General features: G+C 39.3%; 1 protein-coding gene and 2 pseudogenes across 1 annotated transcript; 2 read left to right on the top strand and 1 right to left on the bottom strand.

Moving 5' to 3' along the window:
* Positions 1 to 18,561: 18,561 nt before the first annotated feature.
* Positions 18,562 to 19,503, bottom strand: LOC107519899 (olfactory receptor 24). Its single transcript, XM_016163042.2, has one exon. It carries the CDS (start codon positions 19,501 to 19,503, stop codon positions 18,562 to 18,564), a length of 942 nt encoding a protein of 313 aa, XP_016018528.2.
* Positions 19,504 to 26,949: 7,446 nt separating this feature from the next.
* Positions 26,950 to 27,068, top strand: LOC118612667 (annotated as a pseudogene).
* A 25,886-nt stretch (positions 27,069 to 52,954) lies between these two features.
* LOC107519895 lies at positions 52,955 to 53,854 on the top strand (annotated as a pseudogene).
* Positions 53,855 to 72,089: the final 18,235 nt, after the last annotated feature.

Here is a 72,089-nt window from a genome sequence, read left to right as displayed (position 1 = left end):
GGTTAAACATAGAGTTTCCATGTGAATCCTAGGTAGATATCAAAAAGAATTGAAAACAGGTATTAAAACACATCCGTACAGGAATGTTCATAGTTGCACAATTCACAACAGCCAAAGGTGGAGACAGCCCAATGCTCATACATGGATTCATACAATGGAATATTATTCAACCATAAAATAATAAGAAAAATCTATTTATATTTATTACAAGTGGATATTGAAACATTATGCTAAGTGAAAGAAGCCAGTCACAAAAGACTGTACATTATACGATTCCATTTGTGTGAAATATCCAGAATAAGCAGAGCTGTGGAGGCAGAGAGCAGAGGTCTAGGGAGGGAGGAACAGGGACCGATTACTAATGGTCCCTGAAGAACCATTTTCAGAAAGATAAAATGTTTTAAAATTAGATAGTGGTGATGGTTGTGCAACTCTGTGAATTGTACACTTCAAATGGATAAATCGCATGGTATGTGAGCAATAACCCCAAAGTTGTCAAAGGAGGGGGTGGGGGACAGAGAGCGAGAGAGAGAGTGTTTGTGCGAGGACTTCTCGGTATGAATTCAAGAGAAATAAAAACTTACCTTCATACAAAAACCTGCGCAGAAATGTTTATAGCAGCTTTACCCACAACTGCCAAAATTGGAAAGAACTCAAACGTCCCTCGACAGATGAAAGGGTAGAAGGTGACACATTCGTACCATGGAATACTCCTCAGCAATAACAAAGGATGGAACCCCGACACACCAACGACATCACGGGGGTGGGGGTCGCCGGTGCATTCTGCTGAGTGAAAGAAGCCACACGCGAAAGGTGCATATCGTATGGCTCCCATTACACGATATTCCGGAAGAGGCAGTATAGTGACGGATGGATCGATGGTCACCAGAGGCTGGGGATGGGGCACTGAGGTGGTGGTTGTACGGCTATATGCATTTGTCAAATATCAAAGAATTGTGCATTAAAATGAATGAATGTTACTGTATGTAAATTACACCTTAATTTTTTTAAATATAAGAAAAAAGGGGAGAAAAAGACACACTATGGACTAAAAATCATAGCTGAATAGGAAAGAAAGTTCTGTCTATATACTTCAACCACTTCTTTGCCTCTGTCCTCTTGTCCAGCTGTGAAGTCTGTCCTTGCTGGGACTTCCTCCCTTGCCTGACCGAGTACCAACCAGGCAAACGGTTAGGGCTCCTATGGCCCCATTCTGTCTTCTTGTGTTCTTTGTCACTAAGTCCCATGAGCAGTGGACCCTGGTGAACCCTCGCTCTTGCTTAAGACTCACAGCTCTCTGTCGGGTTCTTACGCCACATCCCCAGCTTGCCTCTTCTATATTCAATGGTTCCTGATCTGTGTCCTCCCCGAATTCTCCACCCTGTACCTGAGCTATCCTGTCTGTGGCTTCATGGGCTCTACCCACCCACCCCGGTCTCTCTCTAGAGGGCAATTTGTGCTGATATCACCTCTTCGGAGCTCCACAAGCCATTTCTACTAACACAACCAGGGATCCAGCTCCAACTCACACTGTACCTGTGGGTGGCTGACAGATGCTACAATATAGATAAACCTCGGAAACATGTAAAATTAAAGAAGCCAGACATAGAAGGACCAATGCTGTATGATTCTACTTATGTGAGGTCCTTAGAGATCACAGATTCATAGAAACAGAAAGTCGATGATGGTGCCAGGAGCTGGGGAAGGAACATGAAGACTTAGCGTTTAATGGGGATAGGATTCAATTTGGGAAGATGAGAAGGTTCTGGAAATGGGTGGTTGCACAATACTGTGAATGCACTTGATGCCACCTAACTTTATATGTAAAAATGGTTTAAATGGTCAATTTTGTTATGTAATTTTGGCACAATTAGAAAAGAACAAGACCCTGCCATGGCTCCCTCCTACCTGCCTCACTGACTCCAAGCTCCTCCGCCCTCTGCTCAGGCCAGTCTGGGCTCCCACCTCCTTCCACACCCCTCCACACTTTCATCCACGCCTGGCCCTCCACAGACTGCACTGTCTCCACTCTCTCTCTCTTCCCAAACCCGCCACTCCTGCCTTGGGAACTGGTAAAGCTGCTCCTCTGCAGAGAATCAGGGCCAGGCAGGGAGCTGGGGACTTGTCAGGGGACAAGATAAGAGGTGGGAGTAGCTAATGGTCTTGGGGCAGGAAGCTGAGTCCTCAGTGTAGTTCAAGGAGCTCTGCCCCATGGTGGCCACAGGTGCAGCTCCAGGAGCAGGGGTGGGAGAGGCAGAGAGAGTGGCAGGGGGCTGACCCTTGGAGCCCTGTCAAAGGCCCAGGGACAAGGTGGCCCAGAGGCATGCATTTCCTCTGCATTATCAGCTTTGGCTCAGCGCCCTGGTCTTTCTGGCAATAACGACGACAACAAAAATCATCACAACCACGCTGCCGCATCTGCCCCCACTTCCCTGGGCCTTTCTAAACTGTGTTCATCAAGGACACACAGGGGCAAGGGCTGGAATGACCAAGTCTCTGGGGTCCCCACATTCAGAGATACTGGGAGAGGTGGGGGATGTGGGTACAGAGAACAGAAGGAGACGGAGGACAAAAGGCCGGGGAGGGGGGTGAGCTGACACGCTGGGGCTGCCACAAAAGGGGGCTGGGCAAAGCCCTGGCAGCGGGACAAGGGGAAGCTGGGCCAGCACTGCATGTTTACTTTTGGAAGAGCAGGGCCAGTCTGCGGACTCCCACTGTGACCCTGGACTTGGCCCTGGGGATCAGATGTTTCTCTCCTGAGCTAATCTCTGGGCTTCTTCCCAGGGAACTCCAGAACACTCACTCCTTCCCAGAAGACACACACTTTTCCCCCTCTGAGAAGCCTCAGAGATCAAGGGACGTTATGGATTCAGGAATCCTGCCTCCCATCCCCCTTGGCCCCTTCATCCCACAAGCCCAGTCCCCACTCCTGCCCTGGCTGACCCCGTCCAACCTCATTCTGAGCTCCTAATGTGCCAATCAGAGTTTGCAACACCACTGGGACACCCCAGAGAGCTGTGGGACTTGTTGCCAGCCTTGTCGGGTGCCCAGGTCCTGGGAAGAGGGGAAGAGGGAGGAAAGCTTTGAAGTCGTGTTGCTTTGGCTCTTGTACTATAAGCCTTTATCCTCATTTACAGTCTACAGTGCAATGTCACATTTTCGGGCTTTTTGTTGGTGATTTGGCTGTTTAAAATGGTCCCCCAGAGTCATGCTGAAGTTCTGTCCAGTGTTCCTGAGTGCAAGAAGGCTGGGTGTGCCTCGCACAGAAAATATATGTAACAGATGAGTTTGTTCAGGCCTCAGTCCTTGTGCTGTCGACGTGCGATCCCTTGATAAGTAATGTAAACCAGTCTCAGTTGTTTGTAATATCTGAATGAGTATACCACTCACATTATATGCAAGACATTTTTTGTTCAATTATAGAACATAACGTAATCTTGACGGGAGCGCAGGCATGGTGAGGAGGGCAGATGAGCATGCTTGGTGTGGCTGGCGTGCCCCTCCCCCATCCAAGGCCTGTAGCCCTCACCTGGCTCCACTTCCCCTAATGTGAGACACACAATGCAGATGAGTGACAGCATTACCCTGGGAAAACACCTTCACCTATGCCTGTAGATTCAGGGCAGGAGCCTCCAAAGAGCAGCAGAAACTGCCAAGGAAATCACCAGGGTTCTGGCCAAACTTGGGAGGTTGACCACCCATCGGCCACTCTGGGGAGGAAGGCAAGGAAGTGGGGAGTTCTGTCCTCATCAAGTGCTACCCAGTGCTTCAAGATGAGGAGCAAGACATGTGGACACTGAGGTTCATATGAAAAATTACAAACAAAGACAAATTCCAGGAATACTCATAACTGATATAACATCTGCGTGTGTTATTGTTCAAATGTCTAAAAATGTGAGAAATTTATGAGATAAACCTGAATGCCTATTTCTCCTAGAACCTATTTTATTATTTAAACCTTTTGAAGAGTTTTTATGGGGTCTCATCAGAATAATATAGCACTTTGGGGCAAAGATGTAGCCTAGTAATCTAGCACTGGAGTCAAGATGTCTCCATGGCCATCATGACCTTGCCCTTGGTGCTGTGGTAGATGGGGAGGAAGGTGACCCAGACACTGCAGAATATTAACATGCCAAATGTCAGGAACTTGGTTTTATTGAAGATATCAGGCAGGTTCCGGGCCAGGAAAGCCAAGAAGAAGCTCCACAGGGCCAAGCAGCCCAGGTGTCCCAGGACTCAGTAGAGGGTGGTGACTGAGCCCTTGCTGCACACGATGATGAGGTTTCTAGGCTCAGAATGTGTATCTATATCCATAAAAGAGGGAGAGGTTGCCAGCCAGATCCCACAGATAATCAGTTGGATCAGGGAGCAGATGGGAATGACATAGTTAGAAGCCCCTGACACCAGCAAGTGTCTCATTGTTCTTCCTGGTTTCGTGGCCTTGAATGCCAGAATCATAGTAATGTTTCTGGCCAGAAAGGTGGAAACAGTCACAGTGAACACAACCCTAAAGGTGATCTGTCGGAGACTGCAGGTGGCTGTGTTGGGATGGCCGATGAAGAGCAAGGAGCAGAGGAAGCACAGGAGGAGGGTAATGAACATGACATAGCTGAGAGCCTGGTTATTGGCCTTGACTATGAGGATGTGTCAGTGCTTCACAAACAGCCACAAAACCACAGATGTGATGACGACAGAGAAGCAGAGACGCACAGGCTAGGGCCATCCCCAAAGAATCCTCGAAGGCCGGGAAGGTGACGACCTTGGAGAAACAGCAATTTCTCTCACTGTTTGGATACTCTTGGGCTGGGCGCTGGGCTCACTGCTCTGCACCTGAGGAAAAGGCAAAGACTCAGCATTTCAGACTCACAAATTCTTCATTTTTACCATTTGAAAAATTGTCACTGCTGTCTTTGTGCCTATAGACTGCCTCTGATGTAATATTCGGACACGCTAGATTAAGATTCATCAATTATGACCCAGGGAAGATACTTTCAGCTATAGGCCAGACCAAACCCATTCAGACTAGATCTTCAACATATGGTGGGTCTAGTTTGGCTTATCTTGAGTTTCAGTGATGTCCACAAGAACAAAGATTTTTCCCAACTTTACTCTCTACTGTGCCCCTCATGCTAGGTATTATCTTCCTCATGCTAGGTATTGTACTGCCATGGTTTATGATGTGTGCCTGGGGTGGTCAAGTTTAAAGATTTTCTTATTCTCAGTCAGGGTGAGAAAGAAACTTCACGTAGCTTTCCTAGGACATCCTCTTTTATCACTATCCTAACTTATGTTGGCATCTTTTTTGTATATAACTTGATACTTGGGAGAATGTCTTTCCTTAGTATTCTTGTACTCTTTTCCTTTTTTTTTTTTCTGTGACTATTCTTATACATTTTTTCCATATAAATTTTCAAAATTGTTCATCAGAAAAGTTTGATTCTGAATGGAATTGTACCTCTGTTATGTATTTTCTTGGAGGATTTGATGTGTTAATCATCAAACCAATGATTCAATTTAATGACTGAAGAATGATCAAAGAATTTGGATTCTGAATGAAATTATAATCTTGCTGTATTTATTTTTGGTGAAAGTTATATTTTAGTCATTGAAGGACAAGTTGTATTTTTTCAAATTTTCATTTGTTTACACTTTTAAGCATGGTTGGTTTAACTTTTTTGGTAAGGTGACAGGTCATAAAATTTTTCAGCTTTGTAGGCTGTATGGTCTCTGTTGCAGCTACTCAGTAGAAAAACACTCAGACACTATGTAAATTAATGGGTAAGGCTGTTTTTCAATTCCATTTTACTTACAACAATAGGCAGTAATTGTCCAATTCCTGCCTTATAGATCTTACTTATTTTTCACAGGTAATACTCATGTAACAGTACAAAGTTATAAAATAGTTGGGAAAGTTCTCCACACTTTTCCCCCCATTTCCCCAGACACCCATTTCCTCTTCTAAGAGTCAACAGATAGTCCTGGCTTCCATCTCCACTCTTTCAGAGACATGCTTAGAACACACAAACGTGTATGTTGTATGGTGGGTCACTAGTCCTGCGTTCTTCTATTGCCTTTTCTTGTTTTATAAGGTAATTTGGTGTTGCAAATCCTTCAATAAATTCATGAAAAAGGGAATTTTTTGTTAGCTCATTATTGCCTTAAAACACCGATTTACTCTGCCTAGTGATTAGAACCAAATGGTTCCTACCATTAAGATGACTGGAATTACAGTTTTCATGAAAGGATTCAAATCATTGAGCTAGTCTATAATTTATATTTTGGAAAATAGAAGCATTATTTAATTAATCCTTCTACATTTTGAATTTATAACAACACATTTTGTTTTGATATGTAATTTCTTTAATTTATATCTTGTGTGGTGGCAGCTTTTGGGATGCTAGATTGTGACTCTTATTGGAATGTTGTGTCTTCACTTTTTTCACGTGTTCTTCTACCCTGCTATATTATGATATTCCAAAGGACAAGGTCCTGCTCTTAGTTATGTGCACCTTGTACATTAAACAATATTCAGGACATGGTACAGAATGCTAAACGATATTTCCGTCGCAATTTACTTGTACTCGCTCTGTGTTTATCACCTGAGTGTGAAAACTAAAGATGTCAAGCACACCCAGTTTTCCTTGATGATTATGTTACATTTCATGGTAGACTTTTGTAATGTCCATTGTGTGATCTGAGAAAATATCTGAGACTGATATTTTCTCATGTAGTACTGGGCGGTAAAGCAGAACCAGTGCGCAGTGGACGGTAAAGCAGAACCGGCACCACCGTGGAGCCCACAGGATGAGCACAGCCAGACAGGACTTTAAACATCGCAGGGTAGAAATAGTGAATTGAGAACAGATATACTGGAAAAATGCATAAATGCATGAGTTGAGAAAAATGGTATGGTATGACCCTATTGCCAATCCCCCCGGTTTCCTTTTATGGAGAAGTGATTATGGGGTAGTGTTATCATAGGGTAATTGTGTATTTTCTACATGTCTGGTTGGAAATTTCTCTTTCTGGGCACAAGACACAAATAAGATAGCAGGTGGGCTTCCTTCCTCTGGAATTTTCCTGAATCCTGGACCACAGTTCTAGCTATAAACAAATTGAAGTGTATGTGGGGGAAAGAGAGTCATTGGTCATGACAGTTCTCATTACTAGCAGTTTTGAAAGGATGTCATACATCTCACCTCATAAGAGAGAACTTTGACCTTAACTAGAAGGTCATTACTACATTCTCCTCTTACTCCCACTGTGGTGATATTACCTAGACACTTAATTATGGGTTACTATGGTTATATTCCTCTTTTAAAGTGTTTACCAGATATTACCAAGGTATCTGCTCACTTTTTTTTTTTTTTTGTAAATCCTTGACAATACTGCCTGCGTTTTTCCCTCCTCTTATTTAACCACTTTATCCAAAATCTTTTAAAAAATATTGTTACGTGGTAATGAGTCTAAGAATTCGTATGGCTGAGAGTGTTTTTACCATGCCTTCTTACTTGGTTGGATAAAATATTTTAGTTTCTAGATGAAAGAACCTAATGACATGATGATTGAAGGAGAATAAATTGTGATAATTAAATGCAATGCATGATCTTTGATTGGATCTTGAAATTAAAAAAAAAAAGTTAATAATGAATGTTATTTTAAAGAACAGAAGGGTGACAGTATAGCTTAAATGAGCCAGGAAGAGAGCCAGGGAGATGAAGTGAGAGGGCTCAGGGGCAGATTGCACAAGGCCTGGTAGGCCAAGGAAAGACTTTGGCCCTAAACTCTGCTACCATGTCCCTGCTGAGCTCCAGCCTCCTGTACCAAACTGCATACTTGACATCTCTGTTTGGATGTCACTGGGTATCTCAATCCCTGCATCTCTAGAACATAGCTTCAGTGTTATGAGCTGAATGAATGCTTGTGTCTCACCCCTCAAAATTCACATTACAACACTCATCTTCAATGTGGTGATATTTGGAATGAGATGCTTGAGATGTAATTAAGGTTAGGTCAGGTCATGAGAGTGAGGCCCTCCTAATGAGATTAGTGGCCTTGGGTTCAATTAATTTGCTAGAATGGCTCACCGAACTCAGAGAAACTCTTTACTTACTAGACTGCTGGTTAGTACAAAAGGATGCAACTCAAGGATAGCCAAAAGGAAGAGAAGCATAGGGCAAGGCATGTGGGAAGGACATCGAACGCCTATGCTCTCTCCAGGCATGCCGCTCTCCCCGAATTACCAGCTGTTCACCAACCTGGAAGCTCTCCAAACCTGCTCCTTTGAGTTTGTATGGAGGCTTCATTACCCAGGCGTATTGATGAAATCATTGGCCATTGTCCACTTATTTAGCCTTCAGCTTCTCTCCAGTCCCTGGAGGTGGTGGGGATGGACCGAAAACCCTCTCATCACAGGTTTGACTCGACTGGCAACCAGCCTATCCTTAGGTGACCTCTGGGTTTCCAAAAAAGTCACCTCATTAACATAACAAAAGACATCTTCATAACTCTCATCACTTAGGACATTCCCAGGGTGTTAGGAGCTCTGCGCCAGAAGTGGGACCAAGACGAAATATATATTTCTTATTATAAATCGCAGCATCACACAAAGCTAGCTGAGTGGCTGCCTGGTGATAGACTTTTTTGCTTTAGTCAAGTTCCAGAACCCTCTCCTAGCCCTATCTGTGCATTTCCTTCTGAAATTCAATTTTAGGAAGAATCCTGCTGTCAGTTTAGCAAGAACCCTCTGCCCTCATTGCTCTCCAAATCTGATTTCTAATAATAATAATTATTATGTCTAATATCTAGTTCATTTAGCCAGAACCCTCTATACCCCTGATGTTTCCTTTTAGTAATTTGCATCTATTGACCCCCATCCTGCTACTTGGCTATAAGTCCCCACTTGCCCGTGCTGTGTTTGAACTTGAGTCCAGTCTCTCTCGCCCAATGGAAAATTCCACTGCAGTAGTCCCTGTACCTATCTCAGTAGCTGCTGCCTCTTGAATGAAGTCTTCCTAAGCATGCTTTAGTAGGTGTTATTAAATATTTTTTCTTTAGCACTGGCAGAAAGAATGAATTAATGAATGAGCACTTCTGTGATACTGTGGTACTTTCAAAAATTGGTGGATCAGTCATTAACTTTAGCTAGTAGTGACTCTGTGTATGGCCCAATAAAGCATTCAATGAAAGGCTGCATTAGTTGTCTTTATTAGTCCCCGCTCCCCAACCTCACAAATCCTAAAGGATCCAGAATCCCCCAATTCTTCCTTCACTCACCACACTCACTGGCCCCAGAGCTTTCTCTTCCATCTGACCCAGATGCAAGACATGTCCCATCACTCCAGAGCAAAGCCACCTTTCTCCTGCTTCCGTGAAAATAACAAAGAACATCTGTTTGTTCCTTTCTTCTACCCTTCTGAAAATACCAATGTGGGGTACCGCCAATTTCCCTTCTCAACCACCTGACTCCCCTATGTCATGATGTACCTACTCCCTTTCCCAATAGCCCATAAATCAGAAAATCCTTCCAGGTCTTTAAAATTTTCCACGAATTGACCATTACTCACTATTTCCCTGGTCCAGCTGCTTGCAGAGAAGCCAAAAGTCTGAGGCGGCAGGTTTTCACAGAGAAAGAGAGATTTATTCATTAAACTAGCTGAACGAGGAGACCAAAGAGGAAGCTCGAATTAGTCTCCCTGAACAAAGGTTTGGGTTCAGTTTTAAGAGGCCTGTTATTATTGCCTGAAATACACTTAACACTAGAAAAAAAAACTATTAGGATCTGGTTTCAGTGTTAGGACCCAATTTCAGTCTCCTGAAATTCAGGTTGGTCTTGTTACTCTGTGAGGATAGTGGCGATAATGATCACAATGCCATACTGCCATCAGCAGCAGCTTTCATGAGCACATACTATGTGACAGCCCCTGTTCTGAGCACTTCTACACATAGTAACACATTTAATCTTACAACAAGCCCCTCAGGATTTCTCTAAGTGAATGTTCAGGAGGAGAAGCAGAAAGAGGAGGAGGAGGAGGGAGACAAAAGGAAGCAGTACGAGACCTCCCTGGGCAGAGTTCATCTATGGCCAGGGTCTGACTTTGTCACACACCTTTGGGAGCTCTCAGAGGCCAAAGACTTCTCAACATCCTCGATATGAAAATTATTCTAGAGAATGTTCTGCACTGTCAGCACCGGAGTTTGCCACCCGCCATGTGGCTGTCTTTTCAAGATAGCAGAATAAGCAGCCAGGCCAGGAAGGAGGCATTGAGGGGCAACCCTGATTCCACCACGGGTCAGCTGTGTGGGCTTCTCTGAGCCTCAGTGTTCTTATCTGTAAAGTGGGAATGGCAACAATAACACCTTCCTCTAAAGCCTCTAGTAAAAACTTCCTGAGAAAGACCTTGACGATGGTCCCAGCAAATCGTTTGTACTCAGTGCACATGGGCTGCTATTTTCACTGGCATGAGCTTAGGGGTATCCTGCCTCAGATCACATGCTTTTTAGAGGTCTTCCCTAAACAAGGCCCCAAATCCTCAGGCTGTTGCTCAATGTCCCACTGGCCTCCACCCACCCTTCTAGCTTTATTCTTACCCTTCCTTTCTGCACCCTTCCCTTCCATATACTCTGCATTCCAGCAAAACCGGCCAATGCATCACAGACCAGACACACCTGGTGATGTCTACCCCAGGACCTTCCACCTCAAGAGTGCTTATGGTGGAGTAAACAGGCATGGGCATTGGAATCTAAAACTTGAACCCTATCCCAGTTCACCTCCCGAATGCTGTTGATCTTTTTAGCAAATGACAAAACCTCTCTGAGCTTCAGTTTCTCCACGTCTAATATGAAGTGGATAACGTGTACCTTATAGATAGATGAGCCCTAAAAGGGGATGGGAGACTCTTCCAGACCAGGGAGGTATGGTAATAATAACAATTACTATAATAGAAAGTTATTAATATCATTTTAATAATAGCTGTCAATTAACATTATTGTATTATAGTGAAATAAATAATATTAGTGTTAATAATTGATGTTAATTAATGTAATTGTGTTACAATGTATCATTATATCATTATAATAATTGTAAGTATAACAGTTATATAATACAATTATATTAAATGATGTGTAATTATATTAATATTTATAATATAAAAATAAATATAATAATTATATATGTTATATATTTCCTATGTATGTATTATGTATTTAATTATATAGTATATATAATTTATCTTAGAATTATAAAATATACAATATATTATTATTTAGTTATGCATAATATAATGCAATATAATTATACTTATAACCATGTCAGGCATGGTTCCCAAAGTTCTATGTCTATTAAGCCATGAAATCTTCACCACCCTTTGATGTTAATATTACTGTCAAATTAACCATTTTACAGATGAAGAAACTGAGGTAAGGAGAGGTAGAGTAACTTACCCGAGTAGCGAGTGGCAAAGCAGGGTTGGAAACCTGGAAGTCTCACTCTAGAGCATCACTGTCCAATGAGCCATTGGACATTTCTGCAGCAACAGAGATATTTTGTACCATCCAATATGCTACCCACTAGCTCTGCACAGCTATTGAGCTCTCAAAATGTGGCTAATATGCTAAGAAACTTAATTCTTACCTAAATTTTATTAATTTAAATTTAAATATCCACATGTAACTAGAGGCCAGTGTAGTGAGAAGCACAGTTTTTGGGGCTCTTTCTCTTAACCACCACACTTCACTTGCTGACGTGTAATGTCTGTGATCGAATGGTAGGAAAAGCATTCTTGGTATAACAGATGCGGAGGAATAACCTTGACTTCCATAAAAAACACGTCTTCCTGTGTTCCTAGGGGTATGAGGCTCCCATTCCCCACTGACTTGGAGGTGCTAACTCTAGGTGAATATTTCACCTTCCTCTAAACTTTGTTCCAAGAAGAAACAGCAGCACAGTTGCAAAGAGGAAAGGAATGGGGTGCTCTGACTCAGCATCTGGGAGGCAATAGGGACTGGTGGGGATGGTGGCAAACCAAAGAGCTCCTCCAGCTCCCTCGAAAGGGACATCTGCTGGTCCGTGTCTGCCAGGAAGTGCACTTACGGTAGGTAGCTAAAATTTGGAACTTTTAAAAGGAAATTGGAAACCCGGAAACTGTATGAACTATAAGTTTTAAAATATTCAGAGGAATGCAAATATTATGACACTGTGGCAGAACAAATATATCCTTGGGCCTGAATTGAGCCCTAGGCCATTATTTGAAATCTTGATTTCAATCAATGGTTCTTAACCCTGTCTGTGTATTAAAATTTCCTGCAGAAGTTTTTTAAAAATACCAATTTGGGGTGGAGCACTGGCATAGGATGCTGCTGGTCCAAAGACTACACTTGGAGTAGCAGAGGTATCCCCATTTTTCAGAGGAGGCAAACTGAGGCCCAGGGAGGTGAAGTTGCTTGCCCCAGCTCACTCAGCTAATGAGAGTCAGGGCCGGAATGGGCCCAGGATCTGACTGCAGAGTCTCTTGACTGCTGGGCTCTGCAGAATTTCCACCTCTGCCTGTGCAGCAGGCACAATAGCATCTTGTTCCAAAGGCCCTGGACAGGTGCTGAGGTGTTTCAAATGGAGCCATAGCAGGGTGAGGTTAGAATTCTGGCCTTGAGAAGAAAGATTTGGAAGCAAAGATCCTGGAGGCAGTGAGTGGAGGTAAATCAAGGAGGGCCATCCAGTGCGTGGGGGTAAATCAAAGAGGGCGCTTGATTCTTCTGGGTTACAAATTACCCGCTAGGCTCTTCTTTTCAAATGCGGCAGCCCAGAGCAGGAGTGACAGGTGTCCCTTAACAAAGGTGAGTTTTTTAGCCATACCAGACCCAGAACCCAGAGGATCTGAGCAGAGGTTTTGGACCCTGGGTCTTCCAGCTTTCTTGAACCCACTGGGAAACTGTAGCTCCCTCTCCCCCTTGGGGAATGCAGGAACTCTGCCCAGAAGTGGCATTAGTAACTGAGCTGTCCCATTGTCTTTAAACTGCATCTCCATGGTCTCCTCCCGCATGAACAAGGGAAATGTCTAGGGATGGGGGAGGGGGCCTTACTCTGCTCAGCTCCTTGTGAAGTAAATGCCAGTCTGGGTGCAGCAGAGCCAGAACCCCAGGGTCAGGCTAAGGAAGAAGGTGTTCCCAGGGTTTAGGTCTGTCTCCCCCAAATCTGATGTATTTGCTACACATATCAGCCCCCAAGTAAGTGCAGTGGTTCAGAGCACATGTTCTGGAGCCTGATACCAAAGTTCCAATCCTGACCTTGCACTATGCTGTGTGAGCTTAGTCAAGTTACTCAACCTCTCTGAGCCTCAGTCTCCTCATCTGCCACTGAGGATAAGAAAAAAACTGCTTCATAGGGGAGCTGTATAAAGCAGTTTGGACACAGTAGGCCTGCTCTGTGTGTTTTAACAAATACAGGAATAATGAGAAACGCTGAACCCCACCTTTCCTGCCCTTATTCCTGGGAATACAATTAGATTCTCATCATACCCAGGGCAAGGCAGGGACTGGTGCAAGCTCATTCTGCACATAAGGAAATTGAGCCTTGAGACTCAGGGAAACATGGCCAGTGACTGCTGGAGCCTCAGAGGGCCGGGCCCGGTGCCCAGAGAACTTGGTGTATGATGTTCACCCTGAAGAGCTGCTTTAGCCAAAGCCCAGGGGCAAACAGTACCCAGGGCAGTGGACCAGGAGCAGCTGCGTGACCTTGGGCAAGTCACTTAACCTGTCTGGGACTCAATTTCTTGTCTGCGAGGTAGAGATAATTCCTACCGCAGAAGTCAAGAGTTCAATGAGACAAGGCACCCTGTTTCTGGTTGTCACAACCGGAGGAGAGAGTATCACTGGCATTCATCTAGAGGACGGAGGCCGGGGATGCCGCTCGGCATCCTGCAATGCACAGGATTCAATGCACAATTCCCACAATGGAGAACTGTCCGGCCCTGGGTTAGAATGTGGTAACTACCTACTCAATGCACTCATTACTATTATTAGTAAATAAAAGTATTTATCTTGCTGTGTGATACATTTTATATGCTCATGACAAATTAACATCTGTCCTTCCAGAACACACTCCTCTTCACAAAGCAGACAGACACATCTAACCCAGTGCTGTCCACTAGAAATAGAACGTGAGCCCCATGTGCAACTTCAAATTTCCTAAGAGCCACACTCTGCAAAGTAAAAAGAAATAGGTAAACTTAATATAAATAATGCATGTTTTTGAACTCATCATATTGAAAATATATTATTGTTTCAACCTATAACCAACAAAACAAATTAATAAAGTATTTCCAGGATCATTTACCCCTAGAAAGCTGACAGAGCAGTCATCAGTAATAATAATGATAACTGAGTGCTCACTGTTTGCCACTCACTGCCCTAAGCCTGCCACACGCCTTATCATGCTTAATCATCTAATAATCCAATGAGGAGGATATGATTATTATTACTCTTGTCCAAATTTTACAGAGAGAAATCTGAGGCTCAGAAGAGGTAAGGACTTTGTCCAAGGTGACCCAGACAGGATTTTAGTCCAGGCATCCTAACCCAAGTCTGGGCTCTGAGCCACTGTAACCACTGGTTATGGGGGATTTGTGAATTTCTGCAGGTTGGAGGCTCCCAGGGCCTGTTTGAGTCTCAGGAGGGTCTGGGAACTGCCTGGAGGGTATGGGCAGCTGCTTTAAGGTGTCTTCTTTCTCCAGAGGACTTTCCACCATCCTCTTTTCTCTGAGACTGAGGAGGGGACCACATATCATACTGCTCAACAACTGGCTAGAGCCTTCCACACTGTGCCCTAGGGAACCCCCACTCTGTTCTAAAGGAAGCTGCTTCCCTTTCCTCTCCCCGTTTTGGGGATTCCTTGGAGCATCTTCCTTAGATTTGCTGAAACCTGACTCTTTCATGATTGTTCATACTTTTTGATGGACCCTCTGGGGAAACTGGCCTCTTCCCTGGCTCCAAGGCCCTGACAGAGAAGACATGTCCAAAGTAAACACTGAGCTTTCTCTAGGTTTTATGGACATTGGAAGCAGAGAAATGAGCAGGACAGACCGTGAGATCCCTCTCTCTTAGAGGGCCAGCCTAGCAGGGAAAGCTGATATCATTCAACAAACTCTTTCCTGGTTCCTTAACAACACCTGAGAACAGCATTCTGCCAGGGAGGTGGTTGTGGCTCTCAGGGGAGCTGGCCTTTGCAGCTCAGGCCTAAGATGCTACAGAAAGACTTTAGAGGAGGGTAAAGGGGATTTCAACTCCCAACAAGGAGTCTCAGGCCATTGCAACACCAATTCCACTTTCTAAAGCCTAGGACTGTCCCTGTCACTGGTGACACCATCCCCACCTGGCTGGATCTGACCTCAAAAACACACCTCACCCTGCCACTCACGCTCCCATTGCTGATGACTCCGCCTCCGCAGCTTTCATTGTTCTTCACCCCTCTGCACCCCCTCCCTCCCAAGGCTTCACAGTTCTCTGTGTAGGCCTTTTTAGGCTGATACTCAGAAGATGGATTGCTGGATCATACGGTAGTTCTATTGTTAATGTATTAGTTTTAGGAAACTGCATATTGTTTTCTATACTGGTTGCACCAATTTACATTGCCACATTCTCTCTAATACTTGTTATTTCTTGTCTTATTGATAATAGCAATTCTAACAGATACGAGGCAGTATATCATGGCAGTTTTGCTTTGCATCAAAATCTAGCTTCTTTTCATATACCCGTTGGCCATTTGTATGCTTCTTGGGAAAAGTGTTCAGGTCCTCTGCCCATTTTTACCTGGATTGTTTGTTTTTTGGTTGTTGAGTTGTATGAGTTCTTTATAATTTGGATATTAGCTTCTTATTGAAGGTATTGTTTGCAAATATTTTTTCCCATTCAGTTGGTTGCCTTTTTGTTTTGTTGATTATTTCTTTTGCTGTATTGCTGGTTGCTTTAACCCGAGTTATATGTTGGGTTTATAATGTTCGTGAGATTTTGTTCCAAGATTGAGAAAGAAACACACACACACACACACACACACACACACACACAAATTCTTTAAAACTTATTTAAATACTAACTTGTTCCTGACTTTGTTTGTGTAGTTCCCTTCTTCTGGCACACTGTTTCCATCTCCTTCATGAATACTTCCTTTTTGGAGTGATCCAGGTCTCAGCTCAGAAATCACCTTAATAGAGACAGATTGCCCTAAGAAATCACCAGATTAAAATATGTCCCATCTGTCTCTGTCACATCACCCTTCATTATGCCTTTGAAGTCCTTCTCAACATTGGTAATTATCCGGTATGTGATTTATTTATTTTTATTGTTATTTTCCCTGATGGGTCAAAAATGGTTGCTTTGTTTTCTACTGTTTAATTTTCATTTTTAAGTTAATATCAGTGAAATTAACTTTTATTTTCTGGTGTACAGTACTTGGACTTTTATCCCATGTATAGATTTGTGAGACATGGGAAGACAGAGCATTATTTAAATTTTTGGGCAACTTCAAAGTCATTGCTCTGATATTAGGATACGGAATAGTTTCACTCCCCAAAAACCTCTCTTGTACTAAACCTTTGTAGTCACAGAGAGAGACTTTTTTTTTACTCTATTGCCAATGCTTAAAACAATAGCTGCATAGAGTAAATAATTGTCAAATGAATAAATGAATGAATGAAACATATTAATGCCAACAAATATTGGATGTTGATATTGTAAAGGCAACCAGCGCAACCCTCTCCTGGAGTTATGACTTTAACTTAACGCAAAACAAGACAGAGATAGTTTGGCTGACAGAATCTTAGAAATTTTTATTAGTCTAAGCAAGAAATTATTATCTCTCATTGCCTAGGGGAGGAAGGGAGCTAAATAAGCACTTCAGCTCAAGCTGAATACAGAAAGGTTTTCACAAAATTCTATGAGTCCCAAGTTCTAATAATTTTTAAAGTTTCTGGCCATCTCAACCCTCTCCTACAGCACAGGAACTACTTGCATGCATATGGGAGGAGACTGGAGGGAACTTACCAGGAGAGAGAGCTGTTGTTCAGCTTTCACCCAATTTTTGATTATTCAAAAAAGCCTTGATCAGAATCATAGGTTCCCCATGTCAAACTTCAATAGTCTTAAATTTTGGGTTTTATTCACCAGAATATCCAACAGAAAGCATCACCTTTTCACTTACTGCAGGGCCAGATCTGGAGGTCTGTTCACTTAACTGAAACAGTCAGTTTAATTATGTCAGAAGGAAAGTAATATAAGCAAATTAGATGTATGGTTATTTAAAACCTCTCTGCTTAAGATGATGTCACCTCCTTAGCACCATTTGAAAATTTCTGACCCTATTCAGAGTCACTGTACATTCTATTTTAGTTGTAAATTTCTGTCCGAGTATGAGGATTACTCCATAATAGACATAAATATAATTAATTGCCTTCATAGGGGCTTTGGAATGATGAAGTAAGACTCTGCAAAGAAATACAGTTTAGTGTGTGGCACAAGACAAACTCATAATGAATAGTTCTCATTTCTGTTATAAAAAGTGTTTCTACTTATATGCATCCCACCGCCATACATGGCAACTGAGACATGCCTCAGCTTCCTTCTGATTTAGAGAGTCATGATCCAGTTGATTGGTTTTATTCTTCATATCCTTTGTCTATGAAGATATATTCTGTCAGGTGGTGGGGTCTCACTTTCTTATTGCATGGTCTGAATCTCTTTCTCCCTATTCCTTCCACAGCTTATCTCTAGCACTCACCATCTCACCTACCCGGAAGACAGGAAAAGAGTGAGGGTAAAGGGGCCATGCATCTCATCCACATGCTCCCTGACTTTGATCTCTAGAAGTCAAATCAAATGCCTGGTTGTTATGGGAAGAGCCAAATTCTTGGGTTGATCCTAAAGCTCTTCTTGACATGTCATTGCCAAGTCATTCACGTAAGTGGATTTTCCACTTCACAAATGCATTCTTTTCTTTCTTCTCTTGCTCTCTCACATCTCACATACTGTTTTCTTTGTCTGAGATACTCTTATCCGTGTGTTTGCCTCAAAACCATCTTATCCTTTCAGGTTAGACCCTAGACTCCAGAATCTGCCAGGTGTCCTGCTGTGTCTTATCTTTCTTTCATGTGTATATTTCATCCTATTATAATTACATGTCCAATATCTTCTTTCACACTCAATTATAGGGATATCCCGAACTATAGGTATTGTGTCTTTCCTGCTCACCATGCAACAGCCAGCACCTACAACAAGCCCAGGATAGGTACTCAACAAATATTTGTCAAGTGCTAAATTGATTCTGAACCATAGTAAATCCCATCTGGTAGGACTAGACTGATCCTTCTAGGGATACAGCATAAGACAAACACAAAAGGACTCAGTAGTCCCAGTATTTGAGAAAATAGTGACAGGGTTATTTTGAGTTATCCTTTTATATTTCTACAATTTAAAATTCAAAGTGGTTATTCTCCAAAGATCTGAAATTCCAGATCTTTCCCTAAGAGCCTAGATATTTACATCTTACTCCCTGGAAACTCCCAGGTGTCCTGGTGGTCAGGAAGATGAGGTAATTTTTCTGTTGATGAGCTTTCTCAGGGCCCCCTTTAGTTCTCTGTTCCTTAGACTGTAGATAAAGGGATTCAGCATGGGGGTGACTGCAGTGTACATTACAGCAGAGGCTTTCTCCTTCACAGCTGTGCGGACAGATGAAGGGCACAGATAGACCCCAATGGTGGTCCCATAAAACAGAGCAACCACAGAGAGATGGGAGCTGCAGGTGGAAAAGGCTTTCTTCCTGCCACCTGCAGAAGGAACCTTCATGATGGCCATGATGATGCGAGCATAGGAGGCCAGGATGCATATGAAAGGTGTGGCTATCACCATCCCAGCCACAATGAGCACAAAGATCTTGTTCACGGAAGTGTCAGTGCAAGAAAGCCTGAGAAGGGGAGTGAGGTCACAGAAGTAGTGAGGAATCTTTCTGTCATCACAGAAAACCAGGCGCACCATAAGGAGGATGTGTATGAGGGAGATAAAGCAGGAAAACACCCATAAACCACCAGCCAGCAAGCCACAAAGGCGTGGGCTCATGATGGTGGTATAGTGTAAGGGGTGACATATAGCCACAAACCTGTCATAAGCCATCACAGCTATTAAGACACTGTCAACAATGCCAAAAAAATGAAAAAAGTACATTTGGGTTAGGCAGCAAAGATATGAGATGGATTTGCTCTTGGTTTGGATGTTCACCAGCATCTTGGGAACAGTGTTGGTGGCCAGACAGAAATCAACCAAGGACAAGTTGGCCAGGAAGAAGTACATGGGAGTGTGGAGGTGGGAGTCTGAGCTGATAACCAGGATGATCAACAGGTTCCCCACTACTGTGACCACATACATGCAGAGGAACAGACTAAAGAGAAGAGTCTCCTGCTCTGGTTTCTCTGAAAGTCCCAGGAGGATGAAATCGAATACACTGGTTTCATTCCTTAGTTCCATGGGCATGATTCCTCTGGAAGTGTTAAAAAGGAGAAGTTACATGAATGTTATAGAGATGATTCTGGAAGATTAGATGAGATTACATCCAATTGCTCATCTAGGCTAATTATGGTATCAACTTATATATGTGTTGCATCTTGGTCCATTGATGATGTGTTTAAAGCAACTCATATGTCAAGGTTTGGTTCTAATATGCCCCCTTGAATATTCCTATTTCAGACAAAGATCGAGAGAGTATATCATGTATGGATACTTGCTGAAAAAAAAACCAACAGTAGATTAACTTAAAGATGAAACCGATTGAATCCAGAAAAAGTGAAATTCAAGAAGCAATTGTCAGCCAAAAAAATGGTATATCTGTAAGCAAATATAAATATAAAGTTATTGAAATTTTGAATAATACAATTAACCAGCTTGATTTGATCACTATGCTAAATTACTGGAGAATCCACATTCTTTTCAAGGACATATGGAATATCTACAAAAATTAGACCACGAACCAAACCTTAATACCCCAAAATACATAGCAAACAGAGCATGTTCTCTGATCGAAATGTAACCAAATTAAAAATCAATAATAAAAAGATAATCAGTTTCTTACTATACATTTGGAAACATCAAAAGTACACTTAAAAATAATGTGTGCAAGAGTGACATCAGTAGCATGGAAGCAAGAGAGGACCTCCATGTCTCTTAAAGTTACAAGCTGGACGGCTATGATTCAACAAAGAATTTCCTGCTTGGCATATAAACACATCTGAGACTTCATTGAGACTTGCATTGAGACTTCTAAGATGGGGAGGGGAAAAGCACAGTGACAGAAGCTGTGTGCAGTCCTGCATTCTCAGCAGCCCCAGGAGAAGTAATAGCAGTGAAGGGTTCGGTTGCAATCTCCACTGTCAAACCAGAGTTGGGCCTCGGTGGCAGAGAAGCGGTACAAAAAATTACAGTGCTCCACAGCTCACCAGCACCAGACATAGGATTCCACAAAGGCAGGAACCCACCTAGCCCATCATCTTGTGTCCTGCTCAGCAGTAAAATCCTTACTCAGGAGATCACGAAAGGGCTGAAAAAAACTTTTCGGCTAAGTGGTCTGTACTTATTGTGGGTAAACCTGTAAGGAAGAGCAGAGCTGTGGGTGCACAAACGCCCTTCCCTTCTCCCCTGCCCGCTCGCTCCTTCCTCTCCCATCACAATGCAGCCTGGTAGAGGGAGATGTGTCAACCCAGACAGAGCCGTTGTGCCGGTGGCTCCTTGTTATATGAAGGCACATAGCCCACCACTTCCAATTCCTGGAGTGGTGTCCCTAGACCAAGGTAACTGGGCCACCCACATCCTTGGGAAATATGAGGTATTTTCTAGGGCCAAGACAACCTTGCCCCCACAGAGATCCCAGAAGCCCTAGCAGTACAGGTAAGAGAATATGAAAACTTGCTCTTCAGCGCTACCTACTGGAAAACGAAAAGACCTCTGCTTATCAACCTGCTAACAGTGAAGTGTCAAATACTTAAAAAAGCAGATTTCATTCCCACAAATGCATGGATAGAGAGATAATCCAACAAATACCAATAACTAAGATAACAAGATAGTTCAGAGAGAAAACAAAAAGTCTCCAGAAAGTAAACTTAAAGACATGGAGGAATGTGATTTAAATGACAGAGAATTCAAGTTTACAGTTCTAAAAATATCAATGAGATAAAGAAAACTCAGAAAAGCAATTCAATGAATTCAGAAATAAAGTCGATGAACAAAAGGAATGCCTCACCAAAGAGGCTGAAACTATGAAAAGGAACCAAACAGAAATTCTGGAGCTGAACAATTCAACAAAGGAGATGTAGAATGGACTAGCAACCTTAGAAAATAGAGCAGACTAGGTGGAGGAAAGAATTGATAACACAGAAGACAGAAATCTAGAAATGACTCAGATGGAAAAAGAGAGAGAACTGAGAGTTTAAAAAAATGAAAGAACTCTATGAGAATTATCTGACTCCTTCAGAAAGAGCAATATAAGAATAATGGATATGCCAGAAGGAGAAGAGTGAGAGAAGAGAACAGAGAGCCTGTTCAAATAAATAATTGACAAGACCTTTCTAAACTTATGGAAAGAATTGGATCCTCAACTACAAAAAGCTAATAGAACACCTAATTATCTTAGTCCAAAGGAATAAAAAGGCTTCTCCAAGGCAAATTATATTAAAACTATCAAAAATTAATGACAAAGAACGAATTTTCAAGGCAGCCAGGGAAAAGAATACAGTAATTTATAAATTAAACTCCATTAGATTATCATTGGATTTTTTATTTTAGCAGAAACCCAACAAGCTAGGAGAAAGTGGAATCAAATGTTCAAACTATTGAAAGAGAAATTACCAGTGAAGACTAATATGTTCAACAAAGTTATCCTTTAGATAGGAAGGAGAAATAAAGGCTTTTCCAGACATGCCAAAGCTAAAGGAATTTACCAACACAAGACCAGTGTTACAAGAAATGCTGAAGGATACTCTTCTACTTGAAAGAAAAAGACAAAAGAAAACAAAAATATAAGTAAGATCACTAACAGGCAGAAGCAGGAAATTGCAACCCTTGTTCAGAATAGAGTATTAAATACTTAAATATAACAAAGGTTAAAGGTGGTGATAATATTTCTTTAAAAAAGAAGATAATAGCCACTGCAATTTTGAAATAAACTCATGACATAAATAGGGATCATTTGTGACAATGAACATAAAATGAGAGTGGGAAAGGAATAAATTTGCATGAGTGAATGAAGATAAGATATAATAAGAAGAAAAAGAACTATTACACATATAAAATTTATTTTACATAAACCTTAAGGTAACCAAGAAGATCTAGAACTGAGACAAAAAAGAGGAAATGGATAAAAATTATAGAATATCATTAAACTAAAATAATAGACAGAAACACAAGAGAAAAGAAACAATGGTGACACAGAGCTATAAGGAAAAAATAGATAAAATGGCTATAGGAAATCCTCATAAATCAATTATCACCCTAAATGTAAAGGGACTGACTCACCAATTAAAAGGCACAGAGTAGCATGTTGAATCAAAACTCAAAACTCAACTATATGCTGCTAAGGACAAACTTAAATTCAAAGTGAAGGAGTGGAAAATTGTACTCCAAGTAAATGACATGCAGGGAAAAGAGACAATAGTCATATTTATATCTGAAAAAATAGATTTCAAGATAAAAGTGATAGCAAAATACAAAGATGAACATTTTTAATAATGATAAAGGGAACAATACATCAAGAATACAAAACACTTATTAGCATGCATGTAACCAAACTGGGAGCACCAAAATATATAGAACACCTACTAACAGAACTAAAGTAAGAAACTCAAAACGCACACACACAGACAATTATATTAGGAGACCTAAATATCCCATTGACAACAATAGATAGATCATCCAAATGCAAAATCGATAAGAAAATATTGGCTTTAACTGACCCATTAGACCAAATGGACATAATCGACATTTACAGAACATTTCATCCCAGAACACCAGATTATACACTCTTTTCCAGTACACATGCAACATTCAGGGATATACCATATGTCAAGACACAAAACTAGACTCAACAAATTTAAGAAGATTGAAATCATAGCAAGCACATTTTCCAACCACAATGCTTTGAAATTGGAAATCAATTGCAAAAAGATAACAAGAAAAATCACAGTTATGTGGATGTTAAACGACATGCTACTAAACAATAACTACATCAAAGAAGAAATAAAATAAGAGATAAAAATTTACATAGAGTAAAATGAGAATGATAATATGGCATGTCAAAATTTGGGGAAGCAACAAAAGTGGTAATGATAGGGAAGTTTATATCATTGCAGACCTATCTCAAGAAACAGAAATATCTCAAATAACAACCTAACATTTCATCTTAACAAACTAGAAAAACAAAAATAAAATGAAGCCCAAAGCCAGTATAAGGAAGGAAATAATAAAAATTAGAGCAGAATTAAACAAAATAATAGAAAAAAATAATTCAACAAAGAGCTGATTATTTAAAAGATTAATAAAATTGGCAAACTTCTGACTAGGCTCACTAAGGAAAAAAGAAAAGGTCCAAATAAAAAACATCAGAAATGAAAGAGAAGTTACAATAGATGCCACAGAAATACAAAAAACTGTGAAAGGCTATATGCCACCAAATTAAATAATCTAGAAGAAATTAACAAGTTCTTAGAAATCTATGACATTCCAAGACAAAATCATGAACTGGAAAATCTAAATAGACCAATCAACAATAAGGAAATTGAAACAGTTATCAAAAACCTTCCCAAAAGTAAAAGTCTAGGCCCGCATGGCTTCACTAGTGAATTCTACCAAACTTCCAAGGATTTAATACATATTCTTCTCAAACTCTTCCAAAAATACTGAAGAAGAAGCAATATTTTCTAACTCATTTTATGAAGCCACCATTACCCTGTTACCAAAACCTGGCAAAGACAACACATACACAAAAGAAAATTACATATCAATATCTCATGAATATAGATGCAAAATTCTAAACCACATACTAGAAAATCAAATACGATACATTAAAAAGATTATACATCATGATTAAATGATGTATCATTCCAGAGGCACAAGGAAGATTCAACATACACAAATCAATCAATATGACACATCACATTAATAAAATAAAAAGTAAAAATCATATGATTATATTAATAGATGCAGTGAAAGCATCTGACAAAATACATCATCCATTTATGCTTAAAATACTTAATAAAATGGGTATAGAAGTAAAGTACCTCAACATAGTAAAGGCCATACATGAAAAACCTTCAGCTAATATCACTCAATGATGAAAAACTGACAGTTTTTCCTTTACTATTGAGAAAAAGAAAAGGATGCCCTCTCCCATTATTCTTATTCGACATAGTACTGGAAGTCTTAGCCAAAGCAATCAAGCAAGAGAAAAAATTAATAGACATTTAAATTGGAATGAAGTAGTAAAATTGTCACTTTTTGCTGATGACATAATTCTTTATACAGAAAACCCGAAAGACTTCACCAAGAAACTATTAAAAACAATTTTAAAATACAGTAAAGTTTCAGAGTACAAAACCAGTGTCTAAAATTCATTGATTTCTTATATACTAACAATAGAATTTCAGAAAAAGAAATGAAAAAAATTCCATGTACTATTGCAATAAAAGAATAAAATACCTACGAATAAACTTAACAAAAGATGTGAATGAGCCATACACTGAAAACAAGACATTATTACTAGAAATTGAAGAAGACACAAAGAAATAGAAACATATTTCATGTTTATAGATTGAAAAAATCAACATAATTAAAATGGCCACATTACCTAAAGCAATATACAGATTTAATAAAACCCCTTATCAAAATCCCAATGGCATTTCTCAAATACATAGAACAACGAATCCTCAAATTTGTATGGAACCACAAAAAACCTCAAATAGCCAAATGAATCCTTGAAAAAAAACTTGAGGTATTACATTCTCTGACTTCAAATCAAATTATACTATAAATCTATGATAATCAAAACAGTACATTAATGGCAGAAAAATAGACACACAGACCAATGGAACAGAATTGAGAACCCAGAGATAAACTCACGTGTATATGGGCAAGGAATTTTTGCAAAGCAAAGGAAGCCATCAACAAAATGAAAAGATAACCTACTGAATGGGAGATGTTTGTCTGTGATATATCTGATAAGGGTTAAGATCCAAAATTTATAAAGATCTCATACAACTCAATATCAAAAAAACAAATGATCCAATTAGAAAGTGGGCAGAGGACCTTAACAGGCATTTCTCCAAAGTGGACATACAAAAGACCAACAGACACAGGAAAAGATGCTCAATGTCACTAATTATTAGAGAAATGCAAATTAAAACCATAATGAGATATTACCTCACACTTGTCAGAATGAGTATTATTAATCAATCAAAAAACAAGTGATGGTGAGGATGTGGAGAAAAGGGAATCCTTGCACACTGTTGGTGGGATTGCAAATTGATGCAGCCACTCTGGAAAACAGTATGGAGGTTCCTCAAAAAATTAAAAATAGAACTACCTTATGACCTAGCAATTCTACTTTTGAGTATTTAATCAAAGAAAACCAAAACACTAATTTGAAAAGATATATGAATCCCTATGTTAATTTCATCATTATTGATAATAGCCAAGACACGGAAGTAACCTAAATGGCCACTGATAGATGATTGGATAAAGAAGTGGTATATATATGCAATGAAATATTACTCAGCCATAAAAAAAATGAAACCCAACCATTTACAATAGCATGGATGGACCTAGAGGGTGTTATGCTAGGTGAAATAAGTCAGATAAAGACAAATACCATATGATTTCACTTATATGTGGAATCTAAAGAACAAAATTAATGAGCAAACAAAATGAAAACAGGCTCATAAATATAGAGGACAAACTGGTGATTGTTGGGTGGGAGGGTTTTGGGGGACTGGGTGAAAAAGGTAAGGAGATTTAGAAGTACAAATTGGTAGTTACACGATAATAATAGGGATGTGAAGTACAGCTTAGGGTATATAGTTAATAATATTGTTATAACTATGTATAGTTCTGGGTACATACTAGACTAGTTAGGGGGATCATTTTGTACATTATATAAATATCTAATCACTAAGCTGTACAACTGAAATTAATATACAATAATATTAAATGTCAACTCTAATAGAGAAAATTTTGTTTTTGAAATGATAATTGAAACAAAAAGAATTTGTAAAAACAACTATACTTGTTTATTATTTGTTTACTTTTCCTGATGCATTTCGTGAACAAGTCTTCAGGATCTGGATTTAAAATCTCTAAATTCTATTGATGACATTTACCTCCAGTAAAAGCTGTAATTCCATGCCATGGGTGACCCTGAGGCCAACCAGTAATCAAAGGTTCACCATGATGCACCTGTTCATTTTTCCACTTTTCAGTCATATTTTTCAGTGATTTGTGGGTCTTTCTGTGAATCCCACTTCTGACACCAACTATAAGTTTTGGTGGTCCCCCAAACACTCTGACATTCAATAATTTTCTAGAACTACTCAGAGTACTCACTGAAAGCTTTTGTACTCTTAATTATAGTTCATTACAGCTAAAATACATTTTAAAATCAGCTAGGAAGTGTGAAAGACCAAAATGGCAATGCATCAGACCCCAGCCTCTTCATTCCCCCATAAGGACCAACAATTAGATATCTATGTACAAACAAAAATAGCTCAGGGAGAGCTCTAGAGTACACTCAGGAAAGTTTAGCAACACAATGGAATGCAAAACCTGAGAATAATCACTCAAGAAAATAAGAACGATGGCTTCATTTTGCATCATCTCATTCCCTAAGCCAGCATAGTTCAGCACCAAGAGGAAATATCCAGTTGCAAAGAAATTCTCATCTACAGCCATGCCACCCTGAATGTGCCTGATCTCATCTGATCTTGGAAGCTAAGCAGAGTCAGGCTTAGCTAGTACTTGGATGGGAGACTACCTAGGAATATCAGGTGCTGTAGGCTGGGAAAGGAAGAGTGGAGTGAACAACTAGCTTCTCCCCTCTCTTAGGGCACTGCATAAAGGACCCACTTTGGTTTTACTTCACCCAGGCTGGCAAAGCTGAAATGTACAGATACAGTCCAAAGCAAGGAAGAAAAGTCATATAGTAGCCACACAGCAGAAGCAAGTGCAATTCCTAGCGGTCTGCTTGGTAGACAAAGCCTGCAGATTTCACCCCTGAAGAAGGAAACAATGCTCAACACAGCTGCCAGGATCTCCTGAAGATTTCAGCAGGTATTCCCATTCATGGAAACCATCTGCTGGAGTCCCTCCCTGCCCAGGCAAGAGCCCAGGGAACTTTACTGGCAGCCAGGTAAGGCCTCTAGAGCTGTGAATGCCAGACACCAGCCTAGACCCTCCTGGCAGGACCCCCACGATCACGCACATGCTCAGAGCTAGTCCTCCAGCTGTGTACCAGCACACTTCCGACCTCCTGCCACCCCTTCATCAGCCTCCACTGCAGTGTGCATGCCTGGAAAGAGAGTGACAGCCACAGAAGAAGACACAAAGAGCCAGGATCAGGGCCCTGCAGTTGCTCGTGGACCCATATCAGGCCCTGCTTTCTGTCACTGGCCAGCACCACTGTTTTCACCTATAGCTAGCACATTCAGCTGTGCACCTGCATGCTTCTGTCCTGACCCCTGTCACTAACCTCCACTGCAGTGCACATGCTCAGGGAGAGTGTATGCAGCCATAGGAAAATATGCCAACAGCCAGGGCCCCAACAGTGGCAAATGAGTCCGTAGTTGGCTCCAGCTTTTGCTTCCTGCACTAGCCCCCACTACTCTATGTGTATCTGCAACCAGCCCCTGCCACTCCAGAGGTACTTCGAGCCATTTCACACGGCCAAATGTGTACACACCACTGGACCTGGCCACCATTGCTGCCAGCTCTTGGCCCTAGCTGATGGACCTGCAGGTACCACTGATGACCCCAAAAGCCCATGTAACCATTATGAACCCCCTGAAGTGCTCACCGAGGATGACACAGTTACCAATGCTGTGGATCCCAGAAGCCTAATCCAAAGAAACATTACACTTCCCTGGGCCTGGTGTCACCACAAGCCCCTGCACTTGGAGCTTTGAGCCATTAGATCTGGGGTCACAGCATGTTCCAGCATGCCCCCACCCACAATGGAAAGTCTTCCCTTACCAAAATCAGTTCATAAAGTCTGGAAGAGGCACTGCTTCTCTAAAGGTGTCGACGCCTATGCAAATCTATACTTCTTTATTTACTACTGCTCTCCTAAAACTATGTTTTACGCAAACTTTTGGGGGGCATTATGCCAATTTACTGCACAATCTATCCCTCTCAGTCGCTAAATTCCTAATATGTTCAGAATACTGTAGTAGGCACTTTACAATTATGACATATCATCCTAACAATAAACTATGAGGCAGGGTTTATGGTCCCCTTTTTATAAATGAAATGACTGAGATTCAAAGAAGGAAAAAGATGTGCAGCTCCTACAGCTAGTAAATGGTGAGTTTGATTCCAAATGCATATCTGCTTGAGTCCAAAGCTTTCAGCCTTTCCACTGAGCCATGCTGCCCCCTGTGTTCCCTCTTCCTGGAGTTCCCTGGCCCTCTTACCATACTCCACCAAATTCCACCTTTACCAAGCTCCCAAGTCAAAGGCAGTTTCTTACACTGTGTCCAACATTAGATTAGAGGGTATGCCACTCAATGGCACTGACAACATTCTGCCTCATAGTTTCATTATTTGGCTAAAAGTCTTAAGATTTTTCTTAACCAAAAATGTGCTCATGAATACCCTGTTGATTATATTACTAACTGAATCAATGAGCTTGTTTCAAACATCCTCCTGCCTTGAACTCCTAAACCTCCACCCACTTACTTTCTCACTTCTCATCTTCTCACTGCTCTTAGGGAAATTTACGTCTCAGCAAATGGGGGACTCGTGCGTTCCCTTAACCTTTTGGTGAAGCTCAATTCAAGGAGGACCCTCTCCTATCAAAGCTGAATGAATCCCTGGACTCTGTTCTCATGGTCTCTTAGCTTGGAAACACCAGGAAGTCCTAGGGCTTTAGATCTCGATGGTGGAATAATCCAGACTTCTGCATTCAGAAGCTTGATGGGAATGTCTGTTTTACAGGGTGTTCACAGGGGCTTGGAAAATCAGGTCCAGATACTAAGAACTGACTTACAAATAACAGGCTTTGGAAAGGTCTTGCCAGCATCACAGTTGAGCTTTGTTGAACTGTATAGGTGTGATTTTTGAATTATGAGCTTGGAACTGGGTGCTGAATGGGGCCAAGTAGAATCTCCCAGTTCTCTGAGAACACAGAAGACTGCCACCTACTCATCTTGCCAACATTTGTTCAGCCTATTCATCTCCTCTCTCTCCCTTCCTGCCTCCCTGCCTCTCCACCTCCCCGCTTTCTCCCTGTATCTCTGTCTTCTTGTCTCTCTCTTTCTCTCATTCAGATTACTTACTGTGCTATCTTTCCTTTTCTGGACATCATCACTAAGGCATGAGTTCCCTCTCTGGTGATGAACAATAAGATGTTCACTCTGCTTCCAGGAAATAACTGGATGATAAAGTTAGATCTTGGAGACAGTAGGATATCTCATGCAGGCACAGGTAGATATCCTCCTGGCCCAAAGAAGGAAAGCTGAGATGGAGGATAAATTATAGGACCTGAGAGAATATTCACAATTTCTGGGCCAATAAGAAGTCAATTCTCAAGGCTCCTTGTTACACAAATTGTCCAATTTTATCTTTATTCCCTGAATAGTTTAGTTTCCTATGGGGCCTGGGACATGGCAGCAAGAAGCCTACTTGACTATTTTGGGTGTTCAGGAAGCAACTTGGAGCAAGGTGAACTTGCTCTGCACCCTCTTCTGAAGGAAAAAGCTCTCCTAGTCTCTTAAACTGTCCTTCCAAGGTCCATAGCTTCTCATAGAGAAAGTTTCCAGTCTTCTTTGAAACAGTGTTTCTCATCACTTTAAGAACTCAGACACAATTCTCTACATTTGCTCAGTGACGTCACACCAAGAAGCAAGGCTGCTTCCCACCCATTTAACCTCAAGAAAGCAACTCTCTGTAAAGACATCATGAATAATCTAATCTGATGGGCATACCCAAAGAGAGAGGATGGCTGAATGGGATCTGCAGCCAGATCCTCACTCTGAATGTTGGTCCTGAGTGGCAGCAGTGATAGTCTCTACCTTTGCATTTTTAGGAATTCAGTTTTCTAAAAACTGCCATAGTTTTTTCTAAAACTGTGAGGTCTCTGCAAATTATCAGGTCATATGTCCACCCAGTAAACACCCGTGGAATTAAATGATACATTAAGTTTCAGTATTTAAAAATGTTCGGTTATGGAAATACTCAGCCATAGACAAAAGTAGAAAATATAGTGCTAGGCCGAGTCATATGAAATTGCCAATATGTCACTATTTTAATAAAAAAAAAAAAAACAAACCTGGCAACTTTTCATATGCTTGCTGCTTGAATACTTAGGCAGGTGGGTCTGGTGTCTGGGGGTCACCAGGTGGGCAGGTCTGGTGTTTAAATACATGGGGCCAGAGTGGAACCTGGGGTCTTCGGGGTAGGCCTGGCATCTGAGTCTGTTCTAGTGGGCCTGGGACTTAAGTCTCCATGAGTGGGCTTGGATACCATATTTATGGGGGCCAACTAGGCCCCAGGGACCTCTATGGTGGCATGGTATTTGATTTTATGGGAGCTGGCCTGGAGCCCAGGGCTGCAGAGGTGGGCCTGGCCCTGGGGAGGGCCAGAGCCTAGGTCCATGGGAGCCCACCTGGAAGCTGGGTTCATGGGAGACCTTCTGGAGCTTGGGTTCCCAGGAGTCCCTGGAGCCTAAGGCCTCAAACATCAGCTGGGTTCCGGGGCAGGCTTGGAACTTGAGGCCACAGGGGCTAGCCCAGTGCCAGGGCTGGGAGCCTGGGTCCTTGGGAGCTGGCATGAATTCTAGGACCATAGAAGCAGTCCTGGTGCTGGGGTAGGCCAGAAGTCTGAGCCACAAGATTCAGCTCAGTGCTGAGTAGGCCAGGGTCCTGGGGTTTCAGGGTCCTGGGGTTCAGATTCCTGGGGTAAGCAGCCTGTGTCTGCTGTTGCTGGCCTGGTGCTGGGCCTAGCCATGAACCCGGATCTGTGAAAGCTAGATGGGTAGGTCAGAAGCCTGGGACCATGAGGATTGACCTGGAGCAGGTGCAGCTGGTGCTGGCATTTGCAGTGAAGTCAGGTGCTCATCCCACCCCTACACACCCCCTTGGGCTGGGCTGCCCAGGCATGGGGTAAAGTGGATAGGAATAATGCAAAACCATCTTTCCTACCTTCCTAGAGGCATCTTTTCTGATTTCTGTTCTCCACTTTGGTGCTATAATCCCTCGCTGGGAAACCTTAACTCTGGTAAAGGTGTTTTTCATGCAGAGACAGTTGTTTAATTGGGTGTTTCTGGGATGAAACAACTCAGTAAACTCCTGTACTGCTCTTACCAGAACTCAAGTGTTTTTCCTCAAGTCTACCTCCCTGTGTGCACTGACCCAGAGAAATGCATGAGCAGGAATGTACAGTATAGAAAAAAAATTTTGTTTCATATTGAATTGACCAATATGAAGACGAGAAGTTTGTGTTCCAAAAAAATACTGACCCCCTGATGGAGTGTAGGTTACAGATTACTCAAGGCAAAATCACAAGACACCATGGGTTAGGGGTTCAAGATTGTGCTGAGAACTGATGGGTCAGAGGTGAGGTAATGGTAATAAATTATTTCTTCAGGTCTTGAGGACAGCTCTGAGGTCTTTTCCAGTTTCCTTTTTCTGGCCTCCTGAGAAAGTAACCAGGGGGCAGAAACTAAAACATAAGCCAAAATGTTATCTCTAGCCTGTGTGAGGCTCTGACTGTGACCGTTAGTCAGGTCCTGGCAATTATCTTCTGCCTTGGGGGATAGCTGCCATCTTGCTGACATCACTTCCCCACCTCCCAGCCCCCACCACACCCAAGTGTGGACTTTTCAAGTGCAATGTAACCATTTGTCTTGAAGGTGTTAACTGTAGATTCTCCAAAATACCACCAGAAAATGCTGTAGAACTGTTGTCAGAATCTCAGGGGGCTCTGGTTACCAGGGTCTTGTCTTATTACATGAGAAAAAATTCAAGGGCAAGATGAATGGCAGGCAGAAAAGCACAAAGTTCATTAAAACGAAAGTGCACACTCAAGAAGAGAGTGTGGACAAATGAATGAGAGAGAGATAGAGAGAGAGAGAGAGAGAGAGAGAGAGAGAGAGAGAGAGGTCCCAGATGGCTGGCTATGAACTTTTCGTTCTTCCTGGAGCAGAACCCAGAAATGTAGTACCAATGTAACCTTGTTGTCTCCTCCCAGTAGATGAGGAGCTTGGTTTCCCACTCTTTCTTTCTTATATGGCATTCCCAGAACTGTGCATGATGAGAGTCACAGTATTTTCAATGTGGATGAGATTATGATATTATAATCAGCCAAATGCCTTACCCAAAGATGTCATCTAAGCTGGAAAAGACAAGTTTTGCCTTATCTCCCCTTGCCAGAGCTAAAATAGGAGGAGGTCTGAAGAAAGGAAAAATTTCCAGAGCCATATCCTGTAGTGGGAGGGGTGTTCTTGCCCTATCTGTCCTGCCTCAGAACTAGCATGTTGTTTTTTAGGCCTACTGTAGCAAAGAAGAATACTATCTTGACAAAATCTCACTGGTGTCTCAGAATGAAGGAATCAAGGAAGGATATCGATAGTGTCTTACTACCTGGGTGAGGTGACTCTAAGTCAGGATCTGTAAAGTAGGACACTGGTTGGGATAGCACAGTTTAAGACAATTATTTTCCATGACAGTCACAATGAAGAGAGGGTCTTAAAATGAGTTTTAATGAATTACATGTTAATCTTAGTTGGTTCACAGTCTTAACTTCTAAAGCTAAGTCATTTTTGCTTGTATTCAGCGTATTATTTTCAGTTCTTACTCTGCATTTTAATTGGGTGTTATGTGAACTTGCACTCAAATCTACCTGCTGTTAACTATAATTATAGAGAAGGAGCTTAAGTCCCTTTGTTAGGTTTTCTCCTGTTTGACTTTCTTTCTTTGTGTCTGATTATAATATGACTACTACTGATAGTAGATGAGTAGAGAATTATTTTTTTAAATATTTTTTATTATTTTTCAAATAATGTGAATGTCAAATTTTTCTCTAGTGACCTCCGGTTGTCATCTCTTTTTCTTTTCCTCTTTCTTTGCTTTGCTAGCTATTCAAACAATCGGACTCCTTCAGTTCTGAGCCTCACAAATTAAAACTGATCTTCATTTGAAACTCAATGGGGATATGTCTCTTACTTCAGCTTATTGTTAGCTTGCTATCTCACCAGTTTGAGCCTTTTAAAATTATTATTGCAGAATCTTGTTAGAGCTGTGGTTCTCAACCTTGGTTGCGGATCGGAGTCATCAGGGAATTAAAAAATTTTTCTGCCTGGATCTGACCACCAGAGGTTTTAATTTAATTGCTTTGGTATGAGTCTTATGCATTGGAATTTTTAAAAAGACTCTAGGAGGTTCTAAAGTATAGCCTGGAGTGAGAACAGCAATGTTATTGAATTGAGGAAGAAAAGCAATGTGTGCATGCATGTGGATTAACATATAAAGTGGTGTCCTGGAGTTATTTCTTTTTGTAATTAATGGAGCTGGCACATATTGAGACTGGGAAGAGATAAGTTGTTCATATTTCCAAGTATGGCTATTTCCTATTTTCATGCAGTGAGGCCTTGGTCGAACAAAGGGTTCCATCTGACTTCATGCGAATGTATGAACACTGTCTTTTCTGTGCTTCCTCAAAAGGAACTCTGTGGTGAAATCCCAATAAAGGATCAGTCATCATTATCAAATTCACACACTTGACTATTCTTTCTTTAGGAATTTTTATTGCGATAAATAATGGGTATTGTAAAAAATAATAGCCCCTCATATCAGGTACTTGCAATAATTTGATTCTTTTCTTTCCCTGAGGGAACCACTACACTAACTTGAATATGTTATGCACTTACATTTTTTCTTACATTTTGTATTATTCTAACATAAGCAATTGCATAGTTCTTTTTTTAAAAAAAAGGCATATATAAGCAGAATCAAACTGTACATGTCATTTTAGAACAGGCTTTTCATACTTAATATATTTTAATTAATATCGATACATTACTTTTGCTTCATTTGTTTTAAATACCATAGAGTGTTACACGATGTTATTACATAGTGGTTCTCAATGTGGCTGCTGATTGTGATCATCAGGGAATTAAAAAAACTTCTACCTGGACCAACCACCAGAGATTTAATTTAAACAGTCTGGCATGAGTCTCATGCATTGGGATTTTAAAAAGCACTCTAGGAAGTTCTAAAGTATAGCTAGGACAATTCATTTCTTCATTTCTTACCTGATAGATATTATGATGTATATATACATATGTTCTGAATGTATTAGTATATATACAATATGAGACTGTGCCTGTGGGATACCATCAGATTGGTATTGTATTTTTGAAGGAAAAGAGAGGAACAAAGGAAAATATGAAAAGGGGGCTTTTTGTATTCATATTATTTTGTTAATTATAAAAAAATAATCATGACAGTGCTGGAAGACAATGCCAACATGTTGAATTCTGGCAAGGTTCTCATGGTGGAATTTGAAATTTATTACTACAATATCTATGCTGTTCTTATAATTTAGAATATTTGATTGAAGTTTGGAGAAACATGGTGGAGTGAGAGACATCTCCAGATCTCTCCCCTTGAAACAACAATAAACTGAACATCTAAAACTCAACAAAAAATGCCCAAACTGCACACAAGCAAGCCTGAGAGTGGGATCTGCACATAAGAGTTACCACAGGTCAGAACCCCAGGTGTCGGGTGGTGGACTGAGAGAAATAAAGAAGCAGCCTCTTGCAGACATTGGAGTTCCCTGTAGAAGGAGGGGGAGGGGAGAAAGTGTGGCAAGATTTCTAAACAGCACTGCCTGGGAGAGTTGTGAGTTCCATGCAGCCAGAGACAGGGCCCAAATATCAGGGCAGAAAGCAATAGTTGATTTTTATCAGCCACAGTTGCAAAACCGAGGCTGAGCCCCAGACTCCAACCTCCAATCCAGAGGGCCCATGTATTCCGAGACCAAACACCACGGAGTCCTGGGGGAAACTGAGCAAACCCTACCGAAACTGTTGCTAACACTGACAGGGAATGAGACTGAGGGTAATTAGCATGATTAAACATCTAAAAAAAAGAAAAAAGTATTATTAAAGCTTTATACAAAGCAGGGATCCAAGAGGCTTAGATACCACCTACCAAAAGAAATCCACCTTCTTTGCAACGGGCTAAAGAGACACTTTTATATAATAAAACTTCTTTATGGAAAAAAACAAAATACACTTCTATTAATGGCCAGGCAGAAAAATAGTCCATTAAACACCATGAACAACCAAGATGACAAGGCATCTCAGAAAGAAAGAAAAAATCTCCAGAAAATAAGTTTATAGACATAGAAATATGCAACTTAAATGACAGAGAATTCAGGATGGTACTTCTGAAAAAAATTCAGTGAGTTCCAAAACGAGTTATATCAATTTCAGGAATTGAAAAAACAACTAGATGAACAGAGCAAGGAGATTGAAACCCTCAAAACAAAACAAAACCGGAATAGACTTTTTGGAGATAAAAAAAAAGCACAGTGCAAGAGTTGAAAAATGAAATAGCAAGCTTGGGAAATAGAGTCGACCAAATGGAGGAAAGAATCAGTGATATCAAAGACAGAAATCTAGAAATAAATCAAAAGAAAGAAGAGAGAAACCGAAGAATAAAAAATAATGAAAGAGAAATACAAGAACTAGCTGATTACATCAGGAGAAGAAACATAAGAATAATGGGCATTCTTGAAGGTGAGTAAAAGGAGCAGGGACTAAAAAGCATTTTCAGACAAATAGTTGACGAGAACTTCCCAATCTAAGAAATGAGCTGGAGCTTGGAATTCACGAAGTCAACAGAACACCAATTATTTCAACCCAAAAAGGCCTTCACCAAGACATATTATATTAAAATTATCAAAAATCAATGACAAAGACAGAATTTTCAGAGAAGCCAGGGAAAAAAAGATGGTAACTTATAAAGGAAAACCCACTGAATTATCGTCGGACTTCTCAGCACAAACCTTACAAGCAAGAAAAGTGTGGAATCAAATATTTAAACTATTAAGAAAAAGGAACTACCAGCCAAGAATAATGTATTCAGCTAAGCTCTCATTTAGATGTGAAGAATAAATAAAGAACTTTCCAGACATACAAAAATTGAGGGAATTCTCCACTACGAGGCCTGCACTACAGGAAATACTGAAAGCGGTCAGCTTACCTTAAACAAAATAACATCAAAAATACATAATTAGGAGTGAAGTGACTATCAGGCAAATAGAAGCAGAGGAGTGCAACCTTTACTAAGAACAAGGCAATATAAGCTTAAACAATAAGAAGAGAATTCCTATAGCACGATAATGAATGTTTAGCATACATAGGGACAAACTGAGACAACAATGACTGAGAAGGGAAGGATTCAAAGATCCAAATTCACAAAGGAAAATGGAAGAAAAAGGATGACTGTATCTAGCTATCCTTTACATATTCATAACACTAAACACACACAAAGATTCAGAACCGAAGTTTAAACATAAAACAAGAAGAACCAGAAGGAAAACCTGCAAGCCAACCAAAATAAAGAAAACAGAAACACAAGGACAAGGAAGCAATGGAAACACGGAGCTACCAGAAAGCAAAAGATAAAATGGCTGTAAGAAGACCTCATATTTCAATAATCATCTTAAATTTATATGGACTGAACTCACCAATAAAAAGAGTTGTAGATTGAATCAGAAAATAATACCCAACCATATGCTGCCTCCAGGAGACACATCTCAGCTCCAAAGAATAATATAGACTCAAAGTGAAAGGGTAAAAAATGATATTTCAGGCAAATGACATTCGTAGAAAAGCAGGAGTAGCAGTACTATTATCAAATGAAACTAGACTTTAAAATAAAAAAGGTAAAGAAATATACTGAGGGACACTTCATAATGATAAAGGGAATCATGCACCAAGAAGATATAACACTTATTAATATCTATGTTACCAATCAGGGACCCCGAAATATGTAAAGCAATTACTAACAGAACTAAAGGGAGAAACAGACCAAAACACTACCATAGTAGGGGACCTAAATACCCCACTGTCGGATATGGACAGATCATCCAAACAGAAAATCAATAAGGAAATAACATCCTTAAATGATACATTAGACCCACTGGACATAACTGACATTTACAGAGCCCTCCATCCCAAAACAGCTGTTTATACATTCTTCTCTAGTGCACATGGAACATTCTCAAGGATTGACCACATACTGGGACACAGAGATAGCCTCACCAAATATAAGAGGGTTGCAACCATTCCATATTCTCTGATCATAATACCTTGAAACTAGAGATCAATGGCAAAAAGAAAGCAGGAAGAACCACAAATGCATGGAGATCAAACAACATACTACTGAGAAATAACTGGAGCAGAGAAGAAAAAGAGGGAAATTAAGAGATACATATAAACGAATGATAATGATGTACAACATACCAAAACTTTTGGAACATGGCAAAAGCAGTCATACGAGAAAAGTTCATATCATCTCAGGCCTACCTCCAAAAACAAGAACAAACCCAACTAAACAACCTAACACTTCCTCTTAAAAATCTAGAAAAGAAAGAACAAATGAAGCCTAAAGTCAGCAGAATAAAAGAAATAATCAAAATTAGAGAAGAATTAAATGAAATTGAAAACAAAACAAAACAATAAAAAATAAATAAATGCACCAGAGAGCTAGTTCTTTGAGAAGGTTAATAAAGTTGAAAAACCTCTGGCTAGATTCACTAAAAAAAAAAGAGAATGGACACAAGCAAAATCAGGGATGAAAGGGGATAAATTATGACAAGCACTGCAGAAATAAAAAGGATCATACAAGAATACTATGAAAATGTAACACCAATTTAATAGCCTAGAAGAAATAGATCAGTATTTAGAAAAATACAACCTTCCTAGACTGAATCAAGAAGAACTGGAAAATCTAAATAGATCAATTAGCAGAATGGAAATTGAAACAATCATCAAAAATTTACCAAAAATAAAAGTCCAGAGCCACATGGAATCACCAGTGAATGCTACCAAACATTCAAAGATTTAATACCTATTCTCTTCAAACTCTTCCAAAAAATCCAAGAGGAGGCAATACTTCCTAACTCATTTTATGAGGACAATATTACCCTGATACCATACCTGCTAAAGATGACACATAAAAAGAAAACTACAGACCAATGTCTCTCATGAACACAGATGCAAAAATCCTAAATAAGGTACTGGTGAACCAAATATAGCAACATATTAAAATGATTATACACCACAATCAAGTGGGCTTCATCCCCGGGGCACAGGGATGGTTCAACATATGCAAATCGATTAACATTATACACCACATGAACTAATTAAAAAATAAGAATTGTATGATCATATCAATAGATGCAGAAAAAGCCTTTGACAAGATACAGCATCTATTTATGATCAAAACACTTAATATCATTAAAGAAGGAAAGTACCTTAATATAATAAAGGCCATGTATGACAAACCCTCAGCCAACATTTTATATAATGGTGAAAAACCAAAATTCTTCCCTCTAAGATCAGGAACAAGACAAGGCTGTTCACTATCAGCCCTGTTATTAAATATAACATTAGAGGTCCTAGCGAGTGCAATCAGAGAAGAGAAAGATATAAAAGACATCCAAATAGGAAATGAAGAAGTCAAACTGTCACTGTTTGCAGATGCCATGATTTTCTACATAGAAAATGCTAAAGACTCCACAAGAACATTAGTAGAAACAAAAGCAAATATAGTAAAGTTTCTGAATACAAAATCAATGTTCAAAAATCCATAGCGTTCCTACACGCTACTAATGAAGTGTCATAAAAAGAAGTGGAAAAAATAATTCCTTTTGCAATTGCAACAAAAAGAATATAATATCTAGGAATAAAACTAATGAAACATGTGAAAGACCTATATAATGAAAATGATCAGACTCTATTAAAAGAAATTGAAGAAGATACAAAGAAATGGAAAGATATTCTATGTTCTTGGAATAGAAGAATCAACATAGTTAAAATAACCTTATTACCTAAAGCATTATACAGACTTAATGCAATCGCCATCAAAATCCCATTGACATTTTTTTTTTAACAAAAAGAACAAAAAGTCATCAGATTTGTATGGAAGCACAAAAGACTCAAATTGCCAAAGCCATACTGAGAAAAAATGATGAGGCTGGAGGCATCACTCTGCCTGTCTTCAAATTATATTACAAAGTGACAGAAATCAAAATGGCATGGTATTGGGTGCAAAACAGACACACAGACCAGCTGGAACAGAATCAGGAGTCCAGAAGTAAACTCATATTTATACAGGTAAATAATTTTTTACAAAAATGCCCAAACTACACAGTAGGGAAAGGAAAGCTTCTTTGATAAATGGAGTTGCGAATACTAGAAAGCAACCTGCAAAAGAAGGAAACTAGACAGTTGTCTATCACCACACACCAAAATTAATTAAAAATGGAATAAAGACCTGAAAATAAGAGCTCAAACAATAAAATTCATAGATGAAAACATAGTTACTAAACTCAAGGACCTTGGATTTAAAGAGGATTTTATGAATTTAACCTCAAAGGTAAGGGAAATAAAAGCTAAAATAAATGAATGGGACTACATCAAACTAAAAAGCTGCTGCTCAGCGAAAGAAACTGTCACCAAGGTAAAGAGAGACTCATCCAAATGGGAAAATATATTTCCAAGCAATGCCTCCGATAAGGGCCAAATATCCAAAATATACAAAGAACTCATACAATTCAATAACAACAACAACAACAAAACAAACAATCAGATCAAAAAATGGGCCAAGGACCTGAACAGACACTTTTCCCTAGAGGACATACAAATAGCCAACAAATATTTGAAAAGATGTTCAACATCAATAGCTATTAGAGAAATGCAAATCAAAACCACAATGAGATACCATCTCACACCTGTTAGAATAGCTATAATCAACAGGACAAGTAATAACAAATGTTGGAGAGGATGTGGAGAAATAGGAACCCTCATATATTCTTGGTGGGACTGCAAATTTGTGCAGCCACTATGGAAAACAGTATGAAGGTTTTTCAAAATACTAAGAATTGATCTACTGTATCACGCAGTACTCCATCTACTGGGTATTTACCCCTAAGACTTGAAAACCCACATGCAAAAAGATATTTGCACACCAATGTTCATAGCAGCTTATTCACAGTAGTCAGGATATTGAAGCAACCAAAGTGTCCTATGATAGATGATTGGCTAAAGAAGCTGTGGTACATATATACATGGAATATTACTCGGCCACAAGAAGAGATGAAATATGGCCATTTGCGACAACATGGATGGACCTCGAGCTAATCATGCTAAGTGAAATAAGCCAGACAGAAAAAGTTGAAAATCACATGGTATCACTTATATGTGGGATATAAGCCTAAAAGCAACAAATGCACAGGATAAACAAACAGAACCTCGTGGACTGTAGACTAGTGGTTACCAGAGGGTAGGTGGAGGGGGGAGGGGGGAGGTCGATGGGGTAAAAGGGGTTAAATATGTGGCTACAGAAAGCAATCTAACTATGGGTGGTGAACACACATTGTAAATATATATATATATATATATATATATATATGGCATATATATATATATATATATGCCTTACTGTCAAAATGCACAACTGAAACATATTTTGTTAATCAATATAAAAATTTTTAAATATAAAAAAATTTAAAAATAAATGAATACAAATTAAACAAGTAAATTAAAAAAAATATCCAGTAGTTTTATAAAGTTGAACAAATAGAGAAGAGAAAAAGCTTGCTGTTTTTGTTTGGGTGTGCACTTCCTTCTCCAGAGTCCTTACAGTCAGGCAATGAAGGTAACACCAAGCTCTTCTGTAGGAAGATGTATGGGGGTTAAGGGGAAGCTAATACCTCTCCCCTTCATCACCACAAGGATGCAAGTAAATATCATAGAATTTTATATCAGTCATCATGTTTGAGAAGGGGAGAATTTAGCCTCAAAGGAAAAATGTTTCTGCTATTGCATATATAGAGTAGAAGACTAGCAGAACAAGAACTATGTATCATTGCAGCTGTACAAAAGAATATATCAAGATGACAAATAGGTATGAGTCACACAGGGGACTTAGTGTTGCTTGTCTTAGGCATGAACTCGCCTCACAGCTATGCAGGGATGAAACTGAAGTAAACACATACTCTCATGCCCAAAACAAAGTCTAAGGGACTTTAGATCATCTGGCTAGCATCATTGTGGGATGATACCTGACATCTTCTCTGGATATTGAATGATGGAAATAGAAGATCTGTCTCTGAGAAGGGCAGAGAGATTGAGTTTTTGGGCAAGGGGCATCATCTCTGGGAGGAGGCTCAGCTGTTGCTTCCTGACTAGGCAGGACTGTTGAGTGAGGTGGTAACAGAGAGACTATTTGCAGTCTCTGCTTCCCTAAGGATTTCAAATCCAAAGTTCCTCATTAGAGAAACATTTTTTATTGTTATTTGTATCCTAGAAAACTGTAAATCCTGAGACCAAGACTACAGAAGAGAAAAATTCAGGATGGCCAATTCCTTGATCCCTCAAAGCTAGGTATTTATCATCCAATTTTCTCCACCTGCTTCTCTCATAGGGATAACAGAAGAAGAGAGACAGCAAGGAATTGAGAACCTATTTAAAAAATATTTACTGAAAACGTTTCTAACCTGAGGAAGGAAATAGACATAGAAACCCAGGAAGTACAGAACATCTCAAACATGATGAATTCAAAGAGGCTTACACCAAGGCAGATTATAATTAGAATACTGAAGGTTAAAGACAAAAAGAGAATCATAAAAGCAGTAATAGAAAAGCTATATACAATAATTACATATATTGAGGATCCCATAAGACTGTCAGCTGATTTCTCAACAGAAACTTTGCAGGCCAGAAGGCATCAGCACAAAACATTCAAAGTATCTACAACCAAAGTTACTTTACCCAGCAAGGCTATTATTTAGAATCAAAGAAGAAATAAAGAGCATCACAGACAAGAAAATCTAAAGAAGTTCATCAGTTGAGAAGGAAAAAATCAAAAATATAAATAATAAAATGTCAATTTCTACATACATATCAATAATTACTTTAAATTCAAATGGATTAAGTGCTCCAATCAAAAGACATAGGGCAGTTGAATGCATAAGAAAACAAGATCCATACAGATGCTCCCTGCAAGAAACCCATTTCAGACTGAAAGACGTGCACAGACTATTTATTTCATGCAAATAAAAACAAACAAAAAAGTTGGGGTAGTAATACTTAGACAAAATAAACTTTAAAACAAAGACAATGAAAGACTTTTCATAATGATAAAGGGATCAATCCAATAAGAGGATATAATACTCGTGAACATTTGTGTACTCAATCCAAGAGCACTTAATATAAAAAGAGAGATCGATGGTAATAAGGTCATAGTAGGGAACTTAACACCACATTGACATCAATGGTTGTCTAGATAGAAAAACAAGGGAGAGGCAGCTTTAAATGATATTTTAGTTCATATAAATTTAACTGATATTTTAGAACATTTCATCATGAAGCAGCAGAATATACACTCTTTTCAAATGCATATGGAACATTTTCTAAGATAGACCACATATTGGGCCACAAAACAAGTCTCAACAAATTTAAGATGTTTGAAATCATATCAAACATTTCTTTAATTACAATGAAATGAAACTAGAATTCAACTACAGGAAGAAAACTGAAAAACAAACACAAGGAGGTTAAATAACACATTATTAAACAATAAGTCAATTAACAATGAGATCAAGGAAGAAATCAAGACAAATAAAAATGAAAACATAATGATACAAAATTTATGGGACATAGCTAAAGCAGTCTTAAGAGAGAAATTCATAGCAATACATACCTAGGTCAAGAAACAAGAAAAAGTTTAAATAAACAATCTAACCTTATACTTAAATGACTAGAAAAAAGAAGAGCAAACAAAGGGCAAAGGAAATAGAAGGAAGGAAATTAAGATCAGAACTGAAAAGGAGTCTAAAAAATTAATAGAAAAGGTTAATAAAACCAAGAGCTGGTTCTTTGAAAAGATAAACAAAACTGATAAACTTTTAACCAGACTCATCAAGAAAAAAAGAGAGAGGACTCAAATAAATAAAATCAGAAATTAAAGAGATGTGACAGCTGACACCACAAAAATACGAAGAATTATAAGAAAATTCTATGAACAATTATATGCCAACAAATTGGACAACCTGGAACAAACGGATAAATTTCTAGAAATATACAATCTTCCAAGATGGAATCAAGAAACAGATAAGCTATATAGAACGATAACAACTAACAAAATTGAGTCAGTAATAAAAAAACTCCGCCCAAATAAAAGTCCTGGACCAGATGTGTTCACAGGTAAATTTCAGCAAACATTCTAAGGAGAATTAACACCTATCTTTCTCAAAACTATTTCAAAGAAAATTGAAGAGGAGGGAAGGTTTCCAAGCTCATTTTATAAGGCCAACATTACCTTGATTCCAAAATCAAACAAAGACACTGCAAAAAATATTATAGGCCAATATTTCTGCTAAACAGAGGTAAACACTCTCAAAGATATATTACCAAATTTAATTTAGCAATATATTAAAACAATCATATATTATAATCAAGTTGGATTTATTTGGGAGATGCAAGGTTGATTCAATATTCACAATCAAATAATGTGATACACCACTTAAAATGAAAAATCATATCATATCAATAGATGCAGAAAAAGCATTTGACAGAGTCCAGCATTAATTTATGATTAAAAAAAATTTCAGCAAAGTGGAAATAGAACACACTTCAACATAATAAGGGCCATATATGACAAACCCACAGCTAACATCATACCCAACAGAAAAAAGCTAAAATCATTTTTTGAAGATCAGGAACATGACAAAGATGTCCACTTTCTCCACTTTTGTTCAACATAGTATTGGAAGTTCAATCTTTGGCAATCAGACAAGAGAGATAAAATGCATCCAACTTGGAAAGGAAGAAGTAGAACTGTCATTATTTGAAGATTACATGATACTATATAAAGAGAACCTGAAGAGTCCCCCAAGAAAGATTAAAAATAATAAATTAAAGTAGAAAGATATAAAATTAATATTCAGAAATCATTGGCATTTCTATACAGAGAAATTAAGGAAACAATCTAATTTACAATCGCATCAAAAACAATAAATACCTAGAAATAATTTTAACCAAGAAGGTAAAAGTCCTATATTTGGAAAATTATAAGACATTGAAGAAAGAAATTAAAGAAGATACAAATAAATGGAAGCATATATCATGCTCATGGGTAGAAATGCCCATACTACCTAAAGCAATTTATAGATTCAGTGCAATCCCTATCAGAGCACCACTGGCATCTTTCACAGAACTAGAGCTAACGATCCTAAAATTTACATGGAACCACAAAAGACCCTGAATAGCCATAGCATTCTTGAGGAAAAACAAAGTTGGAGGGAGGTATCATACTACCTGATATCAAACCATACTGCAAGGCTATAGTAATCAAAGCAGCATGGTACTGGCATAGAAACAGACACATAGATCAATAGTACAGAAAAGAGAGCTCAGAAATAAACCCACATCTATATGGTCAATTAATCTATGACAATGGAGGCAAGAAGATACAATTCTTGGGGTAAAGAAAGTCTATTCAATAAATGGTGTTGAGAAAACTAAGCAGATACATGCAAACAATTGAAACTAGACCACTTTCCTATACCATATACAAGAATAAACTCAAAATGAATTAAAAACTTAAATATAAGACCAAAAATCATAAAACTCTTGGAAGAAAACATAGTAAACTCTCCGATATTGCTCTTAGTACTGTGTATGTATGTATGTACGTATTTACACAAACACACACACACACACACACACACACACACATCCTCAGGCAAGGAAAATCAAAGGAAAAAATTGGGCTACATCAAACTAAGACGTTTTTGCAATGCAAAGGAAACCATCAGCAAAAGGAAAAGATGGCCTACTAAACTGGGGAAGATATTCACCAATGATACATCAGATAAAGGATTAATATCCAAAATGTATAAAAAACTCATACAACTCAACACCAAAACAAACAAACAAACAAACAATCCAATTAAAAAATGAGCAGAGGACCTGAATAGACATTTCTCCAAAGAGGACATACAGATGACCAATAGACAAATAAAAAGATGCACAGCATTCCTAATCATCAGAGAAATGCAAATTAAAACCACGAGATACCACCTCACAACTGTCAGAATGGCTATCAGTAGTAAATCAACTAATAACAAGTGTCGACAAGGATGTGGAAGAAAGGGAATCCTTGTGCACCGTTGGTGGGATTGCAAATCAGTATAGCTGCTATGGAAAACAGCATGTAGTTTCCTCAAAAAATTAAAAATAGAAATACCAGATGACCCAGCAATTCCACTTTTGAGTATTTATCTGTAGAAATCCAGCACACTAATTCAAAAAGATATATGTATCCTTATGTTTGCTGCAACATTATTTACAATAGCCAAGCTATGGAAGCAACCTCAGTGTCTATCAATAGATGACTATATAAAGAAGTAGTGCATCTTTGCAATAGAATATTACTCAGCCATAAAAAATAAAGAAAAGAAATCTTGCCATTTGTGACAACATGGGTGGACCAAGAGGGTATTATGTTAAGTGAAATAAGTCAGATAGAGAAAGACAAATACCACATGATTTCACTTACATGTAGAATTTAAAAAACAAAATAAACAAAACAGAAATAGACTCAACAACACAGAAAACAAATTGATGATTGCTAAATGGGAGGGGCTTTGGGAGTCTGGGTGGAAAAGGTGAAGGGATTAAGAAGTTACAAAATAATCATGTGAGTATACATGGGAATACAGCCCATAATATTGAAATAGCTATGTATGGTGCCAGGTATGTACTAGACTCACCAGAGGGATCACTTCATAAATATATGTGTCTAACCACTATGCTGTATACCTGAAACTAATATAAAATAATATCGAATGTCAACTGTAATTGAAAAAAAAAGAAGAACACCAGTCATTCGGATTCAGGGCCCATTCTAACCTATAATGATTTTATCTTTAAAACACACACACACAAGCACACACACAAATTTATTCTCTTACAGTTGTGGGAGTCAGAAATCTGATATTGGTTTCACTAGTAAAGGAGTTGTCAGGACTGGTTCCTCCTGTAGTCTTAGGAGAGAATCTCTTTCCTTGCCTTTTTTTGCAGCTACTGGCCCACCTGTATTTCTGGCATGTGGCCCTTCTTCCATTTTCAAAGCACATCTCACCAATTTCTGCTTACATCACCATTTCATATTCTCTTTTTACAGTCAAATCTTCCTCTGTTTCTTAATTTTAATTTACAATCATTTTACTGCATTTCGAAAGAAGCAAGGCCAAAGAGAACATATACCTTTTAATTAAATTTTAAGTGGTTAACCCCCCAAAAATTTAAGCTATTTTTGTTTTTATTTTTAAGCAATGCATAAAAGCTACCAAAAAAAATCCAGGAAATGCTAACTTAAAAAAAATCAGAATATTGGATTCTTCTTGAGGGAGAAGCAGGATATTATTGGGATAGAATATTGCAATACTGTTGGGTGTTGGTATTATTTTTCCCATCTTAATTAAGATAGATAAGTGTGTATATATAATCTATTGTATGGTGTAAATTTAAGGTTTGTAATGTGATGATTTGATACAAGGAAGAAATTTTCAGGTACACAATACAGTATCGTTAACTGTAATCACCATGCTACTACATGGTGATACATTAGAGCCCTATAACTTGTTCATCTTACAACTAGAAGTTTGTGTCCTTGAACCAATATCTTTCCATTTCCCCCACCTCTCAGCCCCTGGCAACTAGCATTCTACTCTCTGTTTCTTATGAGTTTGACTTTTTTAGATTCCACATATAAGTGAAATCATGAAGTATTTGTATTTCTCTGGCTTATGGTCAAAATTGTACACTACTGCCATTCAGTGACATTGCATCTTATCATAACACAATTTAAAATGAAGAACCACAATTTAATTTTAAAAATCCCCCAAAGTGAAGCAAACTATGCATTGAATCTATTTTGTGGAAACTGGAAAAGTTGGTTATGAAAGTCTAAAAAAGGAGTATGTACTCTCTATATATTGATCTCAGTCACAATTAATCACAGAAAATAGATCAGATTCTGCTGTGTAAAATACAAAGAACAGAAATTAAGGTACAGAAAACATTAAATTACTCTAAAGATGAAGTAGATTATTTAGCTATATATAAAACTATTTATAACTAATACATAAACGATGTTTTCACACTTCAAATTGGAATCAAGCCTCATAATAGCATTAATTAGAAAGAGATGCCTTTGTTTGAAACTTTAATAAAAAATCCTAGAATTTATTAGCAAAAGAGTGCATGTAATTGTGCTCAAGGTATGTGAAACAGAGGTCACTGTGGATAGATGTAGAGAGCTAAATGGCAAACATGTGACCCATCAGGGTTAGGGATTAGCCATTGTGAAGTTCTTGCTTCCTTTGCATTGGTCTTTAAGGATTTGCAGTGCCCAGGGATCAAAATGATACTAAAAATATTTGTTTAATGAGGAGCTTTGGATATTGATCCCCAGGGATATAGCGACTGTAAAGAGTCGGCCTGTGATGCCCTTACTCACAGCCCTTGTCTAGTCAGGATACAGTGTGCCTGAGCCTCCTCCCAGACATGGTCTTTCTCCTTTACCAAGAGCCCATTGCCACACTTGGTCTCTCTGCCCTTCCTGTAGACAAAGCTTCCATCTTAACATCTAGGTGTCATGTCAAGCATCATTTCACACTGATGCCCTCAGTTAATGCTTTGGAAATGAGGGCAGGTATTTTACTACAATTTTATCCAGGAGAAGCATTGAGGGGAGTACATGCATGAAATGATCACAACCTAATGTCCCATGGAATTCCAGCCTAGCTATCTTCTTGTTAACAAGTTCCCATGTGCGTTTGTGCAAATCTTTAGCCAGTTCTCAATCTGCTGTTCTCCTATTTTCTTTAGAAAATGGAATAACTCATGATTCTCCTGAGCAGAAATCTGTCCCTTCTCAAACATGATGACTGTTAACAAAACTTTCTAACATTTATTTTAAATTTTGTGGCAGTTATGGGGGAGGGATTTGGTCACTTTTTGCTTTTATTTTCATTCCTGGTTTTATGATACGCCATTGTACAGAAGAGTGTTTGTATTATCTGTCTCTGTAGAAACACGGGGCGGAAGATGGGGGAGTGGAGACACAGAAAGATCCTTGGGCCGCCTACCTAGTACACTATAAAACTTCTCTATAAAATTACCAAATACTTTATATAAGAACAGCAGGGATACTATAATGAATCAGAAAACTTCTGACCACTCTTTAACTCATTCCAGAATTAACAAATTGTTGACATTCTGCTATATTAACTTCAAGGTTTTTCTATAAAGTAACAAAATAATATACAGAAGACTTCCCTTTTGTATGCCTCTCAGTTTTTGCCCTCCCCTTTCTAAAGACAACAGCATCAATGTGATGAAATCCTCCTCACACTGCTTTATATGATATATGTATTAATAAACATATATAAGATAAAAGACATTATCCATAAGGAATATACCATAAGTATATCAGTTAAGGAATGGAGAAATAAACATGAGTAAGCAATAGTCTCATAATTAAAATTTAATTAAAATTAAATTTAATTAATTATAATTAAAATTAATGAAGCAGGATAAATATATCAACAATAAAGAAAAGATAAATTATAAAAGAATGCCAAGTATAAATGACATGTATTACATGATTTTTTTTATATAAAGCTTCTAAAATGCAAAATAATAAAATCATTTATGGAACAATAATGCTAAGTATAGTAAAAATTTTAGGGGAATAACATATATAAAATTTATGTAATGGTCTCCCAGGGAAGGAAAAGAATCAAGATTGTGCAAATACATGATATGGGGGCTCCATATGTATCTGTATTATTTATTGCAATAAAAACATTTAGAATGAAGATGACAAAGTGTGTGAATTTCACATCGTCAACTGGTGGGTACCCAGTCTTTCATTGTTATCTCTGTATTTTTTATCTTTGGAATAATCCATGATGAAATAAACCTACAGAGGTTTATTATTATTATGGACTATTACTTGTGAGGGTTCAAAATATATTTAAGATTTTCTAATAATATACATTTTGTCTTTTAAAAGTATATCTCTTATAGATTTTCATTATTTGTATATCTAATTCATTTTAATTGCCATGTGTTTTATCATATGTTCTTTTCAAATGAATATTGATATCCCTGATGATGCCTTTATTCTTTTTCTGCATTATAAATGTTCCCAGCTAGAGTTTCAGTTTATAATCTTTACCCTGAAATTTGTAGCTATCCTACAAATATTCTCTCTTTCTATTGTCTCACCTAAATTGCCCTGCCCACTTGTTTCCTTGTAAGGAGTAAAATGTACAAGGTGCTGTTGTTCATGGTAGAGAAACAATAATACACGAAGGTATCATATGCTGAGTGCTGTGTTGGATGTTTTTCCTCTATTCATTTCTTATCACTGCAAAATTCCCATAGATTCTACGATAGTTCTCATACGAATGAGAACAGCAGACTTTCATATAGGTGAATAATTTCCCTCCTTCACAAAGCAAGTGCTGGTCTGGGTTAAATTCATTGTTTGAGTCTAAGGGATACACCAAGTGATGAAGGTTGTCACAGCCACTTCTGTCTGAGAACCACTTTTTTATAGGGATGCTGTGTTGGGATACTTATTTATCTTATAAGTATCATGTAAGTCTACTTTACTTTGTAATTATCTGTCCTCTGAGGACCAAAAATTGTTGTTATTTTCATCTATTTCGGGGGGTGGGGGGTGGGGAGGCTATTCTTTCATTACTTAGCTGTGTTTTTAATTAAGTAATAGGCCACGTATCACCTTAGGGGAAGAAATCTCTTTAGAATGAGATAGAGAATGTCATTGACGTTTGCCCAGCCTCCCTTAGAATTAATCACTAATGGAGATGAGTAGTGTTTCCATGGGGGAGTTTTATAAACTCCAAGTTTAGAGGCAGCAGGTTTAAATCCATGCTCAAGTGTAGAGCGCATACTGAGATCATGCCATGACCTGCTATATATTACTACTAGTGTTATATACCTTATCTTGAGGTGAACATACCTTGTAGGAATGGAAAAGGTTTGGAGCATTTTTCAAGATAAATATATTAAAAATTTTAAGGGAGATTATGAAATCTGAGTGATGGTTTAGAAACGCTAATTCTCTTTCATCCAGAGGCACTAAGAGTGATAGCGATGCTGGAGAGCTTGACAGGGCTGGAGTCCAAAGGGAAACCCTGACCCCAGAGCTCTGGTGATCAGGTTTTTGTCTTGTGCAGGTAGAAAGAATTCAAGGACATGACAAACTGTGAGCAGGAAAGTGCAAGTTTTATTAAAGTGAAAGTACACACTTAAAGGAAAAGTGAGGGCAGATCAGAGAGAGAGTCTGCCCAGAGCTGTCTGAATCATGGGCTTTGTTTTTTTGGGTGTTAGGGTGTCCCGTTTCTGTCCAGCCTGCCTCTGGATCTTGGCTTGTTTCCTTGTAGCTACCTGGAGGGAAGGAGGTGGCCCAAGGCCATCTGTCTTGTCTCCTAGCCTTGGCTTGTTTCTCATGCTGGAGTTTCATGTTTGAAATCGAATAGGGAGAGGATTGAGTAAAGGACAAGGGAGAAATTCCACAGCCACATTCTGGAGGGGAGTGGGAACTTCCATATCCTGCGGGGTGGGGGGGGGGAGGCTAACTATTCTGCCTCAGTTGGTCAGTCAACTCAGCAGTCAGTTAACATGTACTCAACCCTTGTCTTTTCCACCCTCTGTATACTATAAATCCATGATATACTGCTCCTTTACCTAAGTGTCTCCTTGGGTAAGTGGCTGGTAATATGATCTAACTTATCAGGAATTTGAAAAACCCTTCGGATAATTCTGAGCACGCCAAAATTTGGGAAAAATACTCTACAAGAGAGATCGAATAACTTTATTCTCATCTTTTTGCTTGTTTGAAGGCAAGGAATTTTTTAAAGTAAGTTTATTGGGGTAACATTGGTTAATACAATTATATAATTTTCAGGTGTACATTATAATTCGACATCTATATATTCCTCCTATATTTGACTGCCTTTACTCTGTCTACCTCTCCCCTCCTCCCCCACTCCTTACCCTCTGGTAACCATTGTCCATTGTCCATGTCTATAAGTCTCTGTTTGTTTGTCCTGTTCATTTGTCGCTTTTAGGTTTATATCCCACATATAAGTGATGTCATGTAATTCTCAACTCTTTCTGTCTGGCTTATTTTGCTTAGCATGATTATCTTGAGGTCCATCCATGTTGTCACAAATGGCAGTATTTCATCTCTTCTTGTGGCTAAGTAATATTCCATTCTTTAGCCAATCATCTATCATAGGACACTTCGTTTGCTTCCATGTCCTGGCCACTGTGAATAATGCTGCTATGAACATCAGTATGCAAATACCTTTTTGGATATGGGTTTTCTTCATGTCTTTGGGGTAAATGCCTAGTATAGGGATTGCTAGATCATATGGTACATCAATTCTTAGTTTTTTGAGGAACCTCCATACTATTTTCCATAGTGGCTGTACCAATTTTCAGTCCCACCAGCAGTGTATGAGGGTTCCTTTTTCTCTGCATCCTCTCTAACATTTGTCATTACTTGTCCTGTTGATTGTAGCCATTCTAACAGGTATGCGATGGTACCTCGTTGTGGTTTTGATTTGCATTTCCCTAATAGCTAGTGATGTTGAGCATCTTTTCATGTATCTGTTGGCCATTTGTATGTCCTCTAAGGAGAATGTCTGTTCAGGTCCTCTGCCCATTTTTTTAATTAGATTGTTTGGGGTTTTTTGTTGATGTTGTTGTTATTGAGTCATATGAGTTCTTTGCATATTTTGAATATTAAGCCCTTATTGGAGGCGTTGCTTGCAAATATATTTTTCCATTCGGATGGTTGTCGCTTTACCTTGTTGATGATTTCTTTTGCTGAGCAGAAGCTTTTTAGTTTGATGTTAGTCCCATTCATTTATTTTTGCTTTTACTTCCAAGGCAAGGAATATTTTAGAGGGAAATGCCATGTTTTGTTCTTTGTTTCAGTCTCAGCACTTGTGCAAGGTGGGAAACAGAACTGGTGATCAATAAATATGTGAGCCAATAAGGGATTAGAGGAAACAGGAAAAAATAGCAGAGGGAAAGATTTGAAAATTTCCTTGGATTCACAATATACATAGAGGGTTTGTTTGTTTGTTTGTTTTTCTATTTAAGCACTGGTTCTCAAACTTGAGCAGGTATAAAATTCATCTGGAGGACTTGATAAAACATAGGCTGCTGGCCATCACCCTCACAGTTTATGAGCAGTAAGTCTGAAGTGGTATCAAGAATTTACTTTATCATCAAGTTCCTTTTTGATGATGCTGCTACCCCTGGGGACCATTCATTGTATTTTGTTTTCACTTCATCTTTTCCATCAGATTCGTCAATGACATGGAACCTAGAAACCAAACAGATGTTTTAGAATTCCTACTTCTGGCATTGACAGATGATCTAGAACTATAGCTCCTCCTATTCTGCCTGTTCCTGACCATGTACCTGGCTACTATTCTGGGAAACCTGCTCGTCATCCTGGCTGTCAGCTCTGACTCCCATCTTCTCACCCCTATATATTTCTTCCTCTGCAATCTGTCCTTTACCGACATCTGTATAGCACAATCACCATCTCAAAGGTGCTAGTAAACATACACGCATAGAATCAGAGCGTCACTTTTATAGGTTGCCTCACCCAGATTGGCTTTGTTGTGGTTTTGGGTGGATTTGAGAATTTTCTCCTTACAGCAATGGCCTATGACCGCTATGTGGCCATTTGTCACCTCTTGAGGTATACGGTTATTATGAACTGCCGCCACTGTGTTCTACTGACTGTACTCTCACTGTTCTTTAGCACTGTGGTCACCCTTCTCCACAGTCTGATGGTGTTGCAACAGTCTTTCTGCAGGGAACTTGAAATCCCTCACATCTTCTGTGAGCTTGCTCAAATCATCAAGCTGGCCTGTTGTTACTGATACTTTCATCAATAACTTCCTGATATATTTTGCGGCTAGCCTATTTGGTGGTATTCCTCTGTGTGGGATCATTTTCTCTTATTCTCAAATCGTCTCCTCCATTTTGAGAATGCTATCAGCAGGGGGAAAGCTTAAAGCTCTTTCCACCTGTGAGTCCCACCTCTCAGTCATCTCCTTGTTCTTTGGGACCATTTTTGGGGTATATATTACATCTACAATTACTGACTCTTCCAGAAAGACTGCAGTGGCTTCAGTTATGTACATTGTGGTTCCTCAAATGATGAACCCCTTTATCTACAGCCTGAGGAACAGGGACATGAAATGAGGCTTGAGGAAACTATTGGTAGGATATCTTCTTTTCTGATTTTGTGCCATTTACTTTGGGCTATGGTTTCTAGAATGAGGCAAGAAGATAGGAATCCTGTGTGAGCCACAGTGTTTGATTCTTATATCACCAAATTTTCCTAAAATATTTAGACTCCATAATGATGAAGTTAATTTTAATTGGGGCTGAAACCTGACTTTACTTTTTGTCTAGCTCTATGATGTTTGACACTTGATTTCAATTTTCTAATATCAATTTTTTTATGCTCTTGTTCTACAGAAACAGTGCTTGTGGCAAGGGTTCTAGTTTTAGTGGGTTTTATTTACTTTTTTTTATCATTCTCAGAGAAATAAAAGTTGCAGAACATGGACAAGACAGGGAAAGTATTGAAACAAGACTGCGATCTTACCTAAGGACTAGCTTCCACTGGATCCCATGGTAGGGTCGTGTCAGTTCCTCATTGCTTTTAGTCCTATAGTGAATTAAGGGAGCTGAGTTTTTATTCACCTAGTCGTTAATGTAATTGTTCACTGGTAAACTATATTCTTTTGAGAAACATTAGCAGCTACCATATTCAGTTTCATTATCTATGAAATTTGCATAATTAGATTATAGTGATGGTTTGAGAAGATTGTGAGGTATTTGAACTTCATCAGTGAGAAAGCCTTCAGTTCTGATAAGAAAAGAATCTCTAACTCTAACAGACCTAAACAATAAAGAGAATTAGCTTTCATGAGAAGGTCTTTAGGGGTAAGAAATGCATAGGAACAGGGGAGTAGAGATTTATTTAATCCTCCGTGTATTGTCTTGTCCTAGGACTGGTTCTCCTCAGAGTCACCAGGTAGTGGCACCAGATGGAGATGTCATAATAGGATTTGAATGATTAAATAGAATTTTATTCATTTATTTATTTAGTGTATAAAGTATTTGTTAACAAACAATACCTACAGATTTATATCTTCTTGGGCACACCCACAGTGGGTCCTCTGCGGCCGGGTATCTCTGCGTGCTGACCTGAAACACGAAGTCCTTGAAGTGGTCTAGCTCTTTGTGGGCCTGAATTTTCTTCTGTTGCTCCAGGTCTTCATGGAGCTTGTTGTCCAGACCATTGACCAGTACCTGGCTGTACTTTCTATCTTTTGCATCCTCTGTCTGTTCAAGAACCAGCTTGGGACCTTGAATTGGTGTGGATGCTGCATGATGGTGATCACGCATTCCATCTCATCCTCAGTGAGCTTTCCTTCCCTCTTGGTGTTGTAGCCGCCAGCCCCCGATAAAAGCACAGATCACCAGAAATCGGTGAGTTATAGGAAACACACTCTTTATTCAGCCACCTGGGTCTGTCAGGGGTATGCAGACCCCAAATGAAGCAGCCCCAAAATGTAAAGGTAAAGGGTTTTTAAGCCCTAAACTGATATTCTTCATTCTGTTTGAACACACAAGTCTTTTTTTCTTTTTACTGACTGTCAACCTACAGGTCAGTTGTGTAAGCAGGGGGTACAGAAGCAGAAAGCTTATTGTTAGAGCATTATATTCCCATGGGTGATAGCCAAACAGTAATTTTCCAGCCAGCACATTCCCCACTGGCCTTAGCGGAAAATCAAATCCTTGCTTCTTCATGCAGAATTTGCTCAAGGCCTCTAGTTTGTATTACTAAAAGTTTAATAGAATTAGTTCTCTTCCTTATATATGGAAACAAGGAATTGAGGAAACATGGGCCAAAAGTTAACAACAAGAAGAGGAGGATTAAAGGCTTGCTGATGCATATTTCTCTCCATCATATCAGCTACAGCAGATAGAAGGGTTGTTAACCATGGCAACCAATTGAACATCCTATGAAACCAGTTATTTGATTCTAGTCTTTGTTTTTCCCTGGCATCTAAATTTCTCTATACTAGTAGTAAACTTTCTCTAATTATTCCAGAGTTATTGGCATAGAAGCAACAGGTTTCACTTAGAGCAATACATAATCCATCTTGTTCTAAGAATAATAAATATAAACCTCTTCTATTTTGGAGGACCACTTGTGCTAGTGAATCGACTTGAAGTTCTAGCCTGCTAAGCTCAGTTAAGTTTAGGGGCGTTCCTACCCTGACATAGTAAGGGGGTTTCGGGTTCAGGCACAACCAGCAATCTTGTCCTATATCTGGGGTGGTCTTATTTAAGACCTTGTGTATTGTCGTTAGCATAGTTATTAATGTTCCTTCTGGTTCTGGTTGTGGCTGGTTGAATGCCTGGGATTTAATAACTGTTAGGCTACTACTTGGAGGGGCCAGAGCTGGAGTTGGAGTTGCTCCAGAAACAGAAGTTTTCTTAGGTGTAAGACTTTGGGGTAGTCCCAGAACTCAAAGCAGTTTGTTGGGTCCTATAGGGTTAGCCTTCCTGGGAGGATCTTTAACCTGTAGAGTAAAATATAATCCTGAATCATACCTGGTTTTATATAATATGATACCCCTTGTCTGTCCTGTGAGCCAATAGTGTTGTCTCCCAGGACTACCAGTTTTGATGGTGATATGATAGGATTGCAAAACCCAAGAGAGCAGGTGGAGGGGCTTGGTCCTCTTATTAATCTAATATGATCATCATGCTGTTTTTTTATAATTATCTATAGTGGAGATAGTCTCACAACCCCAGTTAGCACAAGAAAATTGGCCTTGGTCTTCAAATACAAGTCCCATATTACCCATGAAGCCAGATATCCCTGGGTAATGTCCTTGAGGATAAATATAGAGTCCTATCCCTAAGAGGCTTTTCTCAGCTGATATATGCTACAGCCAGGTACCCCCTTGTAGCCTAACTACACTCCTTCACCTAGGAAGATGCTGATCCAAGGTGGTGTCCAGCCATTGAAATGGCGAGGGGATCTCTGGTAAGCTGGTACAAGTCTACTTGGATCTCTGGAGTACTGTGGCTGGTGATTTTCTGGGCAATGATTTCACCAGTCTCGGTTACTATGGGCTCCTGTACTCTAGGGCGGTGTATGTTTCTGTATACCTGGGCTAAAGAGGAAAAAGGGAAGAAACAGAGGGTTAGACTTATGTATGCTTGAGTCTTAGTCTTAAGGGGCCCATCTTCCTGAGCTGTCCATTCTAGTGCTGCCTTCACGTGGGAGTGATGAATCCATGATGGGATGCCATCTACTTTAACTGCGGGGCATTGTCAGGTAGACAGTGAAGGGTCCTTTCTATTTGGGTTCTAATCCCTTGGAAGTCAACTTCTGGATCCACACGGAGTCCCCAGGCTGAAACTGATGGGGAAGTCTGTCCCCCGGGGCTGAGTGGGCAGCACAAAGCTGGGACCAAATCTCCTTCTGTACACTTTGAAGGGCCTGTAAAGACTTAAGTAAGACAAGGTTACATAGTTCTGCCTAAAGGTGGGGGTTTTCCAAAGAAAATTTTAAATGGGGTGAATCCATTAATATACCTGTCTTGGTGCAGAGTGAAGGGGGAGAAGTTCCACCCAGGTCCCATCAGTTTCTAATCCTAACTTGACTAATGTCTCTTTTAGGGTCCGATTCATTTTCTCTACTTGGCCCAAACTTTGGGGCTGGTAGGTGCAATGAAGTTTCCATTGCAAATTTAGGTAGCTAGCCAATTGTTGTGATACCTTTGCTATGAAGGCTGACCTGTTATCCGACCCTAAAGTTCCAGGAAGACCAAATCAAGGGAGAATTTCTTGCAGTAGTTTCTTAGTAACTACTAAGGCAGTCTCTTTCCTGGTGTGGAAGGTGTCTATAAAAACAAGTAAATATTTGTAGCTCCCCACAGTCAGGGTTACCTCAGTGAAATCTACTTACCAGTGGTCCCCTGGATAAGTTCTTCTTTCCCTATGCCTAGGTTCTTCTATCTTCCCCTTCTTTGGATTAACGTGGGCACAAGCCGGGCATCATGAGGCAATCTCCTCTGCAGTTCTTCTCTCTTCTAACAAGTGAAAGTAGGGGTCTAAAGCTTGGAGCATCTTAGTTCGCCCTAGGTGTGTAGCTGGTGAAGGAGAGTCCTTCCAAGGGCCTGAGAGCCCAATTTTTCTATCTGGGGTCATCCACCAGCCCTGTTGGTTTCTAGTGGCTCCCTTATCTTGAAAATATATGTCTGCCGCCATATAGGTCAGAGACAGAGGCAGTTCTGGGTAAGGGACAACAGTCAGTATATGTGGTGTGGGCCCCACTGGACTTGTGGCCACTGTTCTTGCCTCTGCATTGCCTAGTCTGTTTCCCTAAGCCTTGGGACTAGTCCCTTTTTGATGCCCTTTACAATGAACAATAGCAAGAGCCTTAGGCATCTACATGGCTTCAAGTAAGGCTAAGAACTCCTCCTTGCTCTTGATGTCCTTCCCAGCTGAAGTCCGAAGCCCTCTTTCCTTGTAGATGGCGCCATGTACATGTGCAGTGGCAAAGACGTATCGGCTGTCAGTGTATATTGTGACTGCCTCATCCTTTCCCCATCTTAGTGCCTCAGTGAGGGCAATGAGTTCTGCTTTTTGAGAAGAAGTCTCATGAGAAAGAGCTTGTGACCAGATGATGCCAGTTAGAGTTACAACACCTGCCCCAGCATACCTCTTTCTTTCCTGCATGAAGTTGCTCACATCCATGAACAGAACTTCATTGGCCTCAGGCAGAGGGGAGTCTTTGAGTCCCAGCCTCGAGGAACACACAGTGTCAGTGAAATCTGTGCAGTCATGAACAGGGGTCTCGGGGTCTGGGTTTGGCAACAGATTGGCTGTGTTGATGACAGTAGCTTTGGATTTTAGCCATACGTTTGGGGTCATCCAGTGCCTCCCTGTTGTTGAACATCTTCTGGGCTATCTTGACAAGTTGGGACAGGTTCATCCCTGCAAAGTCTTTTAATTTTTTTTTTGTAATTTACACCAGATATCAGAGGCTGCCTGAGTAGCAAAGACTATATTAATTGCCCACTGGTTCTCCAGGGCCTCGGGATCAATGGGGGTGTATACCCAGTACACCTACTGTAATCGTCAAGAGATGCTCCGGGGGATTCCTGAGGTCCCTGTATAACTTCAGTTACCTTGGAAAGGTTAGTTGGCTGACAAGCAGCCATCCTAATTCCCCCGATTAGAATCTGGTGGTACCGATCTAATGCCGTTCTCGCTGCCTGAGAATTGTGTCCCCAGTCTGGGTGGGTGGAGGGAAATTCTTCCTCAATCTGTTCCCCTGCTTCCTCAACTCTCCTCCCTTCCACAGCTATCTTTTGTGCTTCCGCCCAAATGCGTCCATGTTCTTCCGCGATGAAGAGGGTAATTAAAAGCTGTTGGCAATCATCCCATGTAGGGCAGTGAGTCTGAAAGACACTTTCTAAGACTCCCATTAATGCCTGGGTTTCTCAGAGAAAGGCGGATTCTGTGCCTTCCAGTTGTACAGGTCATTAGTCGAGAAAGGCAAATACTGCCTATCTGTGTGATGTCCCTGGGGTGGTGCCTCTTGCAAAGGGAAGATGGTCAGGGTGGTGGTATTAGCTGGTGTCCCACCCGGAGTGGGAGCAGGAGGCCCATAAGGGTTACCTGCCTGCATCTGAGGAGGTGAGGTGGTGCTATTTGGCTTCTGTTGTCCTGGATTATAGGGTGGGGGAAGGTCACTGTCCTCTGGTGGAGGTTGGAGCACAGAGGGATAGGGCTGTCTTAGAGATTCAGTTGCCATATGTTTCAGGGTGCCCACAACTAAGACTCATGCCCCTAGAGAAAAGGCACACCAGCAGAGCCAAAGAAGGGGGTTCTAAACAAGATTTAACCATGATGGGATGTCCCAGGTCTCCTGTGACAATCTTCCAAACATTCCTCACTAAACTCTTGTCAAAGGAACCTTCTGGAGGCCAGTTTACACAAAAAGATGGCCACTGAACTTCACACAATGTTCTTAGTCTGCCTGGAGAAAACTTTATGCCATAGTCAGCTCCCTCTACAAACCCTTCTTTGAAATGTCGCAGGAGACACTCCAAGGGTGTCTTCTGTGAACTCGGGCCTCCCTCCATTGCTTGCATGGAAAATGCATGATTATCGGGAGGTCCATCCATGTTGTTGCAAATGGCAGTATTTCATCTCTTCTCATGGCTGAGTAATATTCCATTGTATATATGTACCACAGCTTCTTTATCCAATCATTTATTGTAGGAGACTTCAGTTGCTTCTATGTCCTGGCCACCATGAACAATGCTGCTATAAACATCTGTGTGTAAATATCTTTTCAGATATGGGTTTTCAAGTCTTTGGTGTAAATACCAGGTAGAGGGATTGCTGGATTATATGGTAGATCAATTCTTAGTATTTTGAGGAAACTATACTGTTTTTAATTGTGGCTGTATCACTTTGGAAAATTTGCATTCCCACCAGCACTGTATGAGCGTTCCTTTGCTCCTCATCCTCTCCAACACTTGTTATAAATTGTCCTGTTGATAACAGCTATTATAACAAGCTTGAGATAGTGTCTTACTGTGCTGTGATTTCAATTTGCATTTCCCTAATAGCTAGCGGTGCTGAACATCTTTTCATATGTTTGTTAGCCATTTATATGTCTTCTTGAGAAAAGTGTCTGTTCAAGTCCTCTTCCCATTTTTTTTATTGGATCATTTGTTTTTGTCGTTGCTATTGTTATTGAGTTGTATGAGTTCTTTGTATATTTTGGATATTAGGCCTTTTAGGAGGCACTGCTTGCAAATATATTTTCCCATTGAGATGGTTGTTTCACCTTGTCAACAGTTTCTTTTGCTGTGCAGAGCTTTTTAGTTTGATATAGTCTCATTCATTTATTTTAGTTTTTACTGCCTTTGCCACTGAGGTCAAATTCTTAAAATCTTACTTAAGTCCAAAGTCCATGAGTTTAGTTTCTATATTTTCTTTTATACAATTTATTGTTTCAGGTCTTATATTAAGGTCCTTAATCCATTTTGAGTTAATTTTGGTGTGTGGTGATAGATAACAGTCTAGTTTCATTCTTTTGCAGGTGGTTTTCCTGTTTTCTCAGCACCATTTACTGAAGTTTTTCTTTCTCCATTGTATGTTTTTGGCTTTTTTGTCAAAAATTATTTTCCACATATATATAAGTTTACTTCTGGACTCTCGATTCTATTCCACTTGTCCGTGAGTCTGTTTTCTGCCAATACCATGCCGTTCTGATTATTATCGCTTTGTAGTATAATTTGAAGTCAGGCAGACTGATGCCTCCAGTCTCGTTCTTTTTTCTCAAGATGGCTTTGGCAATTTGTAGTATTTTGTGTTTCCACACAAATCTGATGACTTTTTGTTCTTTTTGTAAAAAAAAAAAATGCCAATAAAATATTGATGAGGATTGCATTAAATCTGTATAATGCTCTAGGTAATAAGGTGATTTTAACTATGTTGACTCTTCCAATCCAAGAATACGGAATATCTTTCCATTTCTTTGTATCTTCTTTGATTTCTTTTAATAGGATCATATAGTTTTCATTATCTAGGTCCTTCACATGTTTTGTTTGATTTATTCCTAGGTATTTTTCTTCTTGTTGCATTTGCAAAAGGAATTATTTTTTCCACTTCTTTTTCTGACACTTCATTATTAGTGTATAGGAACGCTATGGATTTTTGAACATTAATTTTGTATCCAGAAACTTTACTGTATTTGCTTATTGTTTCCAGTAGTGTTCTTGTGGAGTCTTTAGGGTTTTCTATATAGAGAATCATGTCATTTGCAAATAGTGATATTTGACTTCTTTGTTTCCTATTTGGATGTCTTTTACATCTTTCTCTTGCCTAATTGCACTCCAATGTCATGTTGAATAACAGTGGTGATAGGGGACAGCCTTGTCTTGATCCTGATCTTAAAAGATTTTAGTTTTTTATCATTAAGTATAATGTTGGCTGAGGGTTTGACATATATGGTCTTTATTATGTTAAGGTACTTTCCTTCTATACCGATTTTGTTAAGTGTACTGAACACAAATGGATACCGTATCTTGTTAATGACTTTTTCTGTGTCTATTGATATGATCATATGATTCTTATTTTTTAATTTGTTTATATTGTGTATCACATTAATCGATTTGCATGTGTTGAACCATCCCTATGCCCCTAGGATGAAGCCCACTCGATTGTGATGTTTAATCTTTTTAATATGTTGCTAGTATCTTATTTAGGATATTTACATCTGTGTTCATGAGAGATATTGGTGTGTAGTTTTCTTTTCGTGTGTTATCTGTACAAGTTTTTGGTATCAGGGTAATATTGGCCTCAAAAAATGAGTTAGGAAGTATTGCCTCCTCTTGGATTTTTCCAAAGAGTTTGAGGAGAACAGGTCTTAAATATTTGAATATTTGTTGGAATTAACTTGTGAAGCCATGTGGTTCTGGACTTTTACTTTTTGGTAGGTTTTTGATGATTGTTTCAATTTCCAGACTGCTGTTTTTTCTATTTAGATTTTCCAGTTCTTGATTCAGTCTAGGAAGGTTGTATCTTTCAAAGTACTTGTCCATTTCTTCTAGGTTACTAAATTTGATGTTGTATTCTTTTTCATTGTATTCTTGTATGATCCTTTCTATTTCTGCAGTGTCTGTCATAATTTGTCCCCTTTCATCCCTGATCTTGTTTATTTGTGTCCTTTCTCTTTTTTCTTCAGCGAGTCTAGCCATGAGTTTGTCGATTTTATTAACCTTCACAATGAACCAGCTCTTTGTTGCATTTATTTTTTCTATTGTTTTTTCCTTTTTAATTTCCTTTAATTCTGCTCTAATTTTGATTGTTTCTTTCCTTCTGCTGATTTTAGGCTTCATTTGTTCTTCCTTTTCTAGTTTTTTAAGATGAAGCATTAGGTTGTTCATTTGGGCTCTTTCTTGTTTTTTGGAGATAGGCCTCTAATGATATGAACTTTCCTCTTATGACTGCTTTTGCTGTGTCCCCAAAGTTTTGATATGTTGTATTATCATTATCACTTGTTTCTATGTATCTCTTGATTTCTCTTTTTTGTTCTTCTCTGATCCAGTTATTCTTCAGTAGTATGTTGTTTAATCTCCATGTATTTATGGTTCTTCCTGCTTTCTTTTTGCAGTTGATTTTTAGTTTCAAAGAATTATGATTAGAGAATATGGTTGGTATAATTTCAACCCTCTTATATTTATTGAGGCTATCTCTGTGTCCCAATATGTGGTCAATCCTTGAGAATGTTCCATGTGCTCTAGAATAGAATGTATAAGCAGCTGCTTGGGAATGAATGGCTCTGTAAATGTCAATTACGTCCAGTGGGTCTAATGTGTCATTTAAAGATGTTATTTCCTTATTGATTTTCTGTTTGGCTGATCTGTCCATATCTGACAGTGAGATATTTAGGTCCCCTACTATGGTAATGTTTTGGTCTGTTTTTCCCTTTAGTTCTGTTAGTAATTACTTTACATATTTCAGGGCTCCCTAATTGAGAACATAGTTGTTAATATGAGTTATGTCTTCCTGATGTATGATTCCCTTTATCATTATGAAGTGTCCCTCAGTATCTTTCTTTACCTTTTTTATTTTGAAGTCTATTTCTTTCAATATTAGTACTGCTACTTCTGTTTTTTTTTTCTGAATGCCATTTGCTTGAAATATCATTTTTTCACCATTTCACTTTGAGTCTATATTTGTCTTTGGAACTCGGGTGTGTCTTCTGGAGCAGCATATGGTTGGATTTTGTTTTTTGATCCAATCTGCAACTCCGTGCCTTTTTATTGGTGAGTTCAGTCCATTTACATTTACAGTGACATTGAAGTATGAGGTTGTCCTATAGCCATTTTACCTTTTGCTTTCTGGTAGCTTGGTGTTTCCATTGCTTCCTTGCCCTCGTTTATGATTTTTTAAAAATTTTTTTTATTATTATTATTTAATTTGGTTGAGTTTTCTGAATTTTCGCTCTGGTCCTTCTTGTTCTTTGTTATATACTTCAGTTGTGAATCTTTTGCATGTGGTTATCTTTACAAATATGTAAAGGATAGTTATACATATATATATATATATGTAATATCAGTTCATTTTCTTCTGCGTGTGCCCTATCTCCATTCCCCTTTGTGAATTTGGATCTTGGAATCCTCCCCTTTTCAGTCATTATTGTCTCAATTTGTTCCTATATATGCTGAACATTCATTGGTATCTTGCAATAGCAAATCTCTTCTTATTGTTTAAGCTCATAATGCCGTGCTCTTAATGAAGGTTACACTCCTCTGCTTCTGTCTGCCTGCTAGTCGCCTTACTTATAGTTCTGTATTTTTTCATCATTTTCTTTTAGGTAAGCTGACCCCTTTCAGTATTTTCGGTAATGCAGGCCTGGTAGTGGAGTATTCCCTCAATTTTTGTACATCCGGAAAGGTCTTTATTTCTCCTTCATACCTAAAGTAGATCTTAGCTGGACACATTATTCTTGGCTGATATTTCCTTCACTTAATAGTTTGAATATGTGATTCCACTCCTTTCTGGCCTCTAAGTTTTGTACCGAGTACTCCAGTGATAATCTAATGTGTTTTTCTTTATTAGTTACCATCTTCTTTTCCCTGGCTGCCATAAGGATTCTTTGTCATTAATTTTTGATAATTTAAATATAATGTTTCTTGGAGAAGGTCTTTTGAGTTGAGATAATTGGATGTTCTGTTGACTTCTTGAATTCCAAACTCCAGCTCATTCCTTAGATTTGGGAAATTCTCACCACTATTTCTGAAAATGCTCTCTAATCTCTGATCCTTTTCCTCCCCTTCAAGATTGTCCATTTTTCTTATATTTCCTTTCCTGATGGTATCAGCTAGTTTTGTATTTTTTTCAGTTTTTTTCCATTCTTCTGTTTCTGTCTTCTTCCTACTGATTAATTTCTAGATTTCTGTCTTCGATATCATTGGTCTTTTCCTCTATTTGGTTAACTCTGTTTCCCAAGCTTGCTATTTCATTATTCATCTCTTTTTAGTGTGTTTTTCATCTCCAGAAGTTTTATTTGGTTCTTTTTAAGGGTTTCAAACTCCTTGCTTAAAAACCCATTCCGCTGATCTAGTTGTTTTCCCACTTCCTGGAATCATTGTTATAAATTATTTCTGATCTCATTGAGTTTTTTCAGAAGTGCCATCCTGAATTTTCTGTCCTTTAAGGTACATATTTCTATGTCTTTAAGCTTATTTTCTGGAGATTTTTCTCTTTCTTTCTGAGCTGCCTCGTCACCTTGGTTGTTCATGGTGTTTAATGGACTATTTCTCCACCTCGAAATTAATGGAAGTGTATTCTGCTTTTTTTCCAGTAAGTAGATTTATTATATAAAGATCTCTCTTTAGCCTGTTGCTTAGATGTTTTCTTTTTGGTTTCCAATAGGTGGTGTCTAAGCCTCTTGGATCCCTGCTTCACGTAAAGTCCTAATAATGCCTTCTTTTTTCTTATAAATATTCAATCATGCTTGCTATCCTCAGTCTCAGTCTTCATCAGGGTTAGCTACTGTTTCAGTAGCATTTGCTCAGATACTCTTCGGTCTCTGCAGTGTTTGGTCTTTGAGGACATGAGGGGAGATGCCATCTGGGTTGGGGGAAAGGGCTGCAGCTCAGCCTTGTGTTTTGCAACTGCAGCTGGTAATAATTGACTGTTCCTTCTCTGCAGTCTACACTTCTCTGCTTTCTGCCCTGATTCCCGGGCACTACCGCTGTGTGGAGCTCATAGCTCTCTCAGGCAGGGCTGTTCAGGTAACCCACCATACCTTCTTTCTTCCCCCTTCTCCTGCAGGGAGCTCTGGCTTCGAGAGGCAGTTTCTTTGTTTCTCTCAGTCTACTGCCTGACTCCCACAGTTCTGAACTGTGGTAGCTCTTATTCTCAGATCCCTCACTCAGACATGCTTGTATGCAGGTTGGATGTTCTTTTTGAGTCTTAGATGTTCAGCTTATTGTTGTCAAGGGGAGAGATCTGGGGACATATCTCATGCCACCATATTTCTGATGTCACCCCACCATTTAATCTTGAAATGAGCAATTTTTGAATGCTTGGAAAAACTTTCCTGTGAGTCTACCTTATGAAGTCCAAGATTTAATGTTTCATCTTTCTCTTATTTAAATTATCAGCAATAGAAACTAGATTTATAACTTACCAAAACATTTTCTCTTTGTCCTCTTGTACTTTGCTTCACAGGCTACTATTTCAGTGACCTTGGGAGCATCTTCTTCATCCCTCCAAGCTCTGAATTCTGGAGGTCCTCTAATGCTGTCCTCAGTATTCTTCTTTGTTCTAGCTGCCTTCACTTCTTTGTAATAGCATCCAAATTCATGGCTTTAAAGGCCATTCACACACCAGGCATTTCAAAATTTATGTCTTGTAAGAGGACTTCTCTCTTGACCTGAATGTTCAGCTGTTCATTTGGCATCTAATGTGGATGCATAATAAACACCTCAAAGTCAACATATGCAAAACTACAGCCTTGATATTATCCCCCAAATATGCTTCATCTACAGTTTTTCCTACTGCAATTGATAGCAAGTTTGTTCTTTCAGGTACTGACCAGTTTTCTCAGAAGACTAAATGAATGTTATCCCCAATACCTGCTACCCCAGGCTTAATCATGGTGGAAGAACAGCCTCAGAACTACCTATCTCGATTGGCTATTTCAGTTTAATAGTAAAAGAATGGTTAATGATTAAATGCATTATAAAATCTTCAGAAGGAAAGGAGAATGTTTTGTGGACCATTTGGGAGTTTTGTGTGTGTGTGGCAGTTTAAGTTATTTGTTTTTAAAATCAGTACTTTTTAATGAAAACAACTTGACTAAAAATCTGTCACAAAATTTTCAGACCTATTGAAACAAAGGTTATGAGAAGTTCTACATGTTCACAATCCAGCCAAATACCTGAACTTACACCCTAATCAAAGTTGCTATCAATTTAGAAATATTTAACTTCCACCATTACTGGGCTACCCTGCATTCACCCTTGTCATAAGTAGGTTTATATATAAATTGCCTGACAATACATCTTTGATCTCCTATTACTATGCCCCACCATTCTTTCCATTACGGCCCTGCTACCCTCCTTATGTTCTGTATATTTATTTTGGTGTTTCTGTTTCAGGATTATTTTTCTTTCTATTTAAATTCTGATTTGCAGATTCTATTTGGATGGGAAGACTTTTTCCTTACTCTTGCTCCATCCATGGGCTCACTCACATCTAGCAGGTTCACGGTTGCCCTCACCAATCACCAATCAGTTCTCTAGTCCTGCAGTTAGTTTACTGAGTTCAGCTACTTGAATATATTGTGAATATTGCAAATCCAGTCACCAAGCAAGCGGACAACTCAGTTCAGTTCCTCTCTGTGGCTTTTCCAAATCCTTCACTTACTCTAAGTCCACATCCATGTGCCCAGGCAATGTCCACAACTTTTGGCATTCCTCCACATTTCTCAAATATGTTTGTCTTTGACTTCAAGCACCTAATCTCTCCCAGGACACTTAGCTTCCAGGACTCTCATAACTAGACAAAGCAACCGTTTCCTTACGGAAGTAAATCCATAGAAACCTCCCTTTATATTTGAGTACTTTGTATATAGTATATGGAAAACTTTCTCTGGTTACATGAGACCAACTATGTTCTTACCTATTATTTAATGTGGTGAAGTGAAAGAGCGATATTCAAATGCCATCTCATCTCATGTTGCTTTCAAATACCATATCAAGAACCACATTGATTAAAAAATAAAGTTAATATAGAGTTACAAGGTAGTAAAACAAATTTATTAGTTCATGAACATATTAAATTCATTGATGATAAAAAGTTTGTACTTAAGTATTAACACAGAGCACCATCTTTACCTATTAAATTATGAGTGAAATCTCACTCATTCTTCTGAGAGTATAAATGAATTGCCATAATACGGTTCTGAGAATGACACTGTAATTTCTCATAATTATTAAAAATCAAGTATAGAAATGTCAACCTATAATCCCCTAATGTGAAAAAAGTATACACTGACATTATTGTAATACGATTGGAAAAAGCGTTTATAAAATTTTAAAGCCTGTCTATATTGATCATGGTCAGAACTGTTTACAGAGTGTAGGTTAGAATATGCTGTACAAAATGCACAGTAAGAAGATTAAGGTTCAGAAAACATTCAGTGACTCTTAGAAAGAAATATCTCTGAGTGGCTGCATTTTTATAATAGCTAAGCTATATTTATAAATATATTGTATACCTATGTATATACAAACTATGTTTCCCAATATCACTAATTAGATGAAGATGCACATGCTTATACCTAAAAAATGAAGACTGGAATTCAATTAGAGAGGGATGGTGTATCCACATGTGTGGGGTATGTGAAATGGGGATGAGAAAAACAGGTAGAGAAAACTGAATGGTGAACACCTGGCCTCATGGGATCAATGAATCAGCCATCCTGATTTTTTTCCCCTTCTCTAGTCTTTGTCTTTGGGGATTTACAGTCTCCTGAGATCCATATAACAAAAAATGTTTGTTTAATGAGGAACTTTGGATTCGAAGCCTCCAGGGACGTAGAGACTGCAAATAGTCTCTCTGTAACCACCTCACTCAACAGTCGTGCCCAGTCAGGAAGCAACAGGTGAGCCTTCTCCCAGGGATGATGCCTCTTGCCCAGAATCTCAGTCTCTATGCCCTTCTCAGAGACAGATCTTCTATTTCCATTATTCGATATCCAGAGAAGATGTCAAGCATCACCCCACAATGAAGCCAGCCAGGTAACCAAAAGTCCCTTAGACAATACTTAGGGCATGAGGGTAGGTGTTTACAATAGTTTTGTCCCTGCATAGCTGTGAGGAGAGTCCATGCCTAAGATGATCAATACTACTAAGTCCCTCATGTGATTCATGCTTTTCTGTCATCTTGACATGTTCTTGTACTTTTTCAATGATATGGAGCTCTCATTATGCTAGTCGTCTACTCTATGCAACAGCAGGAACTGTCTGCTCTTGAATCTAAATCCTCCCCTTTCAAACATGATGACTGACGTAAAATTCTCTGACATGTTGCATTTTTGAGGTGGAAGGGAGAGGTGTTAGCTTCCCCTTAACCTCATAAATCTTCCCACGGAAGAGCTTGGTGTTTTCCTTGTTGCTTGACTCTAAGGACTGTGAAGGAGGCAATGTACACCCAAACAAACAGAGCAGGCTTCTTCTTTTTTCCACTCGTTCCTCTTTATAAAATTGTTAAATATTTTAAATTAAAAGAATTGATACTGTAATGATAATTTTAAAATATAACTACCTACCCCTTCCAGAACTAAACAATATTGGCATTGTACCATATTCATTCCTTTTTTAAAATAAAAGAACAAAATAATATACATACAGATGGCATCTTTTTTGTACTTTTTTCCCTTCACAGAGGGAACACTAATGTGCTGATATACCCAGGTATGGTTTCATGTTTTATATGTGGCCATAAATACATATATGTATACACAGTATATACATATAAGTCATATGTGTATATATATTTAATAAAAATAGACATTATAATATCACTCAACTATAAAGTGGAGATATGAATTGTAATGTAATAATATAGTGGAAAATTCTATGATAGTTAAATGAAATAAAACAATGTATCAACATTAATTTAAAAATATATTAACTATAATAACCAATTAGAAAATGGTCAAACTCTGCTTAGTGACAGCTTTCTAAGATGAAAAAAATAAGTGCCTTAATTGTGGAAAAATTCTAAATATAATAAAAAGTATAGGGGTATAATTCACATCAAGTTAATGTAGTGGTTCCCTCAGGAAATGAAAAGAATCAATTTGTACAATAACCTGATGTGGGACACTTCAAAGATACCTATTATTTCAATGAAAATACTTAAAGAAAGGATGGTGAAGTATGTGTATTTGATAACATTGTGTGGTGGACACTCAATTCTTCCTTATTATTCTCTATACTTTTTGTTATGCTTGAGTAATCCAAAATAAATGTAAATATACCTATGTAGGTTTAAAAATATTTTAAAATTTCTCATGCTGTAGATTTTATATCAAACAATTTTTTTCTCTAGTAGGTTGTTACTGCTTGTCTTGATTCAAATATCTAATTTGTTATTATTTAATTCATTTTAATTACATCCATGCCAATGAATGTGAATATCATTGATATTTCTTTTATTTACCCCACACATGGCCATGATTCCCAGAGGGAATTTTGGCACCTAAATCCATCCCGGTTGTCATGTTAATGATGCCCCCTCTTTCATTCCTGTTTCCTCAACTTGTCCCACCCACCAGTTTCTTCCCAGAAGTGAAACGGGTCAGGTATAGTTAGTTATTCAGCAGAAAAAAATAATTAAACAGTCAACGAGGGTTCCCTATGCTGAGCATGGTGCTGGCTGTGGTAAGCCTACTCATTTTTCATCATTGCAACAACCCAATAAAGTTTTTTTTCATTAAATTTTATTGGAGAATTTTTCAGGGAAGATGGTGGACTAGGTAAAAGCAGGGTTCATCTCCTCCCAGGTCCACATTGAAATCACAACCAAATTATAAACTAATCAATGTGAGAATCACCTGAAGTCCATCTGATCCTAACACCTACATCTGATAATATAAAGGAGCCACATCGAAGCCAATAGGAGGGGCAAAGGTGTGAATTGGGCTGGACCTGCACCTGCAGGTGGTGGAGGATAACTGGGAGGGAGAGCGAGGCTGCAAATGCTCTCCTGCAGGATAGGGAGGTTCTAGTCTCATATCAGGGCTCCCCAGCGCAGGGTCACAGCTCAGAAAAGAGGAGATTCCAACAACTCTGACTATAGAAACCAGAGGGGATTCTGGCAATCTGGGTAAGATGGAAGGTGACTGAATCCCTCGATCTCTTTGAAGGACCCACACGAAGGCTTTCTGACCTGTGGACACTCACCTGGGACGCTGGTAGTGAGTCAGAGACTCGTGAAGGATTCATTCTGAGAAAGTCTGCATTACTTGGCATCAGAATGAGGGCTGGAAAGGCAGCCACCACTCTGCCTTACTCTGGCCCCTCTTGAGGGTAATCTATAGACCATGCCAGCTAGACTGCAGATCCCTCCCGCAAAGCCATTAGGAAGCACTGGTCAGAGGGTATCAACCCATCCCACCCAACCTGCAGATTGCCTGGAGAAGTTGTTGCTGGATGGCTGCCAAGCACGCCTCCAATTCAGGGCTAAGTATTCACAGTGGGTGGCCAGTGCTGTGCACTGCATTTCCAATTCCAGCAATGGTGGCCGGCCAGCTATGTGAGCCACATTTCCATTCCCAGGAGACAACCAGCACTGTGAGCCGCATTTCAGAGATAGGGTCAGGCATATCACTGCTGACAACATGAACTTGGGTGGATATTGGGGACCTGTGGGCTATTCCCAGACAGCAGCTGGTCTTACTGTGATCTGGGACTTCTGTGGGAACATGCAGCATGACTGAGGCTGTCTTGATCTGACTTGCATTGTCTCTCTGAGACCCTGCCCCATGCTACCCACAAATTGCCTCAGGTGGCCCATTGGCAGTGAACTATCACAGCCCTGACCCTCCCCTCTCCTGATCTCCTAATCCACACAGGCAACAAACTGTGGCTGGTAGAGGGTAGGCATTGCATGGAAATCAACAGCAGACAGAACTTTGCTGTCTACAAGGGTTGCAATATTGTGTAGAGGTAGTGCAGGAGTCTGTGAGATCGCCTCTGATGGCAGATGGTCTCACTGTGATCTGTGTTTACAGTGGGAATGCCCAGGCACAGAAGTTGCAGCAAAACTGAGACTGTATTGGCCAAATAAACCATGTCTCCCTGAGATCCCGCTTCACCCAAGCCACAAAGTGCCTGCAGCCCATTGACAAGCAGCCTCTTGTGCCATGCTTGGCTTTGGGATTGTGCAGTAGCACAGGCAATAGACCTTGGCTAGCACCATGAGCACATTTTGAAGAAAACAGATGTGAACAGATTTTTGCTGCCTGTATGAGCTGCGATATCTCTTAAGGGGATTGTATGAGTCTGTATTGGCCTGATGGCCCTTAACACCCTGAGCTTCTGCCCCATCCAGTACACGAAATGCCTGCTGCACATTGATAGGCAGCTGCCTGTGCTCTGGGGTAGTGCATTTAGGCCCAGAGTCGGCAGCAGTTGACCTTGCTATGAGTGGAAACTTGTACAGGGAGCCAGAGACAATGTTGGCATGTAACCTGATACTGCAGTGGTAGGGGAAAATTTACTCAATACACCTGGGAGACTCCCAGGGTCCCTGTGCCACCCAATGCACATATCACCCAGAGGCTCATCTAGTTTCAGAG

This window comes from Rousettus aegyptiacus, unplaced genomic scaffold (genome assembly GCF_014176215.1).
Source record: "Rousettus aegyptiacus isolate mRouAeg1 unplaced genomic scaffold, mRouAeg1.p scaffold_m13_p_16, whole genome shotgun sequence".
Taxonomy (NCBI): Eukaryota; Metazoa; Chordata; class Mammalia; order Chiroptera; family Pteropodidae; genus Rousettus; species Rousettus aegyptiacus.
This window is presented reverse-complemented; position numbering and strand designations above follow the sequence as displayed.

Excerpts from the sequence above, each read along its gene's own strand:
- LOC107519899 (XM_016163042.2), bottom strand. The coding sequence starts at position 19,503 with ATGGAACTAAGGAATGAAACCAGTGTATTCGATTTCATCCTCCTGGGA.